Below are 61,457 nucleotides of genomic sequence, written 5' to 3' on the forward strand. Positions count from 1 at the left end.
AGGAGCTGGGCTCCTTGGGGATTGCTTGAATCGGCCCCTCTGCCCGGCTTCCGTTGTCACGTGACCACACCCCAGGCCTCAGGTCTGGGGCTGTGGCGGCCCCAGCTGTGCGCCAACCGAGTCCAGGTCCGGGCGTGGGTGGTGTCAGGGTGGCTCCTTCTCCCTCGTGGGCTGCACCACCTGTCCGTGCCCCCTCCCCCACCTGCGCTCCTCCAGGCCCCACACGCCTGGGGTTCCATACCAGGGCCCAGGTCCGAATGGGCAGGTCTGGGCGCTCTAAGGCTGCAGACCGCGCAGGGCTGCGGGGCCCCCCCCCGCCGTCCCTGGGGCCCGCAGCTGGGGCGCGCGTCCCTGGGGCTGCGCGGCCGCCCCCGCCGTCCCTGGGGCCCGCAGCTGGCCCCGGCCCCGGGCGCTCGCCGGCGGCGGCGGGAAGGCTGCGCGCCGAGCGCAAGCCGCGAGCACAAACAGGGCGAGGAGGCTGGTGCGAGCGCCTGGGCCCGGTGCCAGCGCCGGGGCTGGAACACAATGTCCCGGGCGGGCGGGCGCGAGCGAGAACAGCCTGACTCAGCAGCCGGGCAGTGGGTGTGCTCGCTCACCAGATAAACCGCTCTCGCAGCCTGCGGTCGGCGACGACCGATCTCGGGGGAGGGGCGGGCTCGCGGCTGGCTCCGGTTCCGCCTCCCGCCCTGCCTGCCGCTCGCTCGGGACCTCCACGTGGCCGGTTGGCGCATCCCTCCGGCTTCCCGCCCCTCCATTACAGAGGCGCACCAGCCCCAGCCCGAGCGGAGCCGGCGCTGCCTCCCCGGGAGGGGCACTCTCCTCCCCCACCAGCAGGTGTGGCCGGGCCCACAGCCGCTGGATGCAGGTCCAGTTTCCTCCAAACCCCACCATCTGGGAGACCACTGGTCGATGTAATTCTTGCAGATGGAGCAGAATTTTTGTCTAGGATGGTGGGGAGCTGAGGAAGAAGATGCTGGTAGAAATGGGACGTGGGGCAAAAAGATCTCCCTCATCTCTGTTCTCAGCTGACCCAGAGTTCAGAGTCTCTTCCGGTCCCCACGCCTCAAAACCACTAGGCCCCTGAAGATTTCCTCAGAGGGAGGGAGGAGCAGGTGGGAGGTGCTTTGAAGCCTGAGACCCTGCTTTTCGGCCTTACCCACCCTCCTACCCAAAGCCACAACAAAGACCACGAATCCTGCCACCCAGCCACAAAGCTGCTCCTTCCTCCTCCGGCCTGCTGGCCCCTGAGGTCTGGGGGTGCCTTTATGGGAATGACAGCCCCGGGGCCAGGAGCTCAGATGGCAGCCCAGGCAGGACTCTTCCTGGGGGGCAAGGACCTATCCCAGGCCCCTGCCAACTGGGGTGTCTGCAAGGTACCCCAGAGGACGTGCTGTGCCTGGAGTGTGCCAGGGCAGGCAGGGAGGGGCTCCATCCTCTGCCGAATTCCAGGAAAGGCCTGGCAGTCAGCACAGGCCTGGGCTCCAGGGCCTTGGAGGGTGGGGCAGGGGGAGGGACCCTAGGCTGTGAAGTGCCTCACCTGGGCCTCATTATCCCACCCCCTCAAACACCCCCCCCCCCTGCCCCTTGGGGCCCATCTGATGGCATCTCTGGCACCCTCTGTAGCCAAGGGTAAGGAGATGCATGCCAACGCAGGCCTGGGCCATGGACTACCTTCCCACACATCTGCTAACCCATCCAGCCCTCACAGAACCTCCCAGGCAGGAGGCACCCTCAGCATCACTGACTTACACTTCTACTGATTTATGAAATCTGCCCTGATATCCCAGGGCAGTGACTGTTCTGAAGCTGTTGGCACACCTATAATGACAGGGACACTCTCACAATGCAGCCCCCTCCCCGTCTGGACTTCCCTGTCCCAAGCCCAGTCACATACAGGACACCTGCCTTCACATAGCCTAGAAGTGACTGAACTTACCATGTTCCTCACACCAGCTCCTCCCCTTTGTCCACCGTGGCCCTCCCATCCCCCCAGATCACCATGGTGGTGGACTAATTTTTAACTATTTTCTCTCCTTTACCACCCTATATCTGATCTATTACCAAATTATCCCCACTGTTGCTTTTATTACAAGACGCACTGTTATTTCTCTGTCACCTCTTCTTCCCCAGCCCTATAGATTACCTTTGGCCCAAATTCCCACAGCAGCTGCCACACTGTCCTTTCTGGCCCAGGTCTTTCCTTCTTCCTACACACCCTGCTGGGATAATCTTTCTCAAACACTGTTTATTGTGTGTGTTATCAACTTTGGACTCCTCGTTAAGCACACAGGGTACACCAGCTTCGAACCTGCGTGTTCCATATGAGGGGCCCGGGTTTGTTCATGGTGTGCCCAGATCACCGAGTCCAGCACAGGCTGGCGCGGAGCAGGAGAGCAGCAAAGTGCCCCATCTGTTTGGTGGCTCCTTTCTCATCGTAACAGTTCACCCTCCCGACGTGGTCTCCCCAGCCCCATCAAGCCTGTTGGCTTCCTGATGCTCACCCAGGCCCTTTGGTCTTGAGGAGCCACTGTTTTTCATTTCCCAAAACGTTCAGAGAGGGCTTGGGAAGGGAGAAGCCAACATCCAGGTAGGAGCCAACTACCAACTGCAAAGACCTCGGGGTGCAGGGTGGAATGCGTGCAGCTGCCCGCCGGTCTCTGCTGCAGTAAGAAACAGAAGCGCTGAGGAGGGCGGAAGGAGAAAGTGGCTCTGGGTTTACAGAGGGATCTTGCCATGGAGATTCCAGCCTGCCTAGTTCTGGGCCCCTGGTCCGATGCCCTTAGATTGTTCTCTTTCTTGACAGCACATCACACACACACACACAGACACGCACACACACACAGACACGCACACACAGACACGCACCCCCCACACACAGACACGCACACACACACAGACACGCACACACAGACACGCACCCCCCACACACAGACACGCACACACAGACACGCACCCCCACACACAAAGCCAATCACCACCCCAAAACCCCACTCCAGTCCACCTCCTTCGGAAAGGCTCGGACAACCTCCACCTCACTTTGATCATTTTGTTTCCAACTTCCCTCAGAGCGTTATGAGCTGTCTTCAATCTTGTCTATATTTTATTGTTTAGTTATTACCTGTAGTACTTTCAACCCCATAGATCATAAACTCCTTTATGGCAGAGACAGTGTCTTTATTTATTTAACATCACTTATTTATTTTGAGAAGGAAGCAGAGGTGAGACAAGGCAATCAGACTTCGGAGGCCACATAAACTTGAGTCTGGAGCCTGGTTCCAAACACTTAGCTGTTTGGCCTTGGGCAAGTCTCTTAACCTCTCTGACCCAGTTTCTTCATCTGTAAAAGGCACTAGTGATACTCGCAGAACGAGGGGGAGAGACGGCAGAGAATGCCAGGCCTGGGCCATGGACCACCTTCCCACACACACAGCACATTTCCCTCACATCTGCTTACAACAGGCCCTCGTGCAGTGGGAACATAATAGCTTGCCTTCCTGTCCTGCACAGTTGGAGCCTTTCACGAATTCCAAGTCAAGGTTCCTTAACTCCCCCCCCACACACACACACACTTTTAAGCTCGAAGAGGGGCATTATTAATAATTACACCGGAAATCCCGGGACGTACGGCCACCCGACCCTAACTCAACAACCGGTGAGGGCAGGGTTCCGTCCGAGCGCCGCGGACACCCAGTGCCGAGGCCTGGCGCCAAGCCTAGTGCAAGCTTCATAATGAAAGTTTGTTGAATGAACCAGCGAACAGAACCAGTCCTTCCACCAGCGAGTGAATAAGAAAAGATGGAAAAGCCCGCCCCCGCCTCCTTCCACCCCCAGGCGGGTCCCGGAGCCTCTGGCAGCCTCCAGCAGCCTCCTTTCTCGAAGGTCTTGTCTCCAGCTCTCCCGCCCGCTTCCCCCGCCCCGGTTGCCTGGACAACAGTGACGTACCCGTGAGGGGCGTCACCTCTCCATCCTCGGCCGGAGCCTGGGGCCCCTTCTCATCCCAAGCAGGGGAGAGGATGAGGCTGGGGTCCTCGACCTCCCGGCTCCCCCGGGCCTGGGGCTCACTGCGCCCCCCTGGCCGCCTGCTCGGGCGCGGGGCCCCCGGAGTGCGGATCCCACCCCCCGCCCACTCCGCAGCGATGAGCTGGAGGGGCCCGGGGACCCCATTCCACCCTTTCACTCCCGACCAGCCAGTGGATCCCGAGAACCCGAGCCCAGCGCTCAGCCCAGGCCCTCCGTTCCCCGGCAGCCCCTGGGCTCCTGGGGGTGCGCGGCAGGGTGGGACCCAGGGCGGCCGGGCGCCGCGGTGCGCGGGAGAGAAGGAGTTAAACAAGGTGCCGGCGGCGGCTGGGGGAGGGGAGCGAAGGGAAAGTGAGAGCGGGGGCGCGGGGGGGGGGGCGGGTGGTGTGTGTGTGGGGAACCAGCGCGAAAGAACATCCTGTGCCCGCCGCCGGATGCACGCGGGAGGGGGCGGGGGGAGGTAGACCCGGAGGGAGGGCTAGAGGGAGGCCCGGGCTGGGAGAGGCGCGGCCTCCACCCCACCCGCTCCTCCTCCTCCGGGGGCGCGGCCCCCTGCGCTCCCGGGGCCTTCGCCGCGCTTCTCCCGGTCCCTGCGCCTTAGCGGGAGTAACGAGTCACCGAGAGGCCCCGGAATCTGACTCCCGGGCCGGGGTAAGCGCGGGGAGGGGACGGGCTCGGCGCCCCATCCTTCCACCTCTCCGCCCTGGCCCTGTGCGCGGGAAGCTCGCGGGTGCCGAGCGTCCGTGCCCCGGGTCACAGCAGTCATCCCTGCCCGCGCTTCCCGGTAGCGGTAGGTATTAATAGACCCGCGTTCCGGAGGAGGAAATTGAGACTCAGACTGTGGAATTTGCCCAAACTCCAGCCGGTCGGACTCCAAAGGCTTTTCAGTAAAGTCATCTCATCGCCCTGAGCTTCTGCGCGCACAAGCCTTGGGCCCCTGCACAGTCACCCTCCGTAAGGACCTAGAACTTGGTCTTGCATGCTAGCGCCCCCCACTCCCCACATCGTAGGAGGTTTCTCAAATTTCTCTAATCCGAAATTGTTCAAGGCGGTTAAATGGGTTACAGGAGTTGAGCGTGATTAGTCTGAACAAGACCGGGGTGGGAGGGGGAGAGGGGGAGTGGAAGGGGCTGAAGGATGTGCCTTTCAGGCCTCTTCGAGGCCACCATCGCGTGCTCACAGCCTTCCCGCCCAGTGTTCTTGACGGCTGAAACCTGATGATCATAGCAGTGAGATACGTTACTTAATCCCACAAACACCCTCCCCAGGTAGGTGTTCTTTCCATTTTGCAGGTGGGGAAGATGCAGCAAGAGGAAATGGCAAAGCTGCCCTGGCCGGTGTGGCTCAGTAGGTTGGACATCCTCTTCTGCACCAAGGGGTCCTGGTTCCATTCCGGCGGGTGGGGTGGTGTGCAGGGAGGCAACCAATCCACGTTTCCCTCTGTCCAAAAATCAAAATTTAAAAAAAGGAAACACAAAGCTAAGTCTGTGACTGAGCTGGTTTTGAACCCGGAAGTCTGGCTAGAGCCCACACTCTCACTAAGCTAAACTGCGCCTAACCTGGGGAACATCAGCCCCGGGGTAGAAGGCTGGTGCGGAGGCCCGAGGCAAGCGCTGGGGTAGCCCCCGCCCTTTGCTTTGTAAGAAACTCGGGGCTGCGTGTATGTATGTGGAATCTCAGACTTCTCTCTCCCCCGTGGTTCCAGATTCCTGGATCTGACAGAAAAGCCAAAACAAGGAAACAAAAGCCAAGTTCCCACAGAGTTGCAGCTTTCATTTATGCTCCCTAAGAACACCCAAAACACAACTGTCATCTATTACCATGTTTCATAAAAGCAAGTATATTTGAGTTCTCCTCTCACTAAGAAACATCATCTGAGTCAAAAGCAGCCATTCCCAAGAAAGAACAGTCACTGACTGAACACCCGAAAATGGGCATTCCTCTTTATTATTTCCTTGTGCTGTGGACCCACGGAAATGTCACCCTGGGGCGCCTCTGCCGCTGACCCCTTGTCACTTGAGGGCAGAACCAGTAGAAAGGGGCTTTCGGCGTAGCAGGAAGGAGCTAGGTGAGAGCCGAGAAAGAGTTCGCCTTGGGAGGCCTCTTCAGAACATGTGAGCACCGTGTTTGCTCAGCATGTGAAGGTCGCAGGATCAAATCCATGGGCGGGAGAGGCCAGTAGCTCTGAGTCACACCCCAGAGAACGGCAGGGACCTTGTTCTGAAGGCTCTATCCCCAGGCCCACCAGGGTCACCTTGGAACCTAAAGCAGTCCTCAGCAGGCGGGCGTTTCCTTCCTGGAGTTCATGGGTGGTGACTGTTGGCCCTATGGCAGGGAGGAGGCCTCCTTGCAGGGGGTCTGTGTAGTCACCCATAGGCTACCTAGCTGGGTGTCTGTGGGGCTGGGGCAGAGGGAAGAAGAGAATGGCCATGTAAGAGTGTTGTCTGCAGCCGGGTGTGGTGGGCAAAGGCTCTGAGTGGACATGCCTGGATGGCTGCAGCATCCTTGGGGAGGCTGTTTTCCTGTTTCCCCGCCTCCTTCAAGCCCAGGTGCAGCCCAGGACCCAGAGCCTTCCAACAGGAGCTCGCAGCCAGGCAGGGAAGCCCTGTTCTGGTACAACCATGCTCGGCGCCGGCTCTGGGTCTGTCACCTCCTGGTTCTACACCAGAGGTGAGGCCGCAGGTGTGGGGCCATGGGGTGAAGAGAAGGATGGAAGGGTCTGGACACCTGCCCCATCCTAGTAGTGAAGATCAAGGCCTCCAAAGTTGGGGTCTCCCAGAAGAGGCCTCAAGCCTCATCCTGCCTGGGGGTGGTACTCACAGATTTAAGCCCCCGTAGTTTAAAGGCACAGACCTACCCAAGTTTTAAACCTGGAGTTTTAGAATGGTAAACCTGGGCCTCAGAGTAGAAATCCACAAACTGAGACCAAGGCAAGGGCAGTCCCTTCCTCTAGGCCACACTGGTTAAATGGGCCTGGAGCCTGTATTTAGATTCTGTGCCTGTTCTGCCCTCAAGTCCTCAAGGAACGACCGAAGTCATGACTTGAGCACCTACTAAGTGCAAGCCTGTGCTGCATGTTGGAGATGCAGACAACTACCCTCCAGAGCTTCTGGTCCCACAGGTTGTACACTGCAGGGGCACATGCAGGTGCTGGGAGATGGTGGATTTGCCTCAAGACTCTGCAGAACTTCTTAAACTGCATCCCTGCGTTGGAGGGTGGGAGAGGGGGCTGCCTGCAGCAGCTCAGGAGGCCCAGCAGTGGATCTGTGGTGAAGAGATGGAAGACAGGAGGGCCAGGGAAGTGAGGGAACTGGGGCTGCCAGTGGGCACACCCCAAACACCCCTCCCAGAAAGTTTCAAAGGCCCAGCCCAGAAATTGGGCCTCTGCTGCCCTCTAATGGAGGAGAGGCAGCCTCCGGAGCCCCCTGCTGACACCCCACCAGCCTGGCTCCCTAAGGAACAGGGGAGGTGAAGATCCTGCCGGCCCAGACGCTTTATTCCAGTAGAGTCTTGAGCTTCATTTCCCACAGCCTCTAAGCTAAACTTTCTCCCCTTCCGAGCAGCTCTGGCTCCTCTGCTTCCCGAGCAGCCTCCATCCCACCATTTCTTCAGTTTCCTTTGTTGCCTGGGTTCCGATTCTGGTACCCTGGTTCCTGGCTCTGCCAGGGTTCTGGTTCCGGAAGGCCCTTACCAGGCGCCTCGGGCCTAGCTCCCACCTGGGCCCACGGTGGCGCTGAGGACATGGGCAAGAACGTCTCCCCACTGGGGCAACTGGACGTCCGCAAAAGTGTAGTGGGCTTGACCATAGGCGCCGGGGCCGTCTACCTGCTCTACAAGGCCGTGAGGGCTGGCATGAAATACCAACCGCCCCTCTCCACCTCCTCGCCCACCTGCATCGCCCGTGAGTGTCTGGGCCCTGGGGGCAGGACTCGGCCCCAGGAGGACCTGCTCCCCAAAGCCTCCAGTGTGGGAGGGACCAAAGGTGACTCCAGGTTCCTCCTCTCTCTTTCTCTTCTCCATCTTCCTTAAACTCACCCCGGCATGGGGCCTGGGACTCACCTGGCAGGTCTTTACACTCTCCATCCACTCTGGCTTCCGGGATGCCACTGCGTGAGGATCAGGCGTCAGCAGTCCCCCGCCCCCACCCCAAGGGAAAATTGGGGGACCTACATGCCCAGAGCCTGTACTAGTTCATATGACAACTTTGGGCAAAGTAGAAAAGGGCACCCCTTCTGCAAGACGTTTTGTTGCCATCTGCTGGAATACCATCGCCGGCTGCTGGTTATGAGGGAAAGCTGCGTGTTACTGCGTATGCCAGGAAATTGTAGAGTGAATATTTAAAACGATGGTGTTTATGACGTGACGGACACAGCATTAGATAAGGGGCGCTGTGCACTCCACACCGTTCAGCGGTACGCGGTGGTCCTGCAGGTAGCGGGAAAGCTCTTCAGAAGAGGCGGGCAGCGCTGTCCCAGGTCCTTCTCCCCCTCTTTCCAACCCCATTCTGTCTTCACTCTGAGTCCACAGCCTGAACTGGCTGCGTTGGCTGTCTAGGCCTGGCCATCGAGCGAGAGCGGCACGGGGGGGACTCCGGTGAGCTCCGGAGGCTTCTCAACTCTTTGGAGAACAGACACGATGAGTACGCCAAGGGCATGATCCTGCACAATATCACGCGCTGTGTGTACTTGCTGGAGGCTGAGGTGAGGGGCGGGAAGCAGGAGGTCCCTCCCAGCCAGCCTGGCCCCTGGCGGCTACAGCTCACCCCTGCCCCTTGACTGGCCAGACTGAGTCCTGGGACCTGTCTCTCTGGCTGATGATGGCGGGAGGGGTTGTGGGTAGAGGTCTTGGTGACATGGGGGGGGCACTGGGCCTAGGACATGCACTGCTCCTGCCTCCTCCGTCTCTCCCGGTACACCTAGGCCTCTGCTTGTACTCCTGATGACATCATGCTCGTGGGCTCCATGCTGGATGACAAGGACAACTGTGTCAAAATCCAAGCTCTGAACACCCTTAAGGCTTTCTCTGGCATCAGAAAATTCAGGCTCAAAATTCAGGTGAGCCCAGGGGCACGAGGTGGGGCCGAGTACACAGGATGTCCGCAGCCGTGGGTCCTTTAACAGGCGTAGGATAAGCGGTCACGTTCCACAAGTTTGTTTGGGTCTGAGTTTATAAACCAGAAGTAGGTTTTCCCCTGGAAATAAGTGGGAAAATGGTGGTCAGATTCCCAGCAGGGTCATTCAAAGCCTTTGACTCTCAGCATGAACCTGGACTGGGCTCTAGGGCTAGGAGTATCTCGGAACCCCAAATAGCTGAAAGCCGCCTGAGGTTCTCTCTGACAGCAGCTGGGTGTTCCACAATCTAACCCAATGGCGACACCACTGGAGTTGGCACAGACTCCACAGGGTAAGGGCTTAGTCCCAGCAGGCTGCCCCGCCTCAGATGCTAGTCACAAGGCCCAGCACTTCTGCCTGACCGGCTATAAATTTGGAGGTTCCTGCGACCCCCTTTTTTCAGGTTTGGTAATTCATTAGAACGACTCTCAGAACGCAAGAGAATACTACTCTTACTGGTTTATTGTAAAAGATGTAACTGAGGAGCAGCCCAATGGGAGAGATGCGAAGTTTGGAGGAAGACAGAGGTTCCATGCCTTCTCTCAGCTAGCCTCCCTCCTAGCGCCTCGATGTGTTCAACCCAGAAGTTCTCCGCACCCTGTCATTTGGGGGTGTTTATGGAGGTCTCGTTATGTAGGCATGATTGATTAGTCATTGGCCTAATGACTCACTGTTTAACCCCCCACTGAACTCACTCTTTAACCCCCCACTGCTGGACTATTTAATGCTGAACTCACTCTTTAACCCCCCACTGCTCCCCAGAGGTCAGGGATGGGGCTAAAAGTCTCAATCCTCTCATCAAGGCGTGATCTTTCTGGCCACCAGCCCCATCCAAGAAGCTGTCTAGAGGCATGCCACAAGTCACCTCATTAGCATAAATGTTGGGGTGGTGGAAAGGGGGTGACTGTGAGTAACAAAAGAGCTTCCAGTCAGGGAACTGCCAGGATTTTAGGAGCTCTGTGCCTGGAACCAGGTGTACTGTCACACCACACCCGCCACGCTGTGCTGGTCCGAGGCGGGGGCTGGGCCCACCCAGGTCAGCTCCCCCAGCTTCCTGCTCCCAGGCCCAGCCTGCTGGTGCCATGGAAACACGGCTTGCTTCCCATCTGCGGTCACTGTTCGTCTGTCTTGGTCGCACCCCATCCTTGAGGGCCTCTCTCCTGGTCGGCTCTCTGTCGCATGCAGTCGCTCCAGTTCCTTGCCATTGCGTTCAGCATGCTCTAGTCCCTCTCGTCTTAAAAACCTCAACTTAGACAGCCTCTTCCTTCACCTCCAAACTTCTCTCTAACAAATGGTCTTGTCTCTCCCAAATTGAAAGTAAGTAAAGTATTTAAAACTTACACCTTATATGTGTACAGTAGAAATAGTAACAATAAAACAAAACGTGCATTAAGAACTAAACTGTGACCCTCCCCAATGCCAGCCTCCTCCCCGACCAGAGGCAATCGGTTCCCTGCATTTTGTTAATCAATTCCTTGATTTCTCTGTAGTTTTACCCTGTCTACATGGGTCATCTTCTATGGCAGCAGGGCAAGGCAGACAGTAAATGAATAGGTGAAATACAGCCTGCCATGTTTTTAAGCGTCATGTACCCGGAAGTTTGCCGTGTGTGCGGTGTGGTTTGGCTTTCCCCTCGCCGTTGATGTGGCTGGCTCTGCTCCCACTGTAACCAGTTATCCATTTGCCCACAGGTAAACGTCTGAATTGTGTGTGCTGCTGGAGGATTGGGTGGGTGCGATTCCTCCAGCGCTAATGGGAGTGGGGTTCCTGCGATATCCTCAGAAAAGGGATTGTCTAGGAGTCGCACGGAGAATGACTGATTCCATTTGCATGGGAAATATGCAGCGGGGGCTTCCGTAGAACCAGAAGCAAAGCCAGTGTCCAGCGTTTCCACCATGTGGAGTGGAGTCCGGCTCAGCAACAGGCTAGGTCCAGCCCTTCAGCCCACTGTGTGGGTCCCACACGGCCATGAGCCACCTGGGTGAATGCAGATTGTGGGAGCCCCACAAGCCAGGAGTCAGAAGTGAGCAGCAAGAGCCCTAGCGGGTTTGGCTCAGTGGATAGAGCATTGGCCAGTGGACTGAAGGGTCCTGGGTTCGATTCCGGTCAAGGGCACATGCCCGAGTTGTGGGCTCGATCCCCAGTAGGGTACGTGCAAGAGGCAGCCGGTCAATGATTCTCTCTCATCATTGATGCTTCTATCTCTCTCCCTCTCCCTTCCTCTCTGAAAGCAATAAAAATATGTAAAAAAAAAAAAGAAAAAAAAGAAAAAAAGAAAAAGAAGTGAGCAGCAAGAGAGAGAGCCAAGGGAGCACAAGGAGAGCGAAATTCCTTTGTTTAGGACCTTAAATATCTCAGATTTCACATCCTTGCAGTGGCCACGCCTTTTCTGGCCAATTACCTGTTCCCGGGTGGGACTGACAAGTAAGCATCTTCCGATGTCACCCAGGCCTTACTGGGCATGTGTCTAAACGGCAGCTTTCTGGCAAAGCTGTATAAATGGCATGCCTGTGTTACCAGGCTCCCCTCTCCTCCTTCCCTGCTATTTAATAATCAGGCTATTAGACGGTATCGTCTGCGCTTTGTGCTGTGAACATTCCTGTACACATCTCCCCTGTGGACATGGAGACTCTCCCCGGTGTGTATGCAGGAGGGCAGTGGCTGGGGGAATGGTGTGCCCACCTTTTCACGGCCGGTTGTATCAGTGTGCTCCCTCTACCTGCCCTGTATGCTGGTTTCGTGGCAGTATCCCCCACGCCTTGGTATTTTCACACTTTAATTTTTTTTTTTTTTACATCAAACTCTTTTTGGGGGAACAAATGTCTTGAGGCCTTCACTTTCTTGTTGCCTCTCCTTCATCCCTCAGCCCTCTCAGTTTCCCGAAGGCTGTGGTTCTTAAGCTTATCAGAATTGCCCAGAAGGCTGGTTAAAAATGAAGATTTTGGGACCCCATACCCAGAGTCCAGTTCAGCAGGGAGCTGTGTTTTTCACAAGCCCTGGGCATCGCTGTTCCTTCTTCCTCCAGCGATTGTATCCTGAGGACCTGAACCCTGTCTCTCTCCCGGTGACAGCAGCCACTCCCTGGCCTCAGTTTCCATCTACATGTACTCTCCTTCTTCTCTGTCCGCAGTATGGGGCTCCCCTGACCTCTAGACCTGTGACCAGCTGCTCAACTTAGACGGCCTAGTGGCCCTCTAACCCAACACATGGAAAATGGAGCTCATCCCCATTCCCCAAGTCAGACCACCCCCTCCAGAGGGATCTGATCCCATCCCCCTCCTGCTGGTCTTCCTTGAGGCGCTCCACCCTTGCCCCAACCCCAGCCTTTTACACTGTGTGTTTCATGCTCTCCCACGCCCTGGCCTTTGCACCTGCTGTTCTCTCTGCCTGAAACTTAGCAGACAGTGAGGGGTGGGGGCAGGGAGGAGCAGGGCTCTCGTGGGACTGCTGTGGTCCTCACTCCAGTATTCTTGTCTCCCTCTCATGTGGCTCACAGCGGTACAGCTTGTGAGGTTACCTGTCTTGAGTAATACCTCTTGGTCCAAGCACCTTGCATCTCAGAAGCCAAGATCCCTTTAATCATTCAACAAATGTATACTGAGCACTTTGTACCAAGGCACTGTGCTAGGCACTGGGGAGGTAGCAGTGAACAGAACAGGAAAGACCCCCTGTACCAGTGGGACTTCGAGTCCAGCAGGGCAAGGCAGACAATACACAAATAATCAAATGTATAATGGAGTGCTACGGAGACAAAGAAAAACAAGAAGGTTGGTAAGGAAGGCTGGGATGGAGGTGCTGTTGTAGTTTCAAAGGAGAAAATCTGTAGGACGTAGGGCTTGATGAAGAGTTTGTAGAAATGACACCAAAAGCATGATCTGTAAAATAAAGAATTGAGAAATTGGACTTTATAAAAATTAAAAACATTTGCCTTATGAAAGACCCTGTTGAGAGGATAAAAAGATAAGCTACAGACTTGGAGAAAATGTTTGCAAACCATATATCTGACAAAGGACACATATTTAGATTATATAAAGAGCTTTGGAAACTCAATATAAAAAAAAACCCAACAATCCAATTAGAAATGGGCAGAAGACATGGAGAAATGTCACTGAAGAAGATACACAGATTGCAGATAAGCACAGGAAGAGATGTTTAACATCACTAGTCCTTGGGGAAATGCAAATTAAGGCCCCAATAAGATACAACAATATACCTGTTACGTGATCTAAACTCCAAATTAGTGACAACACTGAACGCTGGCGAAGATGTCTAAAAACTAGATCTTTCATACATTGCTGATGGGAATGTAAAATGGTATAACAGCTACTCAGGAAAATTGCTTGGCAGTTTCTTAAAAAATCTAACTATAAATTTACTAGAAAAACTCCTCAGCGCTTATCTTAGACAAATGAAAACTTGCATTTGTACAAAAACCTGTGCACAATTGTCCATAGAAACTTTGTTTGTAAAAAATGAAACAACCACAGCGAGTCTCAGTAGATCACTGGTTAGACAAACTGGTCGCACATACCATGGAACACAACTCAGTAATAAAAAGGAATGGACTGCTGATGCACACAACAACTTGGATGGATTTCAAGAGCATTATACTGTGAGAAAATCTTAGATGGTCACAAAGTATGATACTATATAACATTCTCCAACTGTCAGAATCCTATCTAATAAAAGAATAATATGCAAATTGACCATCACTCTAACACACAAGATGGCTGCCCCCATGTGGTCAAAGATGACTGCCCCATGTGGACACAAGATGGCTGCCACAAGATGGCCAGAAGGGGAGGGCCGTTGGGAGGGACCAGGCCTGCAAGGGAGGGCAGTTGTGGGCAATCAGGCCAGCAGGGAAGGGCAGTTGTGGGCGATCAGGCCTGCAAGGAAGGGCAATTGGGGGCAATCAAGCCTGCAGGGGAGGGCAGTTAGGGGTGACCAGGCAGGCAGAGGAGGGAAGTTGGGGGCAACCGGGCCTGCAAGGAAGGGCAGTTGGGTGGGACCCAGGCCTGCAGGGGAGAGCAGTTGTGGGTGACCAGGCCTGCAGGGGAGGGCTGTTAGGGGTGACCAGGCCTGCAGGGGAAGGCAGTTAGGGGCAAACAGGCTGGCAGGGGAGCAGTTAGGCATCAATCAGGCTGTCAGGGGAGTGGTTAGGGGGTGATCAGGCTGGCAGGCAGAAGTGGTTAGGGGCAATCAGGAAGGCAGGCAGGCGAGCAGCTGGGAGCCACCAGTTCTGGATTGGGCCTAAACGAGCAGGATTGGGCCTAAATGAGCAGGATTGGGCCTAAACGAGCAGTCGCACATCCGTCGAGGGGTCCCAGATTGGAGAGGGTGCAGGCTGGGCTGAGGGACACCCCCCACCCCAGTTATAAGATAAAAAGCAGATGAGTGGTTAGGCCTGGTTTTGGTGGGAAGAGGTGTGACTGCAGGGGGTTCCACAAGGGAGATCTTTGTGGTGATGGGACAATTTTGGTGGAATACTCTGCTGATTGTAGTGGTGGTTACATGAATTGACACCTGTGATAAAATGACATAGAACTAAGCACACGCCATACCAATACTAATTTCCTAGTTTTGATGTTGTCTATGGAAGATGTGACCATGGAGGAAAACTGGGTGAAAGCACAAGGACCTCTCTGTACAATGTTGCAGCTTCCCGTGAATTTATAATTATTTGAAAATAAACAGTTTACAAATAAAAAGTGTGTTACACCTGTGATGGTGTGATGGAAAAAAGTAAAAGATGGGGGACAAGGAAGGCTGGTATGGGGGTGGTGTGGCAGTTGTTTTTGTTTGTTTGTTTTGTTTTTGGTGAATCCTCACCTGAGGATAATTTTCCATTGATTTTTAGAAAGAGCAGAAGGGAGGGGGAGCCCAGCTGAGTGTAGCTCAGCGGTTGAGCATTGACCCAGGAACCAAGAGGTCACCGGTTCGATTCCTGCTCAGGGCACATGCCCAGGTTGTGGGCTCGATCCCCAGTGGGGGGCGTGCAGGAAGCAGCCAACCAATGATTCTCTCTCATAATTGATGTTTCTTGGGCACAAGAACCAGAAAGAAGACTGAAAGGGAAGCCAAGTGAAGAAGGAATCTCAAGAATATGGGAACGGTCAACTAGGTCAAATGATGTGGAGAGTTTGTCAGATGGAATTTTCTATTGGGTTCGGCTCAGGCGTCCTGGGTGGGACAGGGAAGAGTGAAGGCAGAGGCCCGGGTAGTGTGAGATCATATAAAAGCAGACCCTTCTTCCCCCCGCTCCCCCACCCCAGGAACACTTCATCAAGGTCCTGGAGCTGATATCCACCATCTGGGACTCGGAGCTGCACATCGCTGGCCTCAGGCTCCTCAACAACCTCCCGCTGCCTGACTTCGTGCACCCACAGCTGCGACGGGTGATGCCTGCCCTGATGGAGATTCTTCAGTCAGACTATCACCTGGCACAGGTGCCTCAAGACCATGGCCCAGGCCCTGCCCTCCTGAGCAGCCCTGGCACAGCATCTAGACGGGGGAGGAGAGACCTGTGTCTTCTCTGCTCAGGCCCACACTCACCTGCCTTCTCGTGTTTTACTATTTCCCTTATTTAGGTGCAAGCCATACGACTGTTGAGCTACCTGGCACAGAAGAATGACCTGCTCTATGATATTCTCAACTGCCAGGTGAGGAAGGAAGTGATGAGGGGCTGGTGGATGCCAACTCGGATACTGGGGAAGGAAGAATTCTCCAGACAGACGTAGCCCTGACAAGACTGTGGTGTTCCCCTCCCTGCCTGTGCACTAGGCACACTGAAAGGCACTCCCTCATCTGTCCTCCCAAAAGAATCAGAATCAGTTTTGCTGGGAGGAGGCTCTCCTTTGAGGGGCTTTCTAAACTCTGAGAATGAGGAACACAGGTGACAAGACAAAAGTTGATGTCGTTACTTTAATATTAGGGAAAAGTTACTTATAACAGAAGCCGTTATTAGGAATAGATAAGGTCACCAGACATACGTAGGTGTTGAGATTATGTTATTAGGTTCATCTAAATTTAGAGTTGCTTTATCCCCCTGAACCATTAATTATTATGGTGACCTCCAGATAATATGATGAATAATTATTTGTAAACTGTTTATTTTCAAATAATTATAAATTCACGGGAAACTGCAAACATTGTACAGAGAGGTCCTTGTGCTTTCACCCCGTTTCCCTCAGTGGTCACATCTTCCATAGACAACATCAAAACTAGGAAATTAGTATTGGTATGGCGTGTGTTTAGTTCTGCATAACAACATATGTCTGGTGTTATTCAACATATTATCTGGAGGTCACCATAATAATTAATGGTTCAGGGGAATAAAGCAACTCTAAATTTAGATGAACCAATAACATAATCTCAAAATATAGATGGCAAAACTTGATAGAATTACAAGGAAACAAATTTTCTCCTTTCCCCCCCCCCAGTTTTGTTGAGGTATAATTGACAAACTTGTAGGATAGTTCAAGTATACAGTGTGGTGATTAACATGCATGCATGGTGAAGGATTCCCACCCATCACCTCACATCTACTTTTGGGGGGAGGGAGTGGTGAGAACATTTAAGTTCGAATCTCTTAGCAAATTTCAATGATCTAATACAGTGTTATCCACTGTAGTCAACATGTTTTACATAAAGCCTCAGACCTTATTTGTTTAATAGTTTAAAGTTTGTACTCTTTTACCAACTGCTCCCTACTTCCCCCTCCTCCAACCCCTGACAGCCATTTGTCTCTGTTTCTACGACTTTGACTTCCCTTTTTAAAAAAATCTTTATTGTTGAGAGTATTACAGATGTCCCCCTCTTTTCCCCATCACCCCACTCCACCTGGTTCCTGCCCCACCCCAGGCCTTCACCACCCTACTGTCTATGTTCTTAGGTAAGAACTTTAGTTAATCTCTTCTCCCCCACCTGCTTCCCTCTGAGATTTGTCAGTCTGTTCCATGCTTCCATGCCTCTGATTGTGTTTATTCACCAGTTTCTTTTGTTTATTAGATTTCTTGTTTGTTTTTTATTTTTAAATTTGATTTGTTGCCATTTTATTGTTCATATTTTTTTACTTCCTCCCCTCCCCCTCCTCCTTCTCCTCTTCCTCCTTCTTCTTTAATAACACCCTTCAACATTTCATGTAATACTGGTTTGGTGGTGATGAGCTCCTTTAGCTTTTTCTAGTCTGAGAAGCTCTTTATCTGACCCTCAATTCTAAATGATAGCTTTGCTGGGTAGAGTAATCTTGGTTGTAGGTTCTTGCTATTCATCACTTTGAATATTTCTTGCCACTCCCTTCTGGCCTGCAAAGTTTCTGTTGAGAAATCAGCTGACAGTCATATGGGAGCCCCCTTGCTGCTTTTCTCTGGCTGCTTTTAAGATTCTCTCTTTGTCTTTAACCCTTGGCATTTTAATTATGATGTGACTTGGTGTGGGCCTCTTCGAGTTACTCTTGTTTGGAACTCTCTGCATTTGCTGGACTTGTAAGTCTGTTTCTTTCACAGGGATGGGAAGTTTTCTGTCATTATTTCTTCAAATAGGTTTTCAATACTTTGCTTTCTCTTATTTCCTTCCGGCACCCCCATGATGCAAATGTTGGTACGCTTGAAGTTGTCCCAGAGGCTACTTACACTTTCTTCATATTTTTGGATTCTTTTTTCTTTTTGCTGTTCTGGTTGGGTATTTGTTGCTTCCTCATATTCCAAACCATTGATTTGGTTCTCGGAATCCTCTACTCTACTGTTGAATCCTGTTAATTATTCTTTATTTTAGTTAGTGTATGCTTAATTTCTGACTGGTTCTTTTCCATGTCTTTGACATTCTCACTAAGATCCTTGAAAGTCTCATGAAGATCCTTGAGTAACCTATAACCATGTGTGTGTTTTTTTTTTAATATATTTTATTGATTTTTTACAGAGAGGAAGTGAGAGTTAGAAACATCGATCAGCTGCCTCTTGCACACCCCCTACTGGGGATGTGCCCGCAACCAAGGTACATGCCCTTGACTGAAATTGAACCTGGGACCCTTCAGTCCAAAGGCCCACGCTCTATCCACTGAGCCAAACCAGTCAGGGCTATAACCATGGTTTTGAACTCTGTATCCAGTAGTTTGCTTGCTTCTATTTCTTTCGTTTGTGACATGTTTCTTTGTCTCCACATTTTGGGTGCTTCCCTGTGTTTGTTTCTATGTATTAGGTAGAGAGAGCTAGTATGTCTCCTGGAATTGGTAGAGTGGCCTTGTGTAGTAGGTGTGCTGTAGGCCCAGTGGCTCAGCCTCCCAAGTCACCTGACCTGGGGACTCCAGGTGCACCTCTGTGTGGGCTGTGTGCACAGTTTTGTAGTTGAGCCTTGATTGCTGTTGGTGTCACTGGGAGGAGTTGACCTCCAGGCCAATTGGCTGTGAGGACCAGCTGTGACTACAGTGGGAGGACTGCTGTGCAGGAGATGAGGCCCAGCTGTGAAGAAGGCAGGCTGGTGCTAGTGCCCAGTCTTGAGCCTTTTATTGATAGGTTTGGGGCACGCTGTCAACAGCTGCAGCTTGTTCGAAAGATTTTAGCAAAGTCTGAAGCCTGAGCCAGGACAGGCCATTCATATGGAAAAGCTGCTGCAAACAGTTTGGGTGGGGCTGCAAATTGGATGGGGTGGAGTCTCAGGGAATCCCCAGAGTAGAGCAAACAGTGTGAAGCAGGCTGATGGAAACTCAGATATGGCTGCCAGTCAGCCCTGTGACAGGAAGGTTCCAGCACAGGAACAATGACCCTTGTGAGCACGCCTGTCTGGGAGAAATCCGCCCTCGAGTTCCTGCCCTGATGCCAGACCATCCAGTTCCTCCCCATATGTGTCTGGATCCCCTGGCGCTGGAGCTCAGAAGAAGTGGGACAGTTTAAGTTTGTGTGCAGGCCCTTTAAGAGGACTACCTGGGACTCTAGCATCTTAAGTGTCACTCAGCCACAATCCCCACTGGTTTTTACAGCCCAAAGTTACAGGGACTTATCTTCTCAGCTCTGGAACTCTGGGCTGGGGGTCTGGTGTGGGGCTGGGACCCCCATGCTTCTCACGGGCAGTCTCTGCAGAGACAATTTTCCTCCCGACTGAAAAAACAGCACTGTGGGTGCAGGACTAGTCCATTCAGTGCCTCCACCCCTCCTACCCGTCTTGATATGCTTTCTTCTTCTCTAGTTGTAGGGCTTCCATTCAGCCAGCTTTCAGGCAGTTCTGAACAATGGTGGTTTTGTATTTTAGTTGGAATTTTGATGTGGTTGTAGGAGGCGGTGAGTACAGGTGGTTACCTAGGCTGCCATCTTGGTTCTTCTTTCTGACTTATCTTTGTTTTAAAGATTCCACATAAAAATAAAGGTGATACCACGTATTGTTTGTCTTTCTCTGTCTGGTTTATCCCACTTAGTATAAGGTCCTCAAGGTCCATCCATGATGTCACAAATTAGCAGGATTTCCTTCTTTCTCACAGCTGAACAATTATAAAGAAAAATGGACAAATCTACTACCACAGTGGAAGACTTGGAAGATTTACTCTTTCAGCAATTAATAGATAAAATCCTGAAACTAGTTAAGGGTATACTTGCTGGGAATAACACAAACCAGCTTGAGACATCCTCCGAACGCTCTGTAATTAGTAAATGCGCATTCCTTTCAAACACACAAAACATTTATAAAAATTAACCACACATTAAACCTTAAAGTTTGTCACGACATATTTCCCAGAATCAATGTTATTACCAAATAACTCATGTTTTATGACCACAAGATAATTATGTTAGAGAACTAGAGGCCCGGTGCATGGATTTGTGCACGGGTGGGGTCCCTCAGCCTGGCCTGCGCCCTCTCACAATCTGGGACCCCTGGGGGATGTAGCAGTGCCGAAGTGGCAGGCTCATTCTGGCTCCACCGCCACCTGGTTTTTGGCCGAGTGGTGCTCCCACTGTGGGAGTGCACTGACCACCACAGGGCAGCTCCTGTGTTGAGTGTCTGCCCCCCTGGTGGTCAGTGCATGTCATAGCGACTGGTTGTTCTGGTCGTTTGGTCATTACGGTCACTTAGGCTTTTATATATATAGATGATAATGAAAGGAAAAATTAAAATGCTCCCATACAGTTGACTCTGAAATTAGGTATATTAGGGAGTTGAGGCAATAGGAAGATGTAAGAACTTTAGGATTTGTCTTGGATTTCATTGCCACCCTCTCTTCATCCCCATCACAGGTGCACGCCAACTTTCTGAACCTGTTCCAGGCCAAACAAACAGGGAGTCTGTTGTTCGAGGTACTGGTGTTTGCGGAGCGGCTGAGTGAGGGCCGGAATACGCCACACTACCGCGCCGTGAAATGGCATTACAACGAACAGTCTCTGCATGAAGCTCTCTTTGGGGAAAAGTCACGACTGGCAGACCGGCTGCTCGCCCTGGTCATCCATCCGGAGGAGGAGGTTCAGATCCAGGCCTGCAAGGTCATAGTCAGCCTGCAGTGCCCCCAGGACTTAAGAGGGCAGTGCTCTTCCTGCCATACCGGTCATTCCTACTTTAATAATGGGGAATAAAAGTAAGGAGAGCCAATAAATGAGTATGGGAGAGAAGCTTGAGGAGCAGTGTCTGTCCAGGGCCTCCAGGGCTGGTGGAGGTTTCATCCAGCATAGCCCAGGCCCCAGAGCATGACGAAGGCTGGCACACCTCCCAGAACACATCCCCACTCCCCTGTTCGGGGGACAGACTCCCTTTCCTCTCGCTGCTTTCAAGTCGCAGTGTGGAGCCAGTGCTCCCAGGGAGCTTCCGGGCGAAGGCAGGTTTGGGGACTGAAGCCAGAGATAATCAACAGCAGATAGTGTAACATTGGGTTACTCGGGATGGGCGAGGCTACGCTGCAGTAACAAACGACCTCCAAATTTTAGCAGCTTAAAAGTGATCACGGTTACCTCTTATTCACACTCTGTGTTCATGGGTTGGGGGTAAGGGTGCGTGGAAGGGCAGGCGAATGTTTTAAACCATCTTCTCTCGGGGGCAGGCTGAGGGGGGCTCTTCATTGTGTTTCTGCAACTCCTAGAGAAGGCAAAGGAGGTGGCAGTGATCTCTGGCTCTTAAAAGTTCAACCACACCCCACTGCTGTGGCTCAGTGGTGGAGCATCATCCTAAGAACCAGGAGGTAACAGTTCGATTCCTGGTCAGGGCACAGGCCCAGGTTGTGGGCTCGATTCCCAGTGCGGGGCATGCAGGAGGCAGCCGACCAATGATTCTCTCTCATCGTTGATGTTTCTGGCTCTCTCTCCCTCTCCTTTCCCCTCTGAAATCAATAAAAAAAAAATACTAAAACAAACAGAATATAGTAATAGTACTTACCTTGTGAAGCTGTTGGGAAGATTCTACGCGGATTATCTGAGTTAGTGAATATCAGGCACAGTGTTGTGCCTGAAGAGGTGTTCATCAAAGATGGGCTCCAAGAGCTAGGAAATGCTCGCTGAGAAAATGAAAGGTTAGCCGTGGAAAGGCCCTTGGGGAGCGCTGAGTCCGATGTCTCTCCAGTCTCTTTGGGTAACAGGCACCCGGGAGTTCCAGAGTCCTCTGCGAAGCGCCCTGAAATGCCGCAGGAAGCAGAGTGCATGTGCAACATACACCCACACCGTGAAGTCTCCATCACAGGGAGACTGCCCAACCGCTCTGGCCACCCACTCAGGTTTGCCCACGCACTGCGTTTCCCACTCTTCATTCCCTGTGCTCTCTGTGCTCCCTTCCCGGCAAACAAACAGTGCCGGTGCTGGCTGCTCATGGCTTAAGACGACATTCCTACAATTGGAGCTAGTCGCAGTCAGCTGCTACTTGCTTTAGGAGGTAGATCCTGTTGACCAGCTGTGGAACCCCACTGTCCTTCAGAGGCAGGATTGAAAGCCACCATCTATAGTCCAAGGCCAAGCCTGGCGTTTTGCTGAAGGGAAAACAAGCCCAAATAGGGAAAGTGACTTGCTCAAGGTCACATGACTGGTCTGGGCCACAAAGAGGATTAGAGCCATTTAGTCTTGGGTTTTTTTGTTTTGTTTGTTTTTTTTAATATATTTTATTGATTTTTGACAGAGAGGAAGGAAGAGAGATAGAGAGTTAGATACATCGATGAGAGAGAAACATTGATCAGATGCCTCCTGCACACCCCCTACTGGGGATGTGCCCGCAACCAAGGTACATGCCCTTGACTGGAATCGAACCTGGGACCCTTCAGTCGGCAGGCCAATGCTCTATCCACTGAGCCAAACCAGTTAGGGCTGTTTTTGTTTTTTTTTTGTTTTTGGTTAATCCTCACCTGAGGATACTTTTTCCATTGATTTTTAGGGAGAGTGGGAGAGAGAGGGAAAGCAGGCAGAAACATCAATGTGAGAGAAACACATTGATTGGTTTGCCTCCTGCAGGAGCCCTGACCAGGGCCGCTGTGTTCTCATGTCACCAGCTCGGTACTGGACCTCACCTTCCACTGCTCCTCCCCACCACATCCAAGCAGCCATTCTGAACATCTCACATCTGCCCAGGTCTCCAGTGTCCACTGCTGCTACCCTGATCCTGACATCAGGACTTTTGGGCAGTCATGTTCCGACCTCTGGTCTCCATCACTCCAGGATACTCTTAGAACCCACATCGCATCATCCTCAAAAACCTCCGGGGGCTCCCCACTGCCACAGTGAACCTTTTCTCAGCCCCAAAGCTAAGCCACATGACCCGGCAAGTATAAATGTACTTACAGCCAAAGCAGGTGGAGTTTTGTTCTAGGACAGTGGTCGGCAAACTCATTAGTCAACAGAGCCAAATATCAACAGTACAACGACTGAAATTTCTTTTGAGAGCCAAATTTTTTAAACTTAAACTTCTTCTAACGCCACTTCTTCAAAATAGACTCGCCCAGGCTGTGGTATTTTGTGGAAGAGCCACACTCAAGGGGCCAAAGAGCCGCATGTGGCTCGCGAGCCACAGTTTGCTGACCACGGTTCTAGGAGATATGGTCATTGGGCCCATTTATCATGGTAGTCGCAAAGGAATTAGCTTTGCATGTCAGGCCCTTCACCATCTGGCCATCTTGCCTGCCACTAGCCTCCCATGCCAGGTCTCATCTCCAGCCACACCGCAGTGAGCCAGTCTTGCCTGAGCTATTGATCCAGCTTCTCCCTGCCTACAACGCCCTTCTCTCCCCTTTGCGCTGTGCTGGCTAAGTCTTCTACTGCAGCCTGCAGCTTTCTTCAGCTTCCTGCAGCCCTTCTCATGTGAATCTCTCATTGGGCATTTGGAAAATTAAAGCTTGAATCTTACCAAGTTTGTTCTTTTAGCAGTGGGCCTTGCAGTGGGCCTGCTCTGGGCAGGCACCTGGTAACAGTTGGCTGATGGCAATGACAGGAGAGTTGGCAGTGGGCAATGAGGTGGGGAGGGTGTGGGTGGTTCTTTGTTGCTGTGCAACAAATTATGACAAAACGTAGCATATCAAGCCCAGACAAGAAAAAGCAAAGGAGTTCATCACCACCAAACCAGCATTACAGGAAATGTTAAAGGGACTTCTTAAGAAGAACAAAAAATAAAAATAAAAAATCTGCATAACAAAATGTTGCAAAAATATTTTCATCGACAAAGGCAAACATAATAAAAGCAGTGGATCAGCCAACACTAACACTAGTACAAAGGTTAATGGGCAAAAGTAAGGAAGATTATGTCTAATTACAACAGCAAATTAAGGGGTACACACTGACACACACAAAGTAAGTAAAAAATAATGACAAAAACATAAACATGGAGGGAATGAGTAAAAATAGTAGTGATTTTATTTAAAAAAATATGTCTTTCTTGATTTCAGAGAGATGAAGGGAAAGGGGGAGAGAGGTAGAAACATCGATGAGAGAGAAGCATCAATGGGCTGAATCCAGCACACCCCCCAGTGGGGATCGAGCCTACAATATCTACTGGTTGTCTGAATGCCAGCATAAAATATATCTTTTGTAATTTAAAATAAAAGTGGTTGAATTCTACTGGTCTATGGAACATAGCTTAAGGCTTTTTTGGGGTGGGAGGCAGTGGGCACAGGTTTCTGAGGACCCTTCCTTTGCCCTTGGCTAAAGGAACATGTCTGTAACTCATCCAGAGCAACCCTCAGTGTGTTGCAACTCGGGATATTCTAGACACCTGTGTTTCTGCCTGCTGGCATCCGTTCCCATGAGGAGCCACATCTCCCCTGCCTTTGGGAACCTGCTCTGCCCAGGTTCCATGAGGTTCTGCTAATACCAGTCCCTATCCCCCTATTAAATCCCCTCCCCGAACCCCCCAGCCCTAGCCACATGACTGACCTAACTTGGGCCAAAGTTTTGTAGGGTTTTATGTATGGGTGTTGAAGGGAGATGCTAGGGGCTTTGTACAGCTTTGCCCTCCCCTCCCCCTGTCCAGAGAGGCAGAGAATGAGGGCGAGTGTGAAGGCTGAAGCCAAGGAGAGACATCTAATGTCAGCAATGTGTGTCTCTGGGACTCTGAAGCCAGCCTCACATAGTTGCTGACCCAGTATTGTTTCATTTGGTTTTTATTTTTTAAACTAGAGGCCCAGTGCACGAAATTCATGCTCTGGTAGGGTCCCTAGGCCTGACAGGCTATCAGGGCTGATCAGGACCTTCCAGCTGCTGGCTGGGGCCTTCCTTCATTCTGTGCCACCCCCTGGTGGTCAGCGAAAGTCACAGTGAGTGATTGAACTCCCGGTGGAACTCCCAAGGGGACACTTTGTATATTAGCCTTTTATATATATAGATAAGTTAGTTTGTGCCCTGGCTGGTTTGGCTTAGTGGATAGAGCATTGGCCTGTGGACTGAGGAGTCCTGGGTTCAATTCTGGTCAAGGGCTCATGCCTGGGTTGCGGGCTTGATCCCTAGTAGGGAATGTGCAGGAGGCAGCCAATCAATGATTCTCTCTCATCATTGATGTTTCTAACTCTCTCCTCTCCCTTCCTCTCTGAAATCAATAAAAAAAAATATTTTTTAAAAATAAAAAAGTTAGCTTCTTTCACTTGCAGCTAAAGGAATCATGATTACCTCCTGGCTCCCTGAGGTGGGCGAGGGGCTGAGGACTAACATGGCCCAGAAACTCACTGAGTGGGAGGAGAGTCGGGCCATCTGGTGTCAGTGAGTCTATGCATGCGCCCTACACTCAGGCAGTGTGGGCAGGCACCAGGTTGGGGCACCCCTCTGCTGTGCCCCAAGCTGTGTGGAGCCCACTGTGGACTGAACATGGAGGTGGTAGGGATTCCTCCCTGGCCCTCTGAGGAGCTCAATCCATTTCCATGGGTGGGGGCAGTGCCCGCCAGGTATGGCTGCCCACCTCTGTCCTCCAGGCAGAAGCCCCAGGGCCCGAGGGCCTGGCTAGGTCTGCAAGAGGCTGCTGGTCAGTTAGTTCTGTCCTCTCCCTCCAGGTCTTTCTCCTCCGCTAAGCTGACAGCCCCTTCCCTTCTCAGCCTGTCCCGGAAAGAAATAAGATGTGCTCTGAGTCCTGACCCTTGTAGTGTGTGTGTGTGTGTGTGTGTGTGTGTGTGTGTGTGTGTGTGTGTGAGAGAGAGAGAGAGAGAGAGAGAGAGAGAGAGAGAGAGACCTGTGGTTGGGCATGTGCAGACCTCCGTTGGTCATGCTGGGCCTCTGCCTCTCTCAGGAGCCTCCTCCCATCCTCGTCCTCCAGACAGAGCTGGGCAGCCCCCTTCCCCTCACACCCAGGCTGGGGCTGGGTCCCCTGCCCTGACTCTGGCCCTGCCAGCCCCAGCCCCCTGTCCACTGAAGAGCCATCTCAACGGGGGTTCCTCTCATGCCCCCACCTCCCTGGAGCACAGCTGGCCCCACTGGGCTCTGTGGCCCCGAGCGGACACCTGTCCTCGCTGTGTTCTCCTCCACTTGCCCTCTCACCTCCAAGCCCTGCTCGCTCCGGCGCCTGCTTGGGAGGCCTGTCCTCTCAGCTTGCCCGCCCCAGGCCCCCTTCAAGCAAGAGAGCCTCCCCCGCGGGCATCAGGGCCGCGGGCATTCTACCTGGTGCCTCCACCTGGTCACCTGGAACATTCCCCCTGAGGTCCTCTTCTCCAGGAGCCTCTGCGTCTCCATACCTCACACTCCCTCGGGCCCCACGCGGCACTCTCCCAGGTCGCCGTCAGGAACGCACTGGGTGACAGCCAGTCTCCGTTCTCAGGATTTTATCGTGGATTTCGCAGACCAAGAAAACTTTCCAAAATTACGGGGACTCTCTCTTGCTATATATATATTTAACAACATATATAACAACCAAGTAATGACATGGAAAACCGAACAAAACGACCGTTGTGCTATTGCCATTGTTTCATAAAAACATACTGAACCCCCGAGAAGTAGGGAGGATGTAATTTCAGAATAAAGGATCATTATTTAAGTTCAATACATTTATTTTTAACCAAAAAATTACCCTTATTATTTTCTTTTCTTTTCATTTTGCTGTAGACCAGTAAGAACATTGTCATGGAAACCACCAGAAAGAAGCAGGAAAGAAAAAGAGACCCCGGAGAATGTCAGAGGAGGGAAGGGGAAAGGACAGGGAATGAGGACGGGGGTAACAGAGGTCTCCCAGTGAGGGGCTCCTCTGACCTGAACCGCCCCCATTCTCCTCATACAAGACTGGGGTGGCCAGGCTTGGGCCCTGACCAACCGGCAGAGCTGTGGCCACATTCACAGGTCAAGTGGCTCAGTGAGCACCCCATGGGCCCCAGAGACCCTGTGACCTGCTCCCACCCTCCTCACTGCGCAGAGGTGTCCATTAAAAGTGGGCCTAGCTTTTGCCCTCCAACACCCCAACTCTTTAAAAAATATATTTTTTTATTGATTTCAGAGAGGAAGGGAGAGGGAGAGATAGAAACATCAATGATGAGAATCATGGATCAGTTGCCTCCTGCAAGCCCCCCACTGGGGACCCAACCAGTGCCTTGATCTGCAATCAACAGACCTGGTTCATAGGTCAACGCTCAACCCATGAGCAATGCTGGCCGGGGCTCGTGCTTGCACCCACACCGCCGGGTTTGGACAGGCCGCTGGTTCCGGGAGAAAGAGCGCAGGACTTGGGGCCGGAGTGGAGGCCTGGCTGTGCTGAGTCACTTGGGGAAGGCCCTTCCTTCTCTGGGCCTCGGTCTCCTCACCTTGAAATCAAGATTCTGAACTGGTCTCAAGGAGAACCGCAGTCCTCTGTCAAAAATAATTTGTTAAAGCCATGCATAAGATGTTTTGCCTAGAATTTCAAAGACACCCCCCTCTGGGCCTTCAATAAACTTCCCAGGGGTCCCTGGACCCCAGATCAAGGACCCCAACCTGCCAATTAGGACACAGCTGCTGGCCTTGGCCTCCAAATCCTCCCCTTTACTGAGCAGTCAACAATATTTTCCAGTTACCTCCCACGCACAGCGGCAGGACCAAATACGCAGGGCGGTGTAACTCTATGCAGAGATTTATTAGCCCCCGGGGCTCCTGGCCAGTTCACAGTGGAGGTGGAAGACGCAGCGAACTTCATGGTTAGCTGAACAGCTGACCAAAGCTGCAGACCCTGGGTCTGAAGAGTTTCACACTGTGACTACTAGAGGGACACAGTGATGACAGCACTGGGGACACGGCCTTCTGGCCGCCCGAGGCGGTGGAGGGGCGTGGGAAGAGCTTAGGCTCAGTAGCTAGCGCGCCTGGGGGTTATATCTGACTCTGTAATGTATTGTGCTGTTAGGGCCTGTTATTCAACCTTGACCCTTCAAGTTCCTCATCTGTAGGTGGGCATATGAGTTATGCAGCAGAAATGATAGAATACACCAAATGTTCCCAGATTCCTGTAACTTTCCAGCCTCCCTTGCAGAAGGGTGAGGTCATGTGACTAGTTCTGGCCGGTGGTCTGTGGAAGAGGCCTGTGTCACACCTGGCTGAGCATTCAAGGGTCCCTATGTCCCTCCCTCTGTCTCTTCCATCTTCCACAATGACCGCAGAGGCAGTCTCCCAGATGGCATGGCTGCAGGTGGGAGAAAGGTCTCCCGTCCCATCTCACACTCCACGTGTGTGGCAAAGAAGGCATTTCTGTGCCTTCAGGAGTTCTCAGTTGTGACCACTAGCGTTGATTACCCTAATGCAGGGAGGACGGATTGAGGTAATGGACACAAAAACCCTCTCAGTACAGTGGGGCTGTTATTCTTTTTTTAAAAAAATCATTCTTTTAAAAAATATTTTTATTGATTTCAGAGAGGAGGGAGAGGGATAGAAACATCAATGATGAGAGAAAAATCATTGATCAGCTGCCTCTTGCACACCCCTACTGAGGACTAAGCTTGCAACCTGGGCATGTGGGGAATTGAACCATGACCTCCTGGTTCATCGGTCAACGCTCAACCACTGAGCCACACCAGCCGGGCAGGCTGCTATTCCTAAAGAAAAGACCAAAGCCCCTATAATAGACAGCTCAGCTGCCATAGCAAAACACCACAGACGGGGTGGCTTAAATGAGACATTTCTTCCTCCCAGGTCTGGAAGCTGGAAGCCCGAAATCAGGGTGTCGGCATGGCGGGTTTGGCTAAGAGCTCTTCCCGTCTGGCAGACAGCTCCCTTCTCTGTGTCCTCACAGGGCAGAGAGAGAGACAGCACCTCCCCAAAGCCCATCTCCAAATATAACGCTGAGGGGCGGGCTTCCACATGGACCTGGGGGACACACAATTCCGTCGATAGCACCCCTCATCAAGACAGAGCTCCTCAAAGCCCCCCTTCCACTCGGTCAGTGGTCGGCAAACTGCGGCTCGTGAGCCACATGCGGCTCTTTGGCCCCTTGAGTGTGGCTCTTTCACAAAATACCACGTGCGGTTGAAACTTCGTGGCCCATGCGCAGAAGTCGGTTTTCGGCCTGGGCGAGTCTATTTTGAAGAAGTGGCGTTAGAAGAAGTTTAAGTTTAAAAAATTTGGCTCTCAAAAGACATTTCAATCTTTGTACTGTTGATATTTGGCTCTGTGGACTAATGAGTGTGCCGACCACTGAGCTGTGAATGCTGGGACCACCCACATTTCCTGGGCGTTAACCTCGCCATTGGAATCCCTTGCCTCCTGGAGATGCTGCGAGAGGCTGCAGGGAGCCCCGGGCCCTGCCTCCTAATGAGAGATGGGGTGTGTGTGGTGACCCCGGCTTGTTTCCTATAACCCAGGGGCCTGTCCCTGCTGGTACCAGCTTGGGGCCTGGAAAAGAACTTCCATTTAGCTGACTTGACAAGTACTCAGCGGGCCCAGGGCTATGGGCCCGCCCCCAGGGGGCTGAATTTCAGGCTCCGAGGGACTGCCAAGGACATGCTTCACCCTCGTGGTGTCCGAGGCAGCCTCAGTGGCCTGAGCGTTTCACGCATTCAACCGTTGACTTAGGGAGCACCCAGGAGGTTCTAGGCACTGAGGCAAGTTAGGGGCCTCTGTCCTCACAGTACTCAGGGCTAGTGGGCATTTTTGCTGGTGGGCAGGGTGGGGGCTGGCACCATCCTGAAGTCCAGAAAAGTGGGCCTAGCTTTTGCCCTCCAACACCCCAACTCTTTAAAAATATATATATTTTTATTGATTTCAGAGAGGAAGGGAGAGGGAGAGATAGAAACATCAATGATGAGAATCATGGATCAGTTGCCTCCTGCAAGCCCCCCACTGGGGACCCAACCAGTGCCTTGATCTGGAATCAACAGACCTGGTTCATAGGTCAACGCTCAACCAATGAGCCATGCTGGCCTTGCCCAACTCTTACCTGTGTAGCCACTGGCCACATGAGCTTGGCCTCCAGTGAGGGACCCACTGCACTGGTGTTTGGGGGGCAGGGGGAGGGAAGGCAGATCTTGAAAAACAAGTTACAGGGGGGAAAAGACAGAGCTCCTCAGATCTTTTCTCACGAGCACTTTTTCTTTTTTTTTTTTTGTTTTTGTTAATCCTCACCAGAGGACATTTTCCCATCGATTTTTAGAGAGAGTGGAAGGGAGGGGGAGAGACACACAGAGAGAAACATCCATGTGAGAGAGACACATCGATGGGTTGCCTCCAAACGCACTCCTGACCAGGGCCGAGGTCCCAGGGTGGTGCCCTTGACCGGAATCAAGCCGGGACCCCTCAGTCCACCGGCGGAGGCTGTATACCCGCTGAGCCAAACCGGCCAGGGCAAGAGCGCATTTTCAGACGCAGAAGCAGGGAAAGGTGCGGACGGCCTGCTGCCCAGTCCCAGCGATTGCCCCGCACTCTCCCCTGACCCTCCTCCTCCCCCTGCGATTTCCTCTCTCCTCCCCCCACTTGCCCCCCACTTCGCAGGTAAATCCTTGGACAGGTGATGACTCAGCCAGACGGAAGATTCTCTCAGCTGGCAGGCTGGGCCTGGGGAGGGTCTGAGCCGGTGTTACCCCAAAGGTGAGGGGTGGGGCCGTTTGGTGCGCCCCGCAGACGGGGGTCAGAATATCAAGAAGGAAGCGTTTTTCATTTCCGTTTATACGTTTTGCAAAAATTTTCAAAAACAGGTTTCCCGTTACAGCTTTAAGTTTTTATTTGGAAGAGATATACAGGGAGGCCCTGGGCCCCCGAATCTGCATAATCAGGCCCGTCCAAGGCGGAACCGGGGTCCGTCCTCCACGCCCTCCCGGGGCTGGAAAGGGCTCCGCGCTGCTCGCCTCCGCGCTGGGCAGCGTGTGACCGTTCCCTCCCTCACCCCGGCCTCTGGCGGCGGTGACCCAGGCTTCGGCACCCCCACCTCCAGCCGGTCACCGGGCGCCGGGTCACGTGTGCGGGAGGGAAGGAGCTTCATCCCGGGCCGGAGCCCCACACCGCGCCCACGGCCATGGCCACAGCGCTCGCGCTCCTGGCGGGGGTCCTGCTCCCCTGCGGGGGCGCCCTCCTGCCGTTCAGGCGGCGGCTCTCATTGAAGGTGAGCGCGCCCTGCGCCGGGCCGGGGCGGGCGGGGGCGCCGGTGGTGCGGGGGAAGCGGCGGCTGGGAGGGTCCCGCCGCAGACGGGGCTTGTGGCCAGGCTGGGGGCTGGATGTGTTCCCGGAGGACCGGCCGCTTCACCTCCCCGGTGCGCCGGGGACCAAAGGAAGTGCCTGTGGCCAGCGCCCCCCCCCCCCCAGTGCCCACTCGGGACGTCTCAGCGCTGGGTCCCAGCCTCACCTATGTCTGTCTCCCCCTGTCCCCCCTCTATGTCTCCCCCTGTCCCCCCCTCTATGTCTCCCCCTGTCCCCCCCTCTATGTCTCCCCCTGTCCCCCCCTCTGTGTCTCCCCCTGTCCCCCCTCTATGTTTCCCCCTGTCCCCCCCTCTGTGTCTCCCCCTGTCCCCCCCTGTCCCCCCGCCCCCCTCCCCCCGCGCCCACTCAGGACGTCTTGGCCCTGGTTCCCAGCCACGCCTCACCTACCTGCTCTAGTGTCTCCCCTGCCCCCCACTTCTGGGCGCAATGACGCTTTCTCCCCTTTCCCAGCTTTCTCTTTCCCCTACCGGCTGCCCACACTCCCACTGGAGTGTGATCTGGGAGTATCTGCTCCCCAGTTCAGGACACCCTTTGGGACCCACAGCAATGAGGCCCCGGGGAAAGGAGAGGGAGGCGAGGGAAAAGCTAGACCCCCTCTGAGAGCTGGGGGAGGGGCACGCTGTGGGGTGGCCCCAGGGAGTGACATCTCAGGGCTTCTCTGCTCCCACCCTGGGCCTTGGCAAGAGCCCTCTCCCCTCTCCCCGCCCTCCCCCGCCGCCGGAGAGCTGGTGACGCAGGGGCTGTTCCCACAGATGGATGGAGCTCGGTGCTCCCACCACTCGGAGTGCTCCAGCGACTGCTGCCTCATGGACTTGGACAATGGAGGCGACTTCTGTGCCCCCAAGGGCAGAAAAGCCATGGTGTGCTTGCCCCAGGTGAGGCTCTGGGGTGGAGAAGGGTAAAAGCCCACATGGCTACACCTGCTTCTTCACCCCTGCTTGGTGTGCCCTTCCTCCTCCTCCCCCTGGCAAACTCCTCCTCGTCCTGCAATGCCAGCTGCTCCCTCTGACAAGCCTTCTCTCCTTGGAATCCCGCACCCTTGGCCCAGACCCTCAGCAGGGCCCGGGTCTCCCTGGTGGCCATGCGTTGGGCCTGAGTCGGCCGCGCTTGGAGCCCAAGGGCAGATCGGAGCATACTCATCTTTGAACCCCCTACCCCTCAGCTTTGTGCCTGCGCAACGCAGGTGCGCAACCAATGTTTGTTGAATGAATATCTACCGTAACATCACTGAGGCAGAGTGGGAAAGACATTCTCCCTAGCAACCCCCAGCCCCTGCCACAGTGACCTCACTCTGGAGAGCAGCGAGGCACCGCCATGGCAGGGGCACAGCTTTGGAGCTGGCCCTGATGCAGATCCTGCTTTCCACCCCGTCTTTGTGACCTCAGACAGGCCACTGCTGTTCTCTGGCCTTGGTTTCCTCATCTGTAAAATGGGGTTACCGACCTCCCCCACCAGGTTGCTGGGAAGAGTATGTGTTCCTGGCAGCGACAGCTCAGCTGCGCATGCTGGTTATTAGCTGGTGGAAGCGCGGGGGGCAGCGTGCACAGTACGTCTTGTTCCTGCTCGCCTCCTCTCCTCTGGCCCTGGGCCCCAGCCCTTCCAGGGAGGCTGGGCGCGGCTGCATGGCCCTGTCTGGGAGCTGCCAGGCCCCGCCCTGGCCCGACTCTCTCTCGAAGTGGCCAGAGGGTCTTTTCATTGTGAGCACTTGATCAAACTTATTTCATTTAATCCTCTTAGTAGCCCTAGGAGGTGGGTTACAATTATTAGCTCCTTTGACAGATGAGGAAACGGAGACAAAGTTGCCTCCGGTCGTGAAGGTATAAGCTGTAGAGCCGACAGGCCCCAGGTCCGACTCACCATGACTTGTGCTCCCCGAGAAGTTTAAACCCCCTTCTTCCCGGAACCGTGGTGACCCCCAACTCTCACACTCACTTCCCACAGACCAAGAGAGCCACCAACATCGTATGCCCCTGCCGACTGGGCTTGAGTTGCATACCCAAGGACCCGAGCTGTCCCCGCCGGTGCTCTCTGCTCTAGAGGACGATGCGGGGGACACGGCCATCCTCCTCCCCTCCCTCGGCCAGCGGCCTTGGAGTCCCCATCTTGTTCACAATCCAGCTCCAGACACATTAAAGTCACTCTCCGGCTCTGGCCTCTGTGCATTTCCTGGGAGAGGGAACCTGGTAGCGCTCGCCCCCGTCTGGGGCCCGTGAAAGGGGAGGCTGGAGGCCTGAAAGAGCTTCCCCTGGGGTTTGGCCTGGGAGGAGGCCTGGCGGCCTCAGGGCAGTGCTGGGGAAGGGAATGGGGTGGGATGGGTGGGTGAGAGGCTGCGTCCAGGAGGGGCCCGTGGGATGGAGGGCCGTGTGGAAGGGGCAGAGCTGAAGAATGCGCCTGGAGCGTGGATGCTGAGGTGCCCGTGGATGGCTGTGTGGTAGGAGGGCCTGAGAGGGAGGATGTGAACACTGTGCAAGGGGGTGAAGGGAGGCCATTGGGAGAGGACTTGTGAGAATGTGCATGAAGTGTGGATGCGCAAATGCTCGTGCCTGCGGTTGGAAAGGCGCCGAGTGCGCTGATGCCGCTGCTCTCTCAGGGGTGACCAGTTCCCCTGTATGGATAAGAAACAGGCTCGGAGAGCTACCTGACTTGTCCGGGGCACCCCATGGGGTATCAGCCAGTTCTCTTTCTGCTGCAAGTATATCTATAAATGAAAGAAGGGTGCTTGACGCGGCGTCCAACAAACGGCGTCCAACAAACAATTGCCGTGGCTGCAATTCCGTCTTCAGCTTCACGAAGTTTCCATTGACCCAACACTTGCTAAGTCGTCTCTCAGTGCGAACAGGCCCACCAGAAACCGACACCGGATTTCCCTGACAAATATGGTCACGCTGTATTCGCTAGCGGAGCCACTGTCTGTGTTGTACATGGACGTGTACAGCGACACGCAGTGGAATAGAATGGAACCTGTCCCCTGTTGGCAGAATCACCCCAAAGGAATGGAGAGGTCAGTGATCATCCCAGCGGGGGAATAAGGAATTGTCTCAAAACCAACTCATCACTGATGCCGAGCGAAAGCACTTGACATTAAAATATAGCACGATTGAAGAAACCTTCAAAACTCAAAAACAGCCCTGGCTGGTTTGGCTCAGTGGATAGAGCATCGGTCTGGAGACTGAAGGGTCCTGGGTTCGATTCCAGTCAAGGGCACATGCCTGAGTTGTGGGCTCGATCCCCAGAAGGGGGCGTGCAGGAGGCAGCCAATCAATGATTCTCTCTCATTATTGATGTTTTTATCTCTCTCTCCCTCTCCCTTCCTCTCTGAAAAACAAAACAAAACAAAACAAAAACTCAAAAACAAACAAATGGGTCCAAGTGAGGAGGGAATTCATTGGTCAGAAGTAGAAATGGAAAGGAGGGGCAGGCCTCAGGTCTGGCTGAATCCAGCCACTCCATGGCCTCAGGCTGGTTTTCTCCCCAGTAGCCACATAAGTTCTAGATATCACTAATAAAAACAGCTAGGGTTTACTGACAACTGACGTCCCAGACATTATACAAAGTGTTTTCTAATCTGTATTAACTCACTGTTACAGCAAGGTAATACACAATCATCCTCATTTCACAAACAGGGCGGTAAGGCTCAATAATCCTTCTCAAGGGTTCTCAGTAAGGGTGGGACCGGGATGTGGACCCAGGCCTCTTGCTCTGGAGGGCAGGCTCTTATGCAAAAATCCACCTCACACATGCATATCTCTGTCCCAGGATTCTTAGCAAACACCCTCAGATGGATCCTGATTGGACTGACTTAGTCTGCAAAGGGGGTAAGACAGCAAATGCTCATGCTTCCTAAAAGGGTATGACCTACAGGCAGCATGAACTGTGTTCACTTGAGAAAAACTTGTACACATGACTATAGCTAGCTGCAAGGGAGACGGGGAAATGTAGTTTTCGTTTGGGTTTTCACGTGTCCTGCTAAACTAAAGCTTGGGGTTCTGTTATTAAAAGACAAAGGGAGAATCTACAGTGAGAGCAACCTGCCGCCACAAAATCCTTTTTTATTTAATAAGCAAGAGGAGCTGGGCTGCCGTGACCCAGAGGTGATGGTACTGATAGGCAGCTCTCACGTCGGCTGCGCACGCTGGCTTAATCAGAGAACACATAGCTTAAGTCACCCGGCCTGGGGAAACAAAGAACAAAGACCCACTTAATGCTACCTGTACCCACAGATGAAGTCTCGGGACAAATAACGAAGCCCCCAAAGCATTCCCACGGTATCACTTGAGGGGGGATGTTAGGCAGGAAAGATAACTGCCAGGGCGGGAGGCGGGGAGGGGAAGAAGAAGAGGGGGAGTTGACCTCACCCACTGAACAAGAAGTCCGCAGTTTGGAATCTGCCAAGATAAAATCGCCAAATGTTCTTGTAAATTCCGGAAAAAGCTGCAACAATGGAAAAGGGGAACCTTGAAACCTACAAGGGGAAAAGTTATAAAACCCTTGACCCCACAGGCTAAACTAGCTGAATTGCCCGCTTGTGCTCTATGCCAAGTGTATTCATAATAAACCTGCTTGCTGGGCTTCCCTAACGAGTTAGCTTGCTTTGCCTCCAAAATAAATTCACTTGCTTTGCTTCAACACTGCTGTCTGTCACTCATCTGAATTCTTTCTCGGGAGCTGACAAGAGATGAGGAGGGGAGAGTCACATCCGACATGGGCAGCTCTCCAGTAAAAAAAGGTTGTTTATTAGTAACAATATACAATTGGATTGGATGAGAGCATCTTTTGAAACCCCTCTAACTCCAAGATCTTCTGATTCTAAGGACGATCACAGCTCGTGTTTATTGGGTGCCTATTCTATATGACGTGTAATACCTGCTATTTAAGCCTTGCATCATCCCTGTGATGCACTGCTATTATTTCACATTTTGCAGGTGGGGAAACTGAGGCTCAAAGAAGTTATGAAGTCTGCCCAAGATCGTACAGCCGATAAGCAGTAGATCTGGGGTTGAACCCAGATCTTGCCTGATTCCAAGCACAGAGACTAGTCTATTCTGAGGGCAGCAAGAGGAACACAGCAGTGGTTCTGGGTGCCTCTGTGGTCTAAGAACTTCCACCCCCAGCCCCTTGCTTGTTCCTCCGTCTCTGCGGTCTGCAGCCCACACAGCCTCTCCTGTCTAGGCTGGGTCTGGGCACTCACACCTGCTACCTGCCCTCCAGGCCTGAGTCACATGGCAGTCACATGGCAGATGCCGGGGTATTTAGTTGGACCTTAGAAATGCCACCAACACCTCTGGGCCATGATTCGGAGGCTGCAGCTCCCGGTCCTCCTCCTCCTCTCTGATTTCTTCCCTCTCACCAGCAGCTCAATCTTAAAGACACAGCAAGCTCAAAATTTGGTAAGGAACCCAGAGGATCCAGTCACCTCCTCTGCACCGTCCTAAGATCTATACTGTTTGGGGAAGAGGGGTGGGCACAGAGGCAGGTGTGAGTGGAAGCCGGAAGCGGGGGGTGGGGGGGTAGTAGGGAGTGTTGGGTGGAGGATGCCTGGGAAAGAAAGGCAGACCCAGGTGCACTGCACTCTCCCCACCCCCAGGCTCACATCTGGTAAGAGACATTCATCCATCCAGCCATTCATTCATTTATTGAGCACCTATTATATGTAAATTATTTTTCTAGGTGCTGGGGTTAGGGCTGTGAGCGAGGCACCAAAATCATTGCCCTTGTAGAGCTAACATTCTTGTGTAGGAGGCAAATAAGTAAAATATTGCTACATCTCAGGTGATAAACACCCGCGGACAAAGAAGGGAAGGAAGGGACTTCAGGAGTGGTGGTGTGAAGAGAGATTGCAGTTCTAAAGTGGTGCTCGGGTCCGGAGACCTTACCAACAAAGTGAAATTTAAACAAAGACCCAAAGGAAGTGAATCCTTTCTTAAAGGGAGCATCCCAGGTGGAGGAAGAGCCAGGACGAAGGTCTGGGGAAGGGACCTCGCCCGCAGATTCAAAGAGGAGTGAGAGGCTGGAAATAATCGGAGACGAGGTCAGAGACGAGGTCAGAGAGATGGAAGCACAGAGAATTACAGTGTCCGCATTTATTCAGCTGTTTTGCCATCTGCATCTACGAGGGGCTAAGAAATACCACCCTGAATAAGGCAGCCAAAGATCCCTGAGGTTCTAGCAGGGGAGACAACATTTTAAAAAATAAAGAAAGAAGGTAATTTCAGACTCACAAATGTTGTGAACCAGGTGATGAGATCTGCTCTCCCCGGGGGTGCAGGAAGGCCTGTCAGCCTGAGGCTGGAGAGGGAGGCAGCCAGGCAGAGCTCACAGGGCAGGGTGTTCTGGGCAGAGGAGCCAGCAGTGCAAATGGCCTGGGGCCAGGCGGGGTAGGGGCATTCAGAGGCCCTGTGGTGGCTACAGGGCGAGTGTGGAGGGGGCAGGAGGCATCCAGAGCTGGCAGCCAGCCTGGAATGAGTGAGCCCGCAGGTCCCAGAGTTTCCCCTGTGTCAATGCTCTGGGAAGTCCTTGGAGGTTTTGAAGTATGGAAATGGTGTGATGGGATTTTCTTTTGAAAAAAGATTCTGCTAGCTGTTCTGAGAAGGACTGATGGCCAGAGAGGGGGTCGGGGGGAAGGGGAGATGAGAGTGTCGGGTGGAGGTGGGGGACTGGGGTGGGTTACTGGCAGGAGTGGAATCAGGAAGACCAGGAAGAGGCTATTGCCAATCCAGTCCTCCTTTCCTGCTTTATTCTCTCTCTCTCTCTCTTAAAACATCTTTCAGTGATTTTTAGAGAGAGAGGAAGGGAGAGGGAGAGGCAGAAACATCTCTGTGAAGATCAGCTGCCTCTTGCATGCCCTTCACGGGGGACCAAGCCCCAAACCCGGGCACGTGCCCTGACTGGGAATCAAAGCGCAGCCCCTCAGTGCACAGGACGAACCCAACCAGCTGAGCCACACTGGCCAGGGTGCTGGCTTTTCTTCACAGCACTTACCCATACACAATGGATATGATTACACGTGTGTGATATGTCGGAGTTGTTATTTATAACACCTAACGTATGTATGTTAGGTAAGAACACATGCAGTCGGGCTCGTGGCCAGCAGTCCCAAAGGGCACACGCACCGGACCTCATCGCTGTGGGCTAGTGCTGCCTGTTTTTAAGCGTCATATAATGGAATCACACGGTGTGTTCTTTGCTGTTTGTTTGTTTAAATCCAGCTGTTTTTGCTCAGCGTTCTGTCTGTGACCCACCTATTTCACTTATGTAGTTGTGATATTTCTTATCTAGAGCTGGGTCCGTCCAATAGTGTAACTAGTCACTCGCAGTTTCTTAAATGAAAGGTAAACAAAATTTAAAATCCAGTTTCTGCCCTAGCTGATTTGGCTCACTGGACAGAGCATCGGCCTGCGGACTGAAGGGTCCTGGGTTAGATTCATGCCCGTGTTGTGGGATCTATCCCCAGTAGGGGGCGTGCAGGAGACAGCTGATCAATGATTCTCTCTCATCATTGATGTTTCTCTCTCTTCCTCTTTGAAATCAATCAATATATATATTTAATAAAATAAAATTCAGGCCCTAACCGGTTTGGCTCAGTGGATAGAGCATCAGCCTGCGGACTCAAGGGTCCCAGGTTCGATTCTGGTCAGGGGCATGTACCTTGGTTGCGGGCACATCCCCAGTAGGGGGTGTGCAGGAGGCAGCTGATCGATATTTCTCTCTCATCGATGTTTCTAACTCTCTATCACTCTCCCTTCCTCTCTGTAAAAAATCAATAAAATATATTTTAAAAAATAAAATAAAAATAAAATTCAGTTCCTCAGTCACACTAGCCTGAATCACACCTCTTCAGTGTTGGACAGCCACGTGCGGCTGTGAGTGCCAGTGGGACAGGGCCGAGAGCACGTGTCCTCACTGTGGGAAGTTCTGGCAGACTGCTTGCTGCTGCTCCAGGGGGCGGGCATTTGCTTTGTTCCCAGCGGCATCCCCAGTGCCGGGAGCAGGGCCTGCACACAGTAGGTGCTCAGCATTTGCTGGTTGAATGACTATTGAAATCGTCAGCCAGAGAGGTGATGGGTGACAGAGGGGCGATGAGTGACAGAGGGGCGATGGGTGACAGAGAGGCGATGGGTGACAGAGGGGCGATGGGTGACAGAGAGGCGATGGGTGACAGAGAGGCGATGGGTGACAGAGGGGCGATGGGTGACAGAGAGGCGATGGGTGACAGAGAGGCGATGGGTGACAGAGAGGCGATGGGTGACAGAGGGGCGATGGGTGACGGAGGGGCGATGGGTGACAGAGGCGATGGGTGACAGAGAGGCGATGGGTGACAGAGAGGCGATGGGTGACGGAGGGGCGATGGGTGACAGAGGGGCGATGGGTGACGGAGGGGCGATGGTGACAGAGGCGATGGGTGACGGCGATAGGTAATACAATGCTGGAAGCCCCAGCACTGGGGGCCATTGATCTGTGTGTGCGTTGGGGGGAGAGGCAGGTGACACCCCAGTTCAGGTGAAAAGGGAGGTGAGAGTTTGCAGAAGCACCTGCAGGAGCAGAGACAGCAGGTCGGGCCAGCCTGGTGTGCTGCAGGAGGAGCAGCTACTTCGGGGACACGGAGCAAACCTGCAGACGCAGTTACAGCCCCTCTGGGCACCAGCCCCGTCCTGCCAGCGGCTCTTTCCCCTCCTACCCGCTGCGGTCCCAGCCTGGTGGCAGTGGGTGTGTGTGTGGGGGGGGGGGGCAGCTGGGAGAAAGCCCCCGCGGGGCGCGGGGCTGAGAAGAGCCGGAGGGTCCTCTTCCACAGAACGCCGGGGAGGTCTGCATCCAGAGCAACAAGTGCAAGAGCAAGTGCTGCCGGCGGGACCCCTACAACTGCGAGTCGCACTGCTCCGAGCTGGGGGCTGAGAGCAGCCTGTGCCACACGCAGGTGGGTGACGCCCGGCGTGGAGGGGAGGGTTGGCGGGGGGCGGGGGGGGATGCACCAAAACGGAGAGCCTGGCGGACCCAGAGCCCAGGGGAAGGTGGGGATGCTCTGCTGTGCTGACTCCAGCCGCCCGGGGCCTGAGGGAGCCAGGACAGACCCAAGGTGGGTCCCCACCCCAGAGGCGTGGCGATGCTTCCCTCTAACGTGGGTTCCTGTTCTCAAGGCCCATCTCAGCAAACCCGGAAAGTAGCTCAGTAATTGGGCACAGCTAGACGGTCTGACCCTAACCACGGTGCTCCTCTGCCTCAGACCCCGCCCCCCCGCCCCCCCCGCCCCACGCACACAGCCTCAGGAGTTATGCTGTAGCCCCAGGTATTCCTGGCTGGATTTTGCCCAAGAATAGGAGGGCACTGAGCAATCCTAGGGGCCAGCATGGAGGAGGAAGCCAGAGGCACAGACCCTCTGCTGTGTGCAAGCAAAAGATCCATCCCAGAGCTGGGCTGGGGTGGAAATGGGAGCTGCCTCTCAGAACTGAGGGCAGAGCAGCAGCCAAGGTCAAGGTCAAATCTTGCCTTTCCCAGACGTTCCTCGGCCTGTATAATGAGTGTCCCTGCCAGCCGGACCTGACTTGTGTATTTTCGAAGAATGAGAAATCCTTTAGAATTACCTACGGCCACTGTAAGAAAATGGTAAAAAAGAAGCAAATTAAGAAAAGTATTTTCTAATGTGCCCTCTTCCGTGTCTCCTGGCCCTCCTCCTCTACCCACTCCAGGTCTACCCAGAACTGTGTGTTCCTGCCCTGCCCCCAGCCTCCACCAACAGGGAGGGGCAGGGAGGGAGGGGGATAGTGCTCCATCATTGAAATAAAGAGTTTCCAATATCTGTTGCCTTGACCCTAGCCAGCTTGGCTCAGTGGATGGAGCACCGGCCTGTGGACTAAAGGGTTCCAGGTTCAATTCCAGTCAAGGGCACATGTCTGGGTTGTGGGCTCGATCCCAGTAGGGGGTGTGCAGGAGGCAGCCGATCAATGATTCTCTCTCATCATTGGTGTTTCCATCTCTCTCTCTCCCTCTCCCTTTCTCTCTGAAATCAATAAAACATTAAAAAAAAAATTTGTTGCCTTGGAGGTGGGGGCTGGGGAACAAGTTCCTGGGGCAGCGGGGAGGTGGGAGGACATGGGGGAGGACACAGGAAGGGGTTCTCTTGGGCTTGGGGTTGTTGACCAAAGTTTGCAGCCACCAAGCCAGTGCCAACAGGAATCCTCCCTCTGGGCTGTGGGAAAAGGAGAAACTTCAGTCAGATATGCTAGTAGTTCGAAAAACCAGGAGAGGCAACAAAACCAGGAGAGGCAGCCTTCAAAGGAAACCCAAAGTGCCCTTTGCTGAAACAAAGGGGGAGGCCTGCTTTTATAAAGCTCCCACCCCCGTCCCTGATTGGCCTATTTCTATGCAAAGGAGGAAACCAAAATGGTACAGTCTTATTAATCTAAATAGCACTGTCTTCATTGGTCAGACTCATGCATTCTGATTGGTCATTATGGAGATGCTCTGATTGGTCAGTAAAAATGCAAATGAGGATGTTGGATGTGACAGGTCTCACCCATTGGTTGAAAGACGATTCCAGGTTTATAAGGGTTGGCTCAGCAGGGAGGAACACAGTGCAGAAAGCTGGCATTTCTGTCTGTGGCTTCTCCTGAGGTGCAGAGTCGGTGAGAAGCCCCTGTCAGCAATGGCTGCTACACTCTGATTATGAATTTTTGCCTAATTAACTGCAAGCAGTCCTTCTTGACAGGTATATTCCTTCTTGGGGTCAGCAGAGTCTTCCCCTGTTGAATAAAAGTCCTTCAGAGGGGACTTGAGTTCCCTTCCCAGCCCCACTCCCTTTCTGGCTTTAGCCCACTCCATAATAAGCTCAGTTTACACCCGAGTTCTTGGTTCCCTGGCCTTAAATTTCAGAAACGGGAAAGAAAGTGTACAGAACGAACATGTATATAAAGAATTGAATGTTGCCTGGCTGGCGTGGCTCAGTTGCTGAGCATCGACCTAGGAACCAGGTTCGATTCCTGGTTGGGGCATGTGCCTGGGTTGCGGGCTTGATCCCCAGTGTGAGGCAGGCAGGAGGTGGACCGATGGTTCTCTATCATGGATGTTTCTATCTCTCTGTCCTTCTTCCTTCCTCTCTGAAGTCAATAAAACATATTTTAAAAAAAGAATTGAATGTTTATTGAGTACACACTAGATGCCAGGGGCCTTACACGCATGATCTCACTTAATCCTACAAAACCCCATGAGGAGTAGGTACTGGTATCACCCTATTCCATAGGTGAGGAAACAGAGGGATTGGGCAATGCCAGCATAAGAAACATCCAAACCTGTAGAGAATTTCTATAAGAATTTATTTGAGCCAAACTGAGGATAATTGCCAGGAAGCACGATCTTAAATGCACCCTAAAATGATAGTTTACAGAAATGAAGAAACTAAGAAAGATTAAATGAAGTTGGGAGAAAGCAAGGTGGGGATTGGATTATAGCAGCAATTTTCAACTGATGTGTTGCAAGAATACTTTCCTTTTCTTTTTAAAAAAATATATTTTATTGATGTTTTTACAGAGAGGAAGGGAGAGGGATAGAGAGTTAGAAACATCGATGAGAGAGAAACATCGATCAGCTGCTTCCTGCACACCCCTGACTGGGGATGTGCCCACAACCAAGGTACATGCCCTTGACCAGAATTGAACCTGGGATCTTTCAGTCTGCAGGCCGACGCTCTATCCACTGAGCCAAACCGGTTAGAGCAAGAATATTTTCTTATAATCCTCACCCACAGGTATGTTAATTGATTTTTAGAGAGAGGAAGGGAGTGAGAGAGAAACATCAATAAGTTGCTTCTCATATGCCCCAACTGGGGATTGAACCCGCAACCTAGGTATGTGCTCTGACCAGGAATCAAACTCGTAAGGGACAAGGTTCCAACTAACTGAGCACCCGGCTGGGCAAGAATTTTTAAAACATGTAATCCCCTAGTCAGGGGCATTGACCTCTTCCTTCAGATTCTCAAATTAAAAGAATGACAACAGCCGGCACAGCAATAGCTGTCTGGTGCGAATTCCCTGTCTTTAACCATAAATATATAGGCTACATAATAGAGTTGCATCTTACTGGTCATGTGGCATAATAAGGTTGCATCTGATTGGTTAACTCTTGGTACCAGAAATCCTTATATGCAGGAATAGGCATCTGATTTTTTAAAAAGTCACTTAGGAGCAAAAAGGGTAGGTAATTAAATTACTATTATTATTATCATTCTTTGTAAGTCAGTAAAAATAATACTTGTTTTTTGTCACATTGGCAAAAAATATAGTATCTTTCTCGAGTTCCACAGAATTTTAGTGATTAGTTTATGTGTGCCATGAGATGTAAAGAGGTGAAAATTGCTGGATTGCAGGATAGTTAACAAGAGTATGTGCTCCTTTGAGGGTGGCTATGCCTCCAGAGGGGTCTGGAAAAGAGGATTGCTTCTGGCGTTCCAAAGGTTTGCTAACTTAGATGCACAAGAACAATGCTTAAGGCAAAGATCAACCTTTGATAGGCCTGGGACGTGACTACCCACCATGACCTGCCCAGTTAGCAATTTATGATCAGATCACCTGTGAGGTTACCTTCCATAGAACCTCTTTCTTTGTCCACAGCAACTTGCTCAAGGTCACACAGCTTGAAAGCGATGACTATGACTCTTCAGGGGCATCGGGTTAGAAGGAAGGGACGAGAAAGGAAGGAGAGCCCAGGGAAGAGAGTGGGAGGAAGACTGGAGCACCCAGCGTGCCGACGGGAAGAGAGGGAGTCAAGAGGAGCTTTCGAAGTTGCACTGCATGGTGAGAGGCTCTCAGAGCCAGAGGCTAGCTCGCTGGCTTGTGTACAGTGCAGTGCGTTCTCCGCAGAGGCGGGCTCAAGGCGGCCGTTATATTCAGGTGACACTTCGTACTCAGGTTCCAGGCTCAGCACGCCTCTGATTAAAGTGAAGCCTGCAGACCTGAGCAAGAGGTTGCTGTCCAGGGTGCCAGGCTTATGGTGCAAGAGCACTCCCCTATAAATCAGCAAAAGTGCAAATCACAACTTGGTAGAATATGTACTACACACATCAGACACATACATAGTGTTACCTATACATCAGGCAGATACACATTGTTATAGATCATAGTGTTACATGAGCTCCCCCCATTTGGAGAAAGTCAATAAAACAACCTTGGAAGAAGAGGTTGCAAGCTGGAAGCCCAGCCTCCTGGGGTAATCAATGTCTTAGAAGTTGAAGGGAGAGAAAAAAAGATACGTTGCTGAGATAATTAAACTGGTTCTAAGTGTTGGAGGAAAAAAAAATTTTTTTTCTACCCTCTTAGGTTCAGTGTTTGGAGGTCTGCAAATTAAAGTGACAGAAGAGATTAACAAGGGAAAAGACAGATTTTTCTTTATTTATACACTAGAGGCCCGGTGCACAAAATCCGTGCACGGGTAGGGGCTTTCCAGCTGCTGGCTGGGGCCTTTCCTCATTCTGTGCCACCCCCTGGTGGTCAGCACACGTCATAGTGAGTGATCGAACTCCCGGTCTCCCGGTTGAACTCCCGAGGGGACAATTTGCATATTAGGCTTTTAAATGTATAGACTAGAGGCCCGATGCACGGATTTGTGCACCAGTTGGGTCCCTTGGCCTGGCCTGTGGGGATCAGTGGACCTCTGCACCACTGCAGCTCAGCCTCACCCGCCAGCTCATTGGGCTGCAGCCCCCTGTCCGCGTTGATCTCGCACAGCATGAAGTAGCGTGGGAAGCACTAGGTGGCCAGGGAGGAGCACTTCTCCCACTCATCCCGGCCCTGCTGCTGCTGCTGCACGGGCACGCAGGGGAAGTGGCCGCAGGAGAGGCTTGTGAGCCTGGTGTCTGGTGCCCATCTGTCAGCTGCACCAGATGTTTGATGCAGTGGCCCTCCAGCTGTGGAAGTGCACCAATCACCAAGGGGCAGCTCCTGAGTTGAGTGTCTGCCCCTGGTGGTCAGTGCATGTCACAGCTACGGGCCAATCATCCGGTCATCCAGTTGTCTGGTTGCTTAGGCTTTTATATATATATATATATATATATATATATATATATATATATTAGAGGCCCGGTGCATAAAAATTCGTGCACTGGGGGTGTGTGTCTCTCCTCCCCTGGCTGTCGCGAGATCTGTTCTCCTCCTGCGGCTGCTGCGATTGCCTTCCTCCTCCCGCGCTGCTGCCTCTCCCACGCTGCAGGCCCTCAGCCCTTGAAGCCTTTGTGGCTTTGGTCTAATTAGCATATTACCCTTTTATTAGTATAGAGAAATGGGGGAGTTCACAGAAAAGTGGGACTCAACGAGGCAGTTAGAATTTGGGGCTCATATACCATCCAAATTGGGGAAGGGAGGGGGAGAAGGACACTTTTTTTCCCCTAAAGATATTTTTATTGATTTCAGAGAGGAAGGGAGAGGGAGAGAGAGATTGAAACATCAATGATGAGAGAGAATCATTGATTGGCTGCCTCCTGCCTACTGGCGATGGAGCCGGAAACACAGGCATGTTCCCTTGACCAGAATCGAACCTGCAACCCTTCAGTCCACAGGCTGACACCCTATCCACTGAGCCAAACCAGCCAGGGCAGAGGAGGACACTTTGGAAAATGACATCTTAATAGGGGAAAAAGATGGGGGAGGGCATTTATGGGAAGACAAATGAGTTTTAGGAAAGATAAATGGGCTTTAGGAGAGTAAATGGGAGCGATATGACAACTGTGTGACAATGTCCACTTCGGTGTGGTGCAAACATCTCCTCTCCAATAATGAAGTCAACACAGCAAAAGAGTCCATCTTGGCTCGTTATAAGAAACCTCCCAGGAGGGTATTTATGACAATTGAGTTCTTTTGGGAGGCTCTGCTTTTAGGTAGATAAGGGGGTTCAGAAAAAAAGCCTATACTCAAATGCCTTCTGTTCAAAATAATTGTAATGCTACAGTGGTGTATTCTGGATCCCTTCACAACCCATGGATTCCTTCAGCTGCCCCTGAGGAAAGAGTGGTCATTGGTGAGGCCTCTGCTGCCAGAATCTGGAGCCCTGTGGGGAGAAAGTGCTTCGAGGTGTAAGACGGCGCTTCTTCTGTGAAGAGTCAGTTCTCTAGGGCAGCCCTGTCCAATGGAAATAAAATGGAGCTATACATGTAATTTCAAATTTTCGAATAGCTATACTGAAAGGTAAAAAGAAACAGGTGGAATCAATTTTGAATCAAAGCTTTTTTTCATTTCAACATGTAAAAATTATTTGAGATATTTTAGCTTTTTTTGGAACTTGGTCTTCAAAATCCAGTTTGTAATTTTGCCCTTCTCTCCATTCAGATGAGCCACAAGCCAAGTGATGAACATGTGGCTGGCTGAGAGCTATCGTATTAGACAACGTAGGTCGCCAGGGTCCAGCATTAGGAATTTTTCATGGGCTCTAGGCTGCAAACACCCCTGCTTCTCTAGCTGAATATCTAGCAGGACTAGAAAAAGTTACAGCCATACGGGGAGTTCCTGGGAGTAGGCTGTTAAGATGGAAAGTGTCAATATCAAGGCTACATACACCTCTGGGACAGCTGTATGTGAATTAGAAAATGGGAGGACGATGGGCTCAGGCTTAGAGAGAGAAAGGCTTTTTTGAACAAGAGCAACAAGAGCCCCCAGGCTCCCTTTGTCCAGCAGCCTTGTATCAGCCAGGCTCAGCATAAAGAAACAAGCATTCCAGGTGAGATATTCAATACAAGGGAACAGGGGTCTGGGCCACTTGCTTCTGCAGAGCCCAGCTCCCTACTCACTCCTGGGAACTAAGGACGTTTTCCTCGTGTCCCCACAGTCTGTAACTCAGTGCTGGGCACGTGGTCACTCAGTAGTCGTGTGAAGAAGTGAAGGAGTGCAGCCCCCACAGGGCTGAATCTGGTCACCAAGAAGTATGCCCCGCCTTGCCTCAGGGCCTGAGACCCCTCTGGGTTAAGGTGTTGAAAGCTCCTCTGGTTGAGCACTAACTCAGGTGTGGCAGACACTGTAACCAGCCATTGCCCCCCTTCCTTGCTCACTGAACCCCAATATTGTGTGAGTAATAATGTGTCCAGCCCCTGGAGAGGGACCATGATTAATTTAACCACATTCCTTTTGCCCAATACTTGCTTTCCCAGCCTCCCTTGCAGCTAGAGGTGGTCAGGTGACCTATTGCAGACATGGAGATATGGAGAAGTCTTCCTGGAGGCTTTAGCACAAGACAAGAAAGTGTGGTAGGAGACCTACCCGCCCTCACTCCTATCCCAACCCCTTCTCTGCACTTTCTCACTTAGGGTACGGTGAGAGGATGTGACCTTAGGAGCTGCTATGCAGGCGTTTGCCAACTGTGAGAAGGTCAAGAGAATAGCGGATCTGCCAGCCCCCAAACAAATACCAGCACCTCCTATCTCTAGACTTCTCAATTCATGAGAAATATATGCCCCTATGTTTAAAGCCATATTACTTGTTGTTGTGTTTGTTTTTTGGTTACAACTGAATCGAGTCCCTAACTCATAATCCTAATGGTTACTCGAAGGATCCTTTGATCCCGGAACTACAGAATCCTGGGGCTGGGAGAACACCTCCGTTTCACTGAGTTTACTCTCCCACAGCCTTAGTGTGACTCTCCTCTCCAGCATCCCCACTGAGTGAACCTCCACTTACACATCTCAGACGGGGACCCCAGGTTTGAGTATGAAATTTTTATATTAAGCCAAAACTAAATGTCCTGCAATTCCACCCAATTGTCTTGGTATGGATAATTGGGAAAGAACAGGGAATTGTAGAAAAGTGTGTGTGTGGGGGTGTGTGGAGTTAGACGGGTTTAGTGTCAACTTTTTCTAGTTCTGTGACATCGGGCAAGGCACTGAACCTCTCTACACCTCCGTCTTTTATCTCTAAAGTGGAGACAACCATTCTCCCGGGATCACTGTGAGGGCTTGGCTGGCGAGCACAGGAAGTCCACAGCGCTGTTGGTGGTCTGTGTTAGGTCTGATCAAATAATTGATCGATAGCCCCTCCCATTCCACGTGCTTAGACTACATTCCACTTGCTAAGACCATTACCTCTCCCCTCCGGCGTTTCCCAGAATCCGGACCTGCACAGAGAATTCTCCGCCCAGAAAAAGCCTGCCTAGAGTCCTTTAAAAACCTCTGACTCCCCGTCTTTGGGGCAGCTGGCCCCATTTTGGGGCTCAGCCCATCTGGTACCCAGATGACCTAATAAATTCATAATTCTCATGCGTTCCTCCTTCGGCGACCCTAACAGTCTGGCCCTTCACACATGCGTGTGTCCTCTGGTTGTCACATCTGAGAGTTGGGGCCCAGAACACAGGCGTGAGCCCAGCACAGGGGACAGGTAAGCTTTGATGCAGGGCAAAGAATAGGGTCAATATAGCTCCCACCAGTGGGGGGTGTGTGTGTGCATGTGTGTGTACACATGCTTGCCTGTCTTTCTGTCTGAGAACCCGAGGGGCGAGGAGGGCCTCCCAGGGAGGAGGGGTTGCTCCCCAGAATGGGGAGGCCCTCGGCCTTACAGCCTTGTCTCGCTGGGCAGCCTCCTCGCCCGCCTTCCTCGGCCCCTTGGCTGCGGCTCGGAGGGGGCAAAGGCTCCGTGAAAGGAGCGTCAAGGAAGACACCAGCTCCGCAGTAACATCCAGGCGCGGGGAAGGTTTGCAGGAGGGGCTTTAATTGCCAAGAACCCAATCAGAAAACGGAGGCGCTGGTCCCGGGGGTGGCCAGCCGGGGAGAGGAGGCACGGGAGGAGCGTCCTTCCGCGGGCTGGGCCGGGGCATGGCCGGCGGGGCTCTCACTCCCTGGAGCGTCCCTTGTCTCGGCAGGTGCCGAAGTTGGTGTTGGTGATGGAGCCCACGATGGACTTGTCCACCTCGCAGGTCAGGCCCCGCTCGCAGGGACACTTGTAGTAAACCCCGTAGAGCGTCTGCGGAGACACGGCGCCAGGGGAGTCACAGGCTGGGGGGCTCCTTTGGGCACCCCCTGCCTCGGATCTGACCCCAGATCCAGCCGCAGTCGGCCTTTCAGGCGGTGCTCCTCCCTGACTGCACCCCCGTCCCCGGCTCCATGGCTCCCCTCTGGCTCATCTGCTCTGTCTGGGGAGCCCCCATTTACCCGCCCCTCTCCCTGGTCAGCTGTGAGGCCCTGGGGCCGGAAACGGCTGGGAGGCCCGCTGACCTTCCTCTGTCTCCCCAACATTGCAAGTTCCGGCTACCCTCCTCCCCATCCACCCCCAGGCCCGGGGCCCTCCCCTCGGGGCGCCCCCTCCCAGTCCTGGGGACCCACCTTGGCAGAGCAGTCGCTGTTCTCGCTGGCCTTGGGCGCGCAGCGGGCCAGGCTCAGCCCGCTGGTCCGGTGGCAGCACTTGCTCTTGCACTGGGCGCTGTTCAGGCAGAGCTCGCCCTCCTCCTGCGGGGGCCGCCGTCAGGGACCGTGCCTCCCCCCGCCCCCGCCCCCGCCCCCGCCCCGCGAGGAGGGGCGGTGTGGTGCAGTGAGGCAGCCTGGCGGGGGCAGGACACCCCATTCCAGCACCGGCTGTACCACCACCGCCCTGGGTGACCCTGGGGTCGTGCCCCCTTGCCCCCTTGCCTCAGGGCTCCCATGGAGGGTGCCCATGTGGCCCCCAAACGGCCCCCAAGTCTCTGGGTCCCACAGGCCTGTGAGAAAGGAGCTGTGAAAATGAGGGGCCTTCTCCCTGGGAAACTCCTCCCTCCCCACAGACCTGTGCACAGGGTCTCAGCGGGACGCTGCCCCAGCCGGGGCGTGGCACCCAGGTAGGGATCTCTAGATGGGGTGGGTGGCCCCCGAGAGATTCCAGTTCTGCCCTGGGGAGAGGCGGTGTGTGTGTGCGTGGGGGGGGGGGGAGTGTGGCTCCCCAGGTTGATAGGAAGGGTCCCTCAGGTCGTTCGTGTGAAGACTGAATGTCCGTGAGGCTCTTAGGACTGTCTGGTCCCTGGAAGGGGGCGCTGGGGTCGGAGCCAGAGCCACTGGGGAGCTTAAGCACTGGGCCCTGAGCCAGGCTTTCAGGAGGGGTGCCGAGGGCTCTAGTTTGCAAACCCCCTTAGCCAGGCTGAACCACTGCTCTGAGCATGTGCCCCGCGGGTCAGCTTCTCTGGGGTCCCTGGGGAGGAGGCGCAGGACAGGGCACAGGCAGTGGAAGAAGGCGCCTCACCACCCAGCCGGGCAGCCCCAGGTGGGACCCCAGAGGCCAGGAGCCACGCCTAAAACCCCACCCGGAGGAGCCTCCTACCAGGTTGACGATGATTCCGCGGGGGTCAGGAACCGCGTAGGCCACCGCCAGGGTGACCAGCAGGAGGACAAGGATCTTCTCCATGATGAGTGGGCACAGCTGGTGTAGGAGCAGCCAGCAGGTCAGGTGGCAGAAGACAGAGCCAGTTGGGGTGCTGGGGCTATAAAAGGCCCTGTCCACGTGTGACCCACCTTCCCCGTCTCCCAGGGCTGCCGTGAGCAGAGGCCCAGCTGTGGCACGCCGCTGGGGGGCGGGGGGGGGGTCCTGATAAGGTAAGTGAGTGGCACCTGGGCACCTGGCTGTGTGTGGGGTGGTGGGGGGTGATATTGTGTCATGTGCGGAGTGTGGGCTCTGGGACACTTTTACCTGCACAAGTTACTCGCTGAGCAAGTTACCTCTTCTGTGTCGCAGTTTCCTTATCTGCCAACTGGAGGGTAATTTCAAGAGCTGTAAGGGTTGCCCTGGCCGGTGTGGCTCAGTTGGTTGGGCCTCGTCCTGCACACTGAGGGGTTGCCAGTTCAATTCTGGTGAGGGCACATGCCTTGGGGGTGTGCAGGAGGCATCCGATGGATGATGTTTCTCTCTCCCTTCCTCTCTAAAAATCAATTAAAAATCTTAAAAAAAAATTGTAAGGGTTCATTGAATTGATATGTTATTTATATATTAATAGACAGATAGAGCTCAGGACAGGGCTTGGCACATGTGAGCAGTGTGTGTTGGCTGCTGCTATTGTTGCTGTCTTTCACCTCCAGTGGCCTGAGCTCCTCAGCGGGGCTGGGATGAAGGTGAGGGAAGAGGCCCCGGTGTAAGCACCTCCTGGGATTCCCATCCGCAGCCCCTCTCTTCCTTACCCTAGTCTGGCCCTGCTTTGGCCCCACCCAAAGCCAGGGACCTAGCATGTCAGGCTCAGGTGAGGAGGCCTCCCCAGGCTTCTTTAGGTCCCTGTGGCTGACCAGGTTTGCAGCCTGGGGGGCGGGTGTGTGTGTGTGTGTGAGTGTGTGTGAGTGTGTGTGTGTGTGTGTGTGTGTGTGTGTGTGTGTGTGTTCTGGCTCTGGGCGCACCTCCTCCCGCCCTCACACCGGGCTGTCTCCAAGAGCAGTTTCAGAGGCCCTTAGGAGGTCCTCAAACGATTCTCTCCAGTTTCCTTTTTTCACTTAATACCTGCAATTCCAGCATTTAAGACTCACCCTTCAGTTCGGGCTTCACTGACCCTGGCCCCTAGCCAAGGCCACGTGGGAGGCGGTCTGAGCCTCAGGGCCCAGGGCTAGAGCTGGGAAGGGTGCAGCTGCCTGTGTGTGCTCAGGTGTGGGCAGCGCAGCTTTCCCAGGAGGACTGGCCGCGCAGCCAGGCCCCTCCCCAGCCCGGGAAGTGGAAATCAGCTCCCCGGGGAGGCCCAGGAGGGGTTGTCTCAGCACAGCTCTGATCCACACAGACATGGATCACTTCAGAACTCAGCACCAACTAGCTACATGGCCTTGGACAGGGATTTACATGTGTAAGCTCCCTGAGCCCGTTTCTCATCTGTCTGAGGGCGAGGGCTCCTTCATTCGGTCGGGATTGAATAAGACCATGTCTGTGGTGTGACACCATGAATGGACCTAGAGGGTATTCTGCTGAGCGAGATAAGTCAGACAGAGAAACACAAATACCACATGATTTCACTTTCATGTGGAATCTAATGAACAAAATAAATGAACAAACAAAACAAACTAAAAACTAACTCATTGATACAGAGAACAAACTGATGATTGCCAGAGGGGAAGGGGTTGGTGGAAAAGGTGAATGGATTAAGAAGTACAAATTGGCAGCTACAAAACACTCACAGGATGTAAAGTTCAGCACAGGGAATACAGTCAATAATACTGTAATAACCATGTATGGTGCCAGGTGGGCACTAGACTTATGGGGGGGGGGGTGTCACTTCATAAGTTATGCAAATTTCTAACCACTATGTTGTACACCTGAAACTAATCTATAATAATAAAAGTGTAATATGCTAATTAGACCAGACAGCCAAACGACCTTCTGGACATCCTTCTGGATGACCTTCTGGACCAAGCCGGGGCTGCGAGGGCCGAGCCCCTTGCACAAATTTCGTGCATGGGGCCTCTAGGATAATATATTTTTTATTGATTTCAGAGAGGAAGGGAGAGGGAGAGAGAGCTAGAAACATCAATGACTGGGGATCGAGCCTGCAACCTGGACATCAAACCCGGGACCCTTCAGTCTGCAGGTGATGCTCTATCCACTGAGTCAAACCATCTAGGGCTTAAACTAATATAATATTGAATGTCAATTGTAATTGAAAAAATAAAATAAATTAAAATTAACATTTTAAAAAAAGATAATGGTGCTCACTTTGGCAGTACATATATTATTTTTTAAATATATTTTTTATTGATTTCAGAAAGGAAGGGAGATAGATAGAAACATCAATGATGAGAGAGAATTATCGATTGGCTGCCTCCTGCACGCCCCCTACTTGGGGGGAATCGAGCCCGCAACCTGGGCATGTGCCCTTGGCCGGAATCGAACCTGAGACCCTTCAGTCCCCAGGCTGACACTATCCACTGAGCCAAATCGGCTAGGGCAGCAGTACATATATTAAAAAAAAAAAAAAGAAAAAAGACAGCCCTAGCGGGTTTGGCTCAGTGGATAGAGCATCGGCCTGTGGACTGAAGGGTCTCAGGGTGGATTCCGGTCGGGGGGGGGGGTGTGTGCCTTGGTTGCAGGCACATCCCCATCGGGGGGTGTGCAGGAGGCAGCTGATCAATGTTTCTCTCTCATCGATGTTTCTGACTATCCCTCTCCCTTCCTCTCTGTAAAAAATCAATAAAAAAAGACAATGTATGTAGAACCCCCGTGGAAGTGCCTGGCGCATAGTAGGTGCTCAACCTGAGTACTACCTTCCCTTTCCCCTCCCCTTACACCAAATGAGGGAGAAATATAAGGGAGCAACTGCAGGAGCCAGCCAGGAGCCCCTCAAAATGAGAGAAACCCACCCAATTCCGGAGACACGGAAATAACATTGATTAAAGCAACACTGTCCTTTCTTATTTTTATGGAACTCAGTGGTTAACATCACTTTTCCCCTGAGCTCCTCCTGGCTCTCTCCTCCCTGCTTCACCCCAACACTCCTGGGGGCTGAGCCACAGGGAAGCTAATTAAGGTTCCCTCCCACACTGAGGCAGGGAAGGAACGAGGAGCTGTTTCTATCTGTGAATGAAGCTGTGAAACGCATCAGCCCTGTCTCCATCTGCTCATGGCCGCTTCCCAGAGAAGGGAGAACGGAGTTTTTCCCATCACGGTGGAGAGCACAGCAGAGAGAACGCGGGCAACGTCTGTGCTTCCAAACTGCTAAGCAAGAAGGAAGTGCTTTCTGTATCAAAACCTCACAATGTTTGTCCCGGCCGATGTGGCTCAGTGGTCACAGTGTCAGCCCGCATATGGAAGGGTTGCAGGTTCAGTTCGGGGTCAAGGGCGTGGACATGGGTTGCAGGTTCATTCCTAGGTCAGGGTGTGTATGGGAGGCAAGTCATCGATTGTCTCTCTCACATCCATGTTTCTCTGTCTCTCTCCCCACCTCCCTCCCTTCCTTCCACTCTTTCTAAAAAGCAATGGGAAAAAGATCTTCGGGTGAGGATTAAAAAACAAACAACAAAAAACCTCACAAGGTTTAACCAGCCCTTCCCCCATCCAAGGAGCCTTTTGCTTTGGGGTTTCCCCTTCAAAAAAGAACTGAGTTGTGGTTCCCACGTGCAGTCATGTGGGTTCTGTTCACAGGCGTGCGTGAGAGGAGCCCTAGGCCGAAGGAATCCAGACTGCGATTCCATTCACCTGAAGTTCAAGAAGAGGCAGCGCTAACCCCTGGTGACAAAAGTCTCCGGGGAGGGAGCCTGACTGGGAGGGCAGTGGGCCTTCTGGAGAGTTGGGACTGTTCTAAGTCTTGATCTGGGGTGTCGGTAGCACATTGCTGCATGTGATGTAGACACTGCATCTCAATTCAAAAACAAACAAAACATGGAGCAAAACTCTCCCTGGTCGTCTTGCCACCTGGGATGCTGGGGGTTGGGGTGGCTAGGCCTCCTGCTGAGTGGGGTGGGGACGAAGTGGTTTTAAACCTAGAAACGGGGCCAACTCCTCCTGGGTGTCTCCCAGTCTCCACTGTCCTAGCTGGGCCCCCGACACCTGAGGGTGGGCCTCGGGCCGCCACCCTAGGAAACAAGCCGGATTTGCTCCCCGCACGACGGACAGGACAGGGCTGGGCATCTGTCCACACCCCCCTCCTGGGGTGTAGCCTGGGCCCCACAGCTCCTTTCCAGCGGGGCTGAGACAGGGAACTAGGGAGCCCAGGAGGGCAGTTTGCTGATGTGCTGATGAGGAAAAGGAGAAGCTGGTTAGCAGAGGGGAGGAAGCACGGAGTGGCCCAAGCATGTCAAACTCACGGCCCGAGCTCTGCATGCGGCCCACAACGAATATTTTTGCAGCCCAGCCAATATAACGGTATGTAAGAAACGTTTTAATAAAAATTTCGTAACTTAATTTTTACAATATCCTATTACACATAATTATTAATAACAAACTACAATGTTCGCTAATGACTGATTGCTATAATCATGTTGTATTCATTTCCCTTACGAGCCTTACCTGCAGGCATACCATTTCTCTCCACTAATACTAGCAGCAAATATTTTAGCAGCCGATGGCCATGTCATTAGTCTTGGACTGACTTGTTTGGTGTGCGCAACAGGAAATATTTCGCTTTCGGAGAATAACAAAAGTAGGTTAATTTGCCTTACACTTATTAATTTGTACAGTTATTCAGTGTCTGGTAAGTTAATGTTCAAGAAAAAATACTAATTTTTATTAAAATGTTCTATTATTTTATGTTAACGATGACTCACTTATTTCATCCCTTTGTGTTCAGCATGTCTCTATTGAAATAAACCCACATTTCTATGAAAAGTGAAGCTTTTGTTTTTTTGCGGCCACATAAGCTTACACCTTGTTATCTGGCCCGTGTTAGCCTTTGGGTCTGACATGCTTGGCTTAGCCTTTCAGAAAGAGGCAGTGGCAGCCATGCCCTGACTTCCTGATGGAGTTCCGGGTCCTGGTTACACATGTGCACACATGTGCATGCACACACACACACACACACACACACACACACACACCCTCCCTTCCCACAGGGACTGCCTTTCTGCCCCTGTGGGGCCGGAAACTCCCCTGTGTTTGCTGAGGCCACCAGCACAGACATCTCAAGTCTGGGAAAGAACTCACGATTCTGGGTCAAGGTCGGATGTGTGACAACCGAGGAGTCAGAGCGGGGAGGGACAGGGGTTCCCCTCAAGATTCAGGCTCCCCACCAAGAGACTCAGGTTGGCCCAGCTTGTATCCCCCAAACCCCTCCCCGTGGCAGGCCCTGGGCAGAGCCCTGAAGTGGGGAGGGATTCCAGGCAAACAAATGCCTCCTCCATTCCACTGTAGGCTGCCCAGCCCGCAGACAACCTTTCTTCCCCACGAAGTAGCTCAGATCACAGTTGGGCTGCACCAGAATTGTAACTTCTCATTTCCTCTGATTATCGGCTCGCCTTGTTGTGAGGGCGGCAGTGAGGCTCAGCCTGCAGCATTCTTCTCACCACCTGCTCTCCTGACCAAGCCTGGACGGAGGGGAGGGAGCAGGGCGGGGCCTGGATGGTCTTCGGTGGCTGCTGTGACCATGTCCCTTGTTCTACCTCCCCCTTCTGGTCCCTGAAATTGTGGCTCTGTTCTCTCCGTGTGGTCCCTCCCTTCAGCTGGTGAAGAGCCTCAGCGACCCGCTTTCCACGTTCAAAGGCCCACTCCCGGTCAGTGCTCCCCTCACACACACCACCTGCCCTCTGTGAGACCAGGCCTCCCCGGTCACTGCCCAAGCTGTCCAGGATGTCTTTGTGAGGTCACTCCCTTTTAGTTTGGTCACGACCACATCTCAGTATTCTGTAGCTTAGAGGCTAAATTGTAAAGTCAGCCGCCACCAAGAAACAAGAGTTATAAGATACATAAATACAGGGTGTCCCAAAAAAATGTGTGCACACGTTAACAGCTGATAACTCACTCCATTTTCACTCCTTTTCAGGTTGAACTGATTTGAAATAATGGGTGAAGCCAGACTAAGCTTTGAACAAAGAAAATATTAATGGTGTAATGCAGAGTGAAAAAATTGGATACTAAATTGTACATACATTATCATCTGACTGTGTAATGCAGTATGTACAGAAGGAGGGAAATATACCGAAATGTTAAGAGAGGTAATGATAATAATATACAAATAATAATAAAAACATTTTTGAGCACTTTGCATGTTAGGCCCTGGGCTAAGCAGTTTACACATATTATTTTACTTGACATTTATATGATAGAAACTATCATCACCCCCATTTTATATATGATGAAACTGAGGCTCATGGATGGTCCCTTAGCCAAGTGCTGATTCAAATCCAGACTGCCTAAAAGCCCAAAGTCCAATTAAAAAAAAAATCCTCATGCAAGAATATGTTTTCATTGATTTTAAAAAAATATTTTATTGGTTTGAGAGAGAGAAAGAACTCACAACCCAGGGATGTATGTGCCCTAATGGGGAATCGAACCTACCACCCTTTGGGGTACAGGACAAAGCTCCAATCACTGATCCACACCAGCAAGGGCCAAAGCCCATCTTTTTTTTTTTTTTTTTAAATATATTTTTATTGATTTCAGAGAAGAAGGGAGATATAGAAACATCAATGATGAGAGAATCTTTGATCAGCTGCCTTCTGCACACCCCCTACTGGGGACTGAGCCCACACCCTGGGCATGTGCCCTTGACCAGAATCGAACCCGGGATCCTTCAGTCAGCAGGCCGACGCTCTATCCACTGAGCCAAACCGGCTAGGGCTGTCCGTTTTTTTTTTTTTAAAATGTTTATTATTTTTTATTTTTTAAATATGTTTTTATTGATTTCAGTGAGGGGAAGGAAGAGGGAGAGAGAGACATCAATGAGAGCCCAGCCGGAGGAGTGCTCAGGGGTTGAGCTCCCATCCATGAACCAAGCGGTCACTGGTTTGATGCCCCGTCGTGGACTCGTGCAGGAGGCAGCTGATGGGTGATGTTTCTCTCTCATCGATGTTTTTTATACATTACATATAATGTATTTATAAATAATTATAAGATATATTATTTATACATAATATATTTAAATACCATGCATATATGTAAATATCTCACTGTTCTTGAGGGCAGGGGCCCTGCCCTTTTTATTTCTGTGGTTCTTGTTCAGGGAAGACACCCTCCAACATAGGGCTTCGTAACCGCTGGTTGAAGGACGGGAACTAGAAGCCAGTGACCAGAAGATGACATCGGAACAGGCTCCGCCGGCCTGGGGGGTTGGAGGGCCTAGGAGGGCGGCCAGGGAGCCGGGAGGGTGGGATGGGCTGGGGGCCGCGCTCAGGACGCGGCTTTGCGGCAGGAACTGAGCGGGAGGAGTGTGGCAGCCGCAGTCCCACCCTCCCAGCTCTCGTCCTCGCTCTGAAGAGGAACGAAGGGCCTCGGTTCCCGACCAGGGCGTGTGGGTCGGCGGCTCCGCGCTTACCCTGGGCGGCGCGGCCCCACCCGCACTCCGGGCCCCTCCTCCCGGACCCCGGGCGCTGTCCGCGGTGCTGAAGCGGAGCTGTCCGAGGCGGGAGGAGGGCCCGGCCAAGGGGCGGAGCCTCCGGAGCCCCGAGCGGAAAACCGGGAGGGGCAGGGCGGCGCCGGCGGCCCGAGACCCCCGCGGGCGGGAGAGGAGGCAGGAGGCCCGAGGCGGCCGGCGGAAGCGGACACAGGCACCTGGACAAGCTCCTGAGGGCGCCAAGGTCGTCCTCCTCGTCCGATAACCCTCTCCTCTTCCTTGGAGGAACCCTCACCTCGAGCCCCGACCTCAGCCTGCTCCCCAAACCCGGCTGAGGAGCGGCCGCTCTGGGCCTCCCTCCGCGGACACCGACGCCCAGCCCCGCGCCCCCGCCATGGTGAAGCTGCTGCCCGCCCAGGAGGCGGCCAAGATCTACCACACCAACTACGTGCGCAACGCCAGGGCGATCGGCGTGATGTGGGGCACGCTGACCATCTGCTTCTCCGTGCTGGTCATGGCCCTCTTCATCCAGCCCTACTGGATCGGGGACAGCGTCAACACCCCGCAGGCCGGCTACTTCGGCCTTTTCTCCTACTGCGTGGGCAACGTGCTGTCCTCCGAGCTCATCTGCAAGGGCGGCCCCCTGGACTTCTCCTCCATCCCCTCCAGGGCCTTCAAGACTGCCATGTTCTTTGTGGCCTTGGCCATGTTCCTCATCATTGGCTCCATCATCTGCTTCAGCCTGTTCTTCGTCTGCAACACGGCCACAGTCTACAAGATCTGCGCGTGGATGCAGCTGGCTGCTGGTGAGCAGGGCTCCTGGGCGGGTGGGGCGGGGGCCCACCCCAGGCCACAGGTGCAGCTGCACATCCCGTCCTCTGAGGAGGCTCTGCGTCCCCCACTCAGCTCGCCTCCTTCAGCCCCTCCCTACTCGCTGCTCTATAGAAGCTTCTGAGAAGGAGAGGCTTGGCTGAAATGGAAAGCACCGTGGAGACCAAATTATTCAACAGCCTTATCTTGCAATTGAGGACCTGAGGCCCAGAGAAGGCAGTGACTCGCCCAGGAGCACAGAGCTAGCTGGTAGAAGAAATCGGGTGTCCTGACTCCCAGGCCTTTACACCAGAGACTGCAGCTGCCCTGGGAGGGAGGGAAAAAGAGAGCTTCCATTGTCAGCTGTGTGGAAGGCAACCCAACTGCCAGGCAGAATAGCGATGCCAGTCAAGCCCACTCTAAATGCCCACATCCCCCACTTCTGTGTATTTGTTCCTTCTCCTCCAGGATCCCCAGATCCCTGCCCTCACTCCTTCCCTCCCACCCAGACTGCTCTCAGGGGAGACGCTACGGCCAGCCCTGGATTTAAAATGTTATGTGCATGTGGCCTTTCCCATAGAAACTTGCATTTAACTTCTCTCTTTCGTTGTGCAGTGGAAGTCTCTGTTCCCTCATTATAGGGTTCCGTGCTTGAGGAAGTAAGTGGAAGACATTGTGTGATGTGGAGGGGTGCTGTCTAGGGTCTCTAAGACTATGTAGGGCAGGTGGTTACTCTCGATGCTCAGAGGCAAGACCTTCCAAGCCCCCTTCCCCTGCTCCTAGCTCTGGCAGGACTCAGTGGGCCAGCTGGTCCTACTCTCATCCAGAGCTCAAGAAAAGATGGCCTAAGACATTGTCCGCAGCCCTTGGTCCCTCCCCACCCCAAGGACTTCACTCATCCTGTCCGTACTGGGGAGATGTCCAGGACAGCTGGGGACTGTGGACAAGAGTGAAACGGCTTGGACATGGTTGGCTAGAATGAGAAGCAGTGTTATCCTTAACAGAGGGAATGAAACGGATCAGAATCCCAGACAACTACACACACAGACTCAAGACTGTCAGGGTTGGAGTGGACCCCAGAGAGCTGTAGCCCTCTGCCCCCCAATAATAGATAAGAATTGGGGCTGAGAGAGATGATAAGAGCTGGCCAAACTGTAGCAGGTCAGCTGGCAGCCAAGAGCTTAGGAGAACGAAGGCAGAGTTGCACACTTACGCAGTACAATGATTTGCAGAGTCCTATCACGTGTATCACGTGGAGGACCCTCATCACGATGCAATGAGGAGGGTATTCCTCCCATTTTACAGGCAAGGCTCCTGCGGTAACTTGTCTTGGAGCACACAGGTGGTGAGGGACAGAGCCTTTGGTTTCAGATCTTGTACCCAGGCCTTTCACCAGGCTTCAGAGCTGTCTCCCCCTACCCGCCCTCCCCCATCTCCCTTTCCTCTGTAGTCTCTCTATAAGATGAGGAAAAGGCTGGGGCAGCAGTGAAGCAAGCCTCGGTGGGCAGTGGGGAGGAAGAAGGGAGAGCGAAGGTTTAGCAGTTTTGTGACAAAGAGGAGTAGAATGGACCTTGACATGCTTGCCAACTGGCCTTGCATATTAGAGTTATGGGATGCTAGAATCACAGGCACCCCTCTCATTCTCTGCACTGCCCCTCCCCCAGCCTCCCACAACAGGTGTCACTTGCTGAACAGGCCGTGCTGGGAGGGCCTGGGTGCGGGAGGGGCCATCGGGCCATCCGAGCCAGGCAGGTCATGGAACTGGAGACACTGTTGGCAGAGTGGCCGGTGCCGTCCCATGAAACATTTATGCTGGGGGAGAGAAATGGTGTCCTGTTCCTTTCCTCAGTGCTGGGGAAGGGAAGATGAGCAAAGGGAGGGATGCGGGGCGGGGGGGGGGGGGGGGAGGGGGGCGGGGGCGGCCCACAGCCAGCAGCTGGGAGATGCACCTATTTGACGAGGCCTTAGCTGGTTAGCCAAGAAGCCCGGGACCAAGAAAGGGAGCAGGAGCAGGGAAACCTAACAAGGTTAAGTGAGCTCTGGATGCCAGGTGCAGACTGTGGTCCCAGCTCCCAGCAACGCAGGCAGGGCAAGCTACTTGTCTCTGAATCTCGGTAACCTCATCGGTATAATGTCGTTACAGTCCCTCTAGCACGGCTCTTGCAAGGGTGGGATGATGTAATGCATGCAAACATGGTTCACGCTCAGTGGGGGTCAGGTGGGGGCTCTGCCCTCACTGTTCTCTCCGGAACCCAGGCTGATGGAGTATCACCTGTCACTGGAGAAGGAGAGGGGCCTCTGGAAGGTCTCCCCGAGCTGTGAAATGCTCTAGCCTAGAAATGCACACATTTGATTGGCCAAAGCAAACCAGATGGCCTTGCCTAACTAACTTCAGGGGAGGAAGGTGGTCAAGGGTGTATGATTCTACTGTGCACCTGGAATATTGTGAACAGCTCTAATGACATCTACATCCATCAAGGATGCGTCCGTCTGACTTCAATGCCAATAATAAGAACAACAACTGATATTAGTTGGCCACTGAGCATGTACTAGATACTGCAGTAAAGTTTCTATACATATCACACTTGATCCTCATAACTCTGCTACGAGTCAGGCATCATTATCCCTGTTTTACAGATGAGAGAATGGG

The 61,457-nt window shown here is 52.9% G+C and overlaps 4 protein-coding genes and 1 long non-coding RNA gene across 8 annotated transcripts in view; 3 read left to right on the plus strand and 2 right to left on the minus strand.

The window, feature by feature from the left end:
• The first annotated feature begins 4,525 nt into the window (after window positions 1-4,525).
• ARMC12 (armadillo repeat containing 12) lies at window positions 4,526-20,719 on the plus strand. 3 transcript variants are annotated; one of them, XM_054722269.1, is made up of 8 exons: window positions 4,526-4,971; window positions 5,310-5,364; window positions 5,723-5,851; window positions 8,572-8,717; window positions 8,937-9,071; window positions 15,404-15,577; window positions 15,719-15,790; window positions 20,351-20,719. In XM_054722269.1, the coding sequence occupies exons 3-8, from the start codon at window positions 5,839-5,841 to the stop codon at window positions 20,681-20,683; spliced, it is 873 nt and encodes a 290-aa protein (XP_054578244.1). In that variant the 5' UTR covers window positions 4,526-4,971; window positions 5,310-5,364; window positions 5,723-5,838; the 3' UTR covers window positions 20,684-20,719. The 3 variants fall into 3 exon arrangements, with proteins under 3 accessions (XP_054578244.1, XP_008150202.2, XP_008150203.2); XM_008151980.3 differs by lacking the exons at window positions 4,526-4,971; window positions 5,310-5,364; window positions 5,723-5,851 and adding an exon at window positions 7,625-7,999; XM_008151981.3 differs by lacking the exons at window positions 4,526-4,971; window positions 5,310-5,364; window positions 5,723-5,851 and adding an exon at window positions 7,692-7,918.
• On the minus strand, window positions 12,804-23,492 carry LOC114235304 (uncharacterized). Its single transcript, XR_003621485.2, has 4 exons — window positions 23,424-23,492; window positions 21,477-21,710; window positions 21,056-21,179; window positions 12,804-13,003 (listed from the first exon to the last, which is right to left on the minus strand). It is a non-coding gene; the product is annotated as an uncharacterized LOC114235304 (long non-coding RNA).
• Window positions 23,493-30,882: 7,390 nt separating this feature from the next.
• CLPSL2 (colipase like 2) lies at window positions 30,883-33,273 on the plus strand. Its single transcript, XM_008152040.3, has 3 exons — window positions 30,883-31,037; window positions 31,885-32,007; window positions 33,074-33,273. The coding sequence occupies exons 1-3, from the start codon at window positions 30,951-30,953 to the stop codon at window positions 33,167-33,169; spliced, it is 306 nt and encodes a 101-aa protein (XP_008150262.2). The 5' UTR covers window positions 30,883-30,950; the 3' UTR covers window positions 33,170-33,273.
• Window positions 33,274-48,918: 15,645 nt separating this feature from the next.
• CLPS (colipase) lies at window positions 48,919-50,457 on the minus strand. Of its 2 annotated transcripts, XM_008151977.3 has the most exons (3): window positions 50,374-50,457; window positions 49,410-49,532; window positions 48,919-49,050 (listed from the first exon to the last, which is right to left on the minus strand). In XM_008151977.3, the coding sequence occupies exons 1-3, from the start codon at window positions 50,455-50,457 to the stop codon at window positions 48,919-48,921; spliced, it is 339 nt and encodes a 112-aa protein (XP_008150199.1). The 2 variants fall into 2 exon arrangements, with proteins under 2 accessions (XP_008150199.1, XP_054578530.1); XM_054722555.1 differs by lacking the exon at window positions 49,410-49,532.
• Window positions 50,458-58,391: 7,934 nt separating this feature from the next.
• LHFPL5 (LHFPL tetraspan subfamily member 5) overlaps window positions 58,392-61,457 on the plus strand; it is a 12,449-nt gene continuing 9,383 nt past the window's right edge. The window contains exon 1 of the mRNA XM_008151976.3: window positions 58,392-58,803. Within this exon, the coding sequence (XP_008150198.1) occupies window positions 58,392-58,803 (412 nt within the window). The remainder of the gene's footprint in view (window positions 58,804-61,457) is intronic.

This window comes from Eptesicus fuscus, chromosome 10 (assembly GCF_027574615.1).
Source record: "Eptesicus fuscus isolate TK198812 chromosome 10, DD_ASM_mEF_20220401, whole genome shotgun sequence".
Taxonomy (NCBI): domain Eukaryota; kingdom Metazoa; phylum Chordata; class Mammalia; order Chiroptera; family Vespertilionidae; genus Eptesicus; species Eptesicus fuscus.

Excerpts from the sequence above, each read along its gene's own strand:
- ARMC12 (XM_008151980.3), top strand. The coding sequence starts at position 7,759 with ATGGGCAAGAACGTCTCCCCACTGGGGCAACTGGACGTCCGCAAAAGT. Across the intron at positions 9,072-15,403 it reads AATTCAGGCTCAAAATTCAG|GAACACTTCATCAAGGTCCT; the intron begins GTGAGCCCAGGG and ends CCCCCACCCCAG. Across the intron at positions 15,791-20,350 it reads ATGATATTCTCAACTGCCAG|GTGCACGCCAACTTTCTGAA; the intron begins GTGAGGAAGGAA and ends TCCCCATCACAG.
- CLPS (XM_008151977.3), bottom strand. The coding sequence starts at position 50,457 with ATGGAGAAGATCCTTGTCCTCCTGCTGGTCACCCTGGCGGTGGCCTAC. Across the intron at positions 49,533-50,373 it reads GCGGAATCATCGTCAACCTG|GAGGAGGGCGAGCTCTGCCT; the intron begins GTAGGAGGCTCC and ends CGGCCCCCGCAG. Across the intron at positions 49,051-49,409 it reads ACAGCGACTGCTCTGCCAAG|ACGCTCTACGGGGTTTACTA; the intron begins GTGGGTCCCCAG and ends GTGTCTCCGCAG.
- CLPSL2 (XM_008152040.3), top strand. The coding sequence starts at position 30,951 with ATGGCCACAGCGCTCGCGCTCCTGGCGGGGGTCCTGCTCCCCTGCGGG. Across the intron at positions 31,038-31,884 it reads GGCGGCGGCTCTCATTGAAG|ATGGATGGAGCTCGGTGCTC; the intron begins GTGAGCGCGCCC and ends CTGTTCCCACAG. Across the intron at positions 32,008-33,073 it reads CCATGGTGTGCTTGCCCCAG|ACCAAGAGAGCCACCAACAT; the intron begins GTGAGGCTCTGG and ends CACTTCCCACAG.